The sequence below is a fragment of the Rhamphochromis longiceps genome, linkage group LG1, assembly GCF_057381845.1.
Source record: "Rhamphochromis longiceps isolate RC_006_pf linkage group LG1, R_longiceps_female_GT1.1, whole genome shotgun sequence".
Taxonomy (NCBI): domain Eukaryota; kingdom Metazoa; phylum Chordata; class Actinopteri; order Cichliformes; family Cichlidae; genus Rhamphochromis; species Rhamphochromis longiceps.
This window is the reverse complement of record NC_140557.1, coordinates 10,762,360-10,824,025: the sequence shown is the minus strand read 5'-3', so window position 1 is coordinate 10,824,025 and position 61,666 is coordinate 10,762,360. Positions and strand designations below refer to the sequence as shown.

The window sequence follows — 61,666 nt, the reverse complement described above, 5'->3', positions numbered from 1 at the left end:
TATATATATATATATATATATATATATATATATATATATATATATATACATTGGGTATATATATATATATATATAGTATATACATAAGGATTTATAAGCCTGAATGGATTCACATGAAAATATATACAATTCTTCCATCCATCTGGCTATGAATCACTGTGACTGACTAAATCATGTAGACTCTCCTTACATCACCCCAGGCCTATCACCCAGGTCCTTTTGGTTGATTCTAAATTGTTTGGAGACCTCATGTGACATTCAAATAGTACTCCTTAAGACAAAAAAAGGCGACTATTACCGTATCTGCCAATACATGCTGCCCCCCAAGCTCTATACAGCAATTAAGAGCTAAACAATATTAGAACCTTCTGTTTCACCGTGATTCTCATTAACCTATGTGCTACTGAGCCTGTGAATTATCTTAGTGGCCTGCAAGATAATAGGGTAAGGGTGCGGGATGTCCTCCAGCCATGCTTTTACCTATGAATTGAAACTGGTCAAGCTAAGGAGTTCCTTAAAAGTAAGATATCTTTATGTCTGTTTCCATATCAACTTTTGAACAAGTGGGTGCCAGTCACAGGGTTAATGTATAGACAGAACCAATTATAGCTATGGACTCTATGGCGTTGCAGTCCAAACACACGAGTAAAGGTAAAGGTAACTGTGCCTTATTCATGTCTACAAATAAAAAAAAAAATCAGCCATGTATTTCTGCTAATTATCTTGTGCAGCTGATTGAAAGGGTATGTACTATTCAGCCCAGTTATGTGTGTGACACAATGGCCAAAGAGGGTTTTTTTAAATTTACCTGTATGTACCTCTGTGTACTATGTACTATTATTTATTCAGGTATTTTTAGTGACCTGAAAAAGATTACTGACCTGATACCTCCTGTGCAGACACAATTAGACCAGTATCAGACTTATTAGAGCATCCTTATTCATACATGGTGTATGTTTGGTGGGCAATGAAATACTGAAAATAGTAGTTATGGAAGTGATGGCTTGCTTACTCACTGGAATCTTTCTTAAGCTTTAGCATCACCTTTCCATCAAATTAAATAAGGTTAAATGTAGACCTTGTCATTTGCAGTATGATTGTGCTAGTATTGGAAACAAACCTCTAGAGTACTGTCGTACTGCTGGATGTAATATTATCCTATAAATACTCTGGTTGATTTTACTTAAACCACTCATAATCATCCTGGGCAGTGCTCAGGAAGCCTAGAAAGCGATGCCTGATCCATTCTAAAATAGTATTTAGAAGTATCTTTTTTTCAATGAAACCACAGAGATAGCAGAGGGAAGTGTTCTTTTTAAACTCATCATGTTGAAAAAAAAACCTGGTGTGTATTGCAGATTATCACTGTAATTTACTAACTTTGTATTATAGTTTCAGAGTTTCTTTTAGAGTAACTGATGAACATGAAAATGATACCACCTTAAGGATACTGAACTTTAGTAAGCATTAACTAAAAAACAGAGTTAGTAGCATGAGTACAAAGGCACAGTGAACCAGTATTAGAAGTGCTTATCCAACAGTAAAACTAACTGTGTTCATAATGTCTATGACAAACAGATGAAGTTAGCAATAGCTGAATGCTTAAAAACTAAAACAAAAGGAAATAAAGAAAGAAAAAGCAATGTTAAACTGTATAGAAGAAATTCTTTATTATCATCGTGTTGATACTTCAGAATTCTTCATAGACATTTGTCACTCACGATCAATAGGACATTGGTGTTGTACATAGCATTACTCTAAACGTAGTCCAGTAAAGCCAGGGTGGGTTTTTTTTCACATTCATATGTGACAAAGTAGCCCAAGGTTACATGGAATATAATTTTTTTTCTTAGCTATACATCAAACACTATATTATGACTATGGACAGTTACGTTTAAAATACTTTACATTCACGGTTTGCTATAAACAAGTTGATAAATACAATATTAGCTATAACAAAAGAATATATTCATATATTTCTATATCTTCTTATATATTCCACATATATTTGTTTTTTTCTTTGTGGCTTTATTCCTTTTTCTGTTATGATTCAAGGTTAGACTCCTTCAACTTCATCCCAATAAAAAAAACAAACAAAAAAAAAACAAAAAACAGGAGAAGATAAAAAATATCACTAATACAAATTGTTGGCACTTCTATGATGATGAAAACAGGAACACTACAAGTCGTGTTTCAAATGAAAATATAAGTGTTATAATCAAATAACATAATCATTAATATACAGCACAAGAAAACGAGGCATTTGATTGTTGTATTCTGTGTAATGTGCGCTAACAGCATATAGCATGGTTTGCAACATAATCCCAATACACAACTCACACACACACACCCTCACACACACACACACACACACACACACACACACACACACACACACACACACACACACACACACACACACACACACACACATGCTCTCACTGTCCTTTCTCTCATTGTCTCCTTGAAGGAAAAGCCACAGAGATTCTTTAGAAGCACTAAACAGACAAAAAAATGGAAGATAAAAGTCACACAACACAAATACAAAGCTGTTTGTAACAGTTACGCCATTTGTTTTGGTGAATTTTTTCCCCTGCACCTTAAGTGAGCAGCCAGAGACTAACCAGGTTATAAATTAGCCATTCTTTGAGGCTAAGATTTAATTATAAGTTTTCCTTATGCTTCTGAAAGCGTAAGAGCTGAACGAAGCCTGCCACTGTTCTTTGAAGCTTTGGAGTAATACATGCATTATTCCCTTTACTATAACACAGTGTGACACAAAAGGATTGTTTCTTCTTGGTTTTTCATTTGATAAAGAGCTTGACCTTGATGCACTGTTGACTCCCAGCTCTTTGAAATTTGTGTCAAAGGACTAGGAGATTGCCATCCACAAAGCGGTTGGATTGTAGTGGGTTCCTGAGTCGACACAGTGTATTTTATTTCTTTGTCTGTGAACTGTAAGAAACATAGAGTGTCTTGCTTGATAAGGCACTGACATTGATAAGTCACTGTGCACACAGAATGGTAAGAATAAAGACTTTCTTCCAATAACAACGCAATAATAAAGAATCTTTAAAACAAGTTTCAAAGTTATAACATTTTTAGTCCCCTGTTTAGTAGTATACAGGGAAATGGGATTGCTTCTGTTTTAAGTTTTATACCTTCCAAGAGATAATGAAAAGTGTACAAAATGAAAACTAAGGTGTATAAAAATCATGAGCAAATAACTGTAAATTTTTCCCACAGTGTGATCCTCCCTTGGTAGTGGAAGCTGTAGAATGATTTCCAAATGTTAGCAGGCAGGCTCTTGAATCAAAATGCTTGAAGCCACTGTTGACAACAAAGGCCTTGGGTGGTAAATGCAGAGAGAAGAGGGAGGCTGCTGAGAGAGGTTGGAGCCTACTGTTCTTCTTGTCTGTCTGACCACAGGTGGCACACAGGAACTTCAGACACCAGATGTGAGGATGGATGATAGCATTCTGGGTACTGTATTTGTGATCAGATGGCCAACCAGTGTCTGAGCTGTAACACAATAGATATACTCATCCATACTTCATTGCTTACTCACAAGGGTCTGTTTTATCAACATGCTAAAAGTACCTTATTATATTTTGATATTGTTCTCTGTTCAGTAAAATGACATTACATTACATTTGTAAGTCTACCATACATTTTGTTTGCCTCTCATGCACACTTTGAGACAATAGTCAATAGTCAATAGTTAGTAGACACACCTGTGTTCAAATCCAAATTAATTACAGCCATTTAGCCAGTTCATATTTAAACAAAAAAATGTGAGCCTTACTTTGAACTGCCGGACTTTTCCTTCAGCAACCATGTGATGTTCATGTTCTGGAGTGATGCAGTAAGCTATCCTCTGCAAAACAAGTAATTACGACAAATCAGTTCTAACAGAAGCATGTCCTCTATTAAGTACACACACACAGATAGATAGATAGATAGATAGATAGATAGATAGATAGATAGATAGATAGATAGATAGATAGATAGATAGATAGATAGATAGATAGATAGATAGATTTTTTGAATGAGTTCTTCTAAAGAACATGCAAAATACTTTATCATGAGGAAAAATGAATAGGCATCATAATAGTTTTCAGCACATGCCCTGAGAAACCTGAGAATAATATTTATCACTGAGGATCAATGGGAAATGCCAGAAGGATGAAGGAATTGTTACAATGGAGTGGCGTTAACAATAGTTAACTGCTAAGTGTTCAATATAGGTCTCAAGAGTTTAACAAAAGCAAATTCACACAGCATTAGTGTACACCAATGGAAGTGACTGAATCTAGCTACTCTTATGTAAGATTAATTTTCACTGTGTTTGATGCTCTATTTTATGTGTATTGTATACGTATGAAGAGTGATGCTTTTTTCACCAACTACTTATTTATACTTCTAGTTGCTCTTTGCACTAAAAAAGAAATAATAATTCTGAGCGATGATCCTTCAAATCAAAAACAGGTTAATCTAAGCAAAAAATGATGTTTGCTTTGGGTGCGAGATTGAAGTCCATGGTGAAATATTGGACTAGCAAATGATCAGAAAGAATGTTTTTTTTTCCAGTGACAGATGAGACCCATGAGAAAATATCCATCAAAGAATATAGATAAATTAGATTTTTGTTTTAAAATGTTTCTAACAAAGTGCTTCCTACAGTGAAAACGTCTTTTATATTTGCTTCTTTTCAATGATCAGCCTGCTGAAAACCTTAGTCAATATATATATATGTCTTGATACACACTTAATCATCCAGGTAAGGAAATTCAAGAAAGTTGAACCTGTTTATCTGGAAATTGTGTTTTCAGTGGGAGAGACAAACTGAAGAAGTCACTTGGATGAGTCACGAAATTAATACAGTTACTTTTAAACGTTGTGTGCTGAACATATCCTGATACAAACCTCTCGGAAGGTTCCTGATAGACTGCAGAACTTATACATCGCATAAGAAGGAACCATCAGCATGGAGGACAATGCCACACCCCAGCCGATTTGGTTGGCCCATTCAGGGAAGACGTAGTTATCATAGCTCAGGTCTGATGATGTCAGACTGGCTATTACCACAAACTGTTGAAAATAGAACAGAAAAGAGAAGAAAAAGAGAATAATAGACACAATATAAAGGTAAGATCTATTTGGAGTGATAATGGTCTTAATGTCTGAAATAAAACATGCATAGAATTGTAAAACAGGCAACAAAGGCAAAAAAAAGGAAAAGAATAAAAGGCAGGAATGTAAACAGAAGAGTGAAATAAAAGCTCAGCCAGGTGAATGGGGAGTTGAAGGAGCTTAACATGTAACTGCTGACTAATGTTTTTACACAGGGTTACAGCTTGGCGGGAGAGTGTTTTGGGGAGGATGTGTAAGGTTCTTGTGCAGTTTGCAGTAGGGAGATTGCAAATACAACTAGAACTATTAATTGAGACTAATTAAAACTAACCTGAAACTGAGGAGGTTTTAGATAAGGAAGAATTAAAACGGATATAAAATGCATCTGGTCTTTAATTGCAGGTGTAACCATGAAGATTTTTGGTACATATTGCAGGTTGTTGCTCATTATAGAATTGTGCTCATGTTCATAAAAGCAAAAAGCTATACAAGGGGTCTATGATTTCGTTTGTGTTTTAATAATTTAGGTATGGTAAAATTAAAGGTTTCTAGACAATTTAGAGAACCAGTGAGAAGCATAATTAGATGATCAGAAACTGAGTACTACATTTAAATCACCAATAGGGATGGGAATTGAGAATTGATCTGATCAGTTCTTCAAAATTGTTAAATTGCTTGCCTGTTGATTCCCCTTTTCATTTCCACTTAGCACTTGCACTGCTACAATCAGCTGATTTCATTTCTTGTGGAGTGTAGAGTGTGGATATGACCATTACTTTTAAAAGGACGAGAGCACGATGGTAAAGTGAAAACCAGGACAGAAACAACTGCATTATGTTGTTAACCCTAGCTTTTTGCAACCATCTGCACAGACACTGTGCTAATGCTAAGCTAGCCAAAAACCCAGACTGATGTTAAAGCTGAGTGCTCAAAGCTGGCAGCCCAGCAGCCAGACCCAAAATTTCAAAAGGTAGCAAACAGATGAGCAATCAGGCTGCAGCCTCCACTTATACCTGTCCATGTTTCTAAAGTAGAATCACTGCAGCGATCACTTTAAAGTCTCTTTGTGTCCATCTTTGCTTTGTGTTGTTGGGTTTGTGGTCATATCTCAATACTACGATAAAGATCATATACTGTATGTGTCATTAGGATAGAGATTTGTGTTGGTGTATGGGACTATAGCCCATAGATTTACATTGTTAAATTGTAATTTAAGACAGAGAAATGCAAAAGTAATGTAACAAGTAATATAATGAATTACTTTCTCCTCAAATTAATTATGCAAAATACTCCATTACACATATTACACATATTACACAAATTTGTAATTTGTGTAATAAATAACTTTTTTTGAGTAACAACCCCAATACTGATTACAGTAAAAACAGTAAAGTTCTCCCACATGCACAAACATTTGCCCACACAATAGGCAATTAATTTGCATTAATGGAATGCCTTTGAAATGTTGCCTAGTGATGGTGGTGACACCAACAGAGCCAATAACAACCCAGTGAAAAACAAAAAGAAAATCAGTAAGGAATTAAAGCAATAAGACATTGATAATAGAATTGGAATCACTAACTCCTTATCAATTCTTATCCCTAACAAGCAACACACTTCTATGAAACCACACACCGCAAAATATATGCAGAACATGATTGAAAAATGATATTTATGAAACTAATTTAATCTGTTTAACTGTTTATGCTTCAATAAACTGTTCTCCATCTCTCGTGTACTAATATATGAGAGGAAGGCATGTGATTGATCCTAAATTCTTTCAGCATTCATTGAGACAGTATTTTCCCAAGTCTTGTGAATGAATGAATGCATTCAGATTCTTTAATGAAGTTGGCTGTAAAAAAAACAGCAATGCTTCTAATGGCCACAAGAGTTTGTTGCCTTGTAAGACATTTTTGCCTGTAAATCTAAGTTATAGTCCAGAACAAATTATTACTTCACACAGAGAAACACATGGACACTTAAGTGTATTCACTGACTTAAAAAGTAAACACTGAATTCACTGCCATATCGCTGCCATATTACTTATCTCCTAGCTTACTAACAAATTAAACTTTTTAGTTTTCAGGAAGGATATGTATTCTGTTGGTGTACAAAAGCATGTAACCCGGGGAATTCCCTGTATACGAAAATGTATACATAAACAATGGTAACTTGTTATTATTCATTACAATATGTAATTTTACTAATTTCTGCAAACCACCACGCATATATATTAAAGGAAGCACATGGCTGTCTACACCCACTTTTGCATAACAGTGAATCGAGCAATGCGCTTCCTCTAATGCACGTGGAATAGCGCACTGCTAAATCCACCTGCCAGTGAGGAACTCGCCAGGAGGCACGCTAAGGTTCTTATCCCACCCTCCTTCTGTGCTTATGTGCATATGTGCTCTCTCTGGTGTAGTAAATGTTTTTGTTTTTTTTAAGTTCTCTATTCTTTCTCTGTTTTTTATTATTTCTCATGTTACATCTTGCATGAGCTAACCAGTACTGTATCACTGAGAAGGAAACTTAATGCTGGAATGAAATGGACCTGCTGGATTATCGTAGGGTCTTTACCTAGCAATATAAAGCACCTTGAGGCAGCTATTGTTGTGCTTTGGTGCTATATGGCAGCCTCGCCTCTGTCAGTGCGCCCCAGGGCAGCTGTAGCTACAATGTAGCTTGCCATCACCAGTGTGTGAATGTGTGTGTGAATGGGTGGATGACTGGTTGTGTAAAGCGCTTTGGGGTCCTTAGGGACTAGTAAAAGCGCTATACAAATACAGGCCATCTAAATAAATAAAACTGAATTTAATTAAATTGAATTGAACTGGACCTCAATGCAGCTTTCAAACATTAAGAATGCAAGATATTCAAATAAATTAAATAAATAAATACATAAAGTAAATAATAATTCCAAGAAATCCAGTCACTGATTCTTGAAACATTTTAGTTTTATCTGGCCTTGCTGAGTTTGTGTCTTGGTCTGAGCTCAGATACTATGCCTGTCCCAGAGTATCGGACTACAATCTTTCTTGTTGTTGCCGCTCTCACCAACAGAAAAGCAGGGCTGACATATTTCCAGCACAGCCTCCAGTAGAGTCCTGGCTTGAAGCCCATCATTCGCTCAATATCTTCACTGAAGCGATCCACACCTGGGGCGAGCATAAAAAGTTAAACAGCTATGGTTACTAATCAGTGTAGGCTTCAGCCAGCTCTTTGTGCCAAGCATGTAGTCTCATGTTGCATTTTCTCAAGGAGAAAATGCAACATGGTTTACACCCTCATAGTCCACTATTATTTTTCATGAGTGACCTGAGATAATCTAAACCTGACATAACCCATCAAGCATCTTATTCATATCATTATTTCAAAGAAATGACCATGTTGTTATCAACATTTCTTTCTGCCTCCTAGATATTTTAATCTATCTATATCTATCCAGTTTTGCTTGTCTACAGATGACTTAAAAGATTAGATAGGTGTGATGTGCCAAAAAGTATTCTGTCTTGGACTTGGTTTATTCACTTTTCTCTCTCTCTCTCTCTCTGCCTCTGTACAACTCTCTTAATGACACTTTTAAGTCAAGTATGTTATCTTGTTCATCCCTGTGCTGCAATAGTGCAAAATACAAACAAATGCAAACTGGATATGTGTTCCACTAAGGCAAAACTCATCACTAAACTTAATTTTCTGCTTGTTGGTCTTCCCTTGCTTAACCTATGACAGACTGTCTGCTTTTTTCCACCATTTAAATTTCTGTCTTATCTATCCATTTTCTTCTGCTAATCCAATTCAGGTTCACAGGACAGAGAACAACTAAGTTTTGCACTGATTTGCAGAGATCTTTCCCTCAAAGGAGACAAGTGGACCAATTCCATACCAGTAAAATCCTAACAGGATTTTAATGGGATAAATGTTCATCCTCTCACTTTAATTGGATACCTATCTGTATAATATAGATACATATACAGATATACAGATAAATAACTTAACAGAATATTAAATAATAAAGAACACCATGGGCATACCTACCATAAAACCACGACACTCCAATGGCCTCGATCAACACACCAAAGAGTATTGAAGTCCCTGCTGCATGCCTATCTAACAAGGTCAGGACATACATTCCACCCTACAAAGCAGGAAAGAACCATCATTTAGTGTGTGTGCCATATATAACTGTTTTACTTTGAAGATAATGCAGCTGGTGAAATCAACCAACAAGTCTCTCTCAACGTAAACAAACTAATAGACGTCATATACAAATTTTGTTCTAAAAGATTATTTAAAATTGAGTTTGTGGAGTTGGCATCTCAGGATGATATGCCATGCACATTTGACGTAAGTAAATCTTTGATTTGGTCTGTTTCCTTTCTCAAGGATACGCCAAAAGAAAGGCATCATTCACTTTACTAATAATTTTACTGATCTGATAAAGGGAATAAACCATGTGATTCACTAACACAATTTCATCCTGTCTCCAAAGTTTATATTTCCACAGTCAGCATGAATTTTACCTTGCTGGTGATACCATGTGAATGAAAACTGAATATTGGCTTTAATTAAATTATGATTTGTTATCAGAGCTGGTCTTTTTCTTTGAAAGAGTTTGTTTCGTGATGGCATCAAGTCATGAGACTGAGTCCCTTGCATTTTAAATGTCAGCTGTGTTTTACAAAGCAAAAGTATATTACAAAAGTAAAATATTTAAAACAATATTTACTAATTAGATATTCATGAATAAGTAAATAAGCAGATAAACATCCAGTCATACTGACGTTGGTAACGCAGAGCAGAGCAAACAGGAAGGTTCCAAAAGCTGTAGCGAAGGTGAAAAGCTTTCGGTTTCTTTTGAGAATCTTAAAGTCATCTGACAGGCCTGTGATGACTGCCTCCATGCCACCCATCTGGGAGGGGACACACAAAAAGACACAAGACACTCAGAACTGAATCTGAGCCATAAGTGAACTCCAATGGCAATCATACAACTGCAACTTTGCAATTTCAGTCAATACTGTTATGGCAGTGTTTTAGCTACAAGAGGTGGCTTCAGAGGAGAAAAACCTTAGTGAAATATCTACATATCACACAAAATGGCGATAGATATGGTATATTATAAAATAATTGGAAATCCTCAAATCTGTACAATATTTTATGAAATAATAATAATTGTGAAATAGTTATTACTCTGTCCTAAGATTAGAGTGGGATACAGGGATGCAGATCATCTTTAAATATGTTAATAATATCCAAAATACAAACTTTAGGTATTTGGCATGACTGACAGTCTAGATGACTTATGATATAAGAGCTTTTTCATGCAAAAATTCATTTGGTTATAGTGTAACAATATTTCTATTAATATTTATGTTTGTAGTTGTCAATTATCTGTTTATTTTATTCATTCATTTTATTATTATTATTATATTTCTGTTCTTTTACTGGCATGTTGTTCGCTAATCATTTGATGACACCTGAAGCCACACATACATTATGCTAGTTTCCTTTTGTTTAAATGTACCAACATTTTTCATGTTTTGTGCCAATAAAGAGTCTAATGAAATAAATACCGTTATACTGTTTAATATTTTTATTACACACCCCAATCTGTTCTATGCAATAAGTGATTGGATCGATAAGTTAATTTTTTATCTATCTATCTTATCTATCCTGTTGTTGTAGTTTAACTTGACAATGTTAACTTAACTGTCAAGTCGACAATACTGCCAAGCAACATACGACATGTCACACTGAAAGAGAATTGTGTACACATTAAGGTCAAACCATTGTGGACACTTTTGTGTAGACAGTGCTAAAGGAACTTGGCCATATGTGACCTCTGAGTATGGTGTGAGTAGAGCTCTATTGCTCCTCAATGTCTCTTTTTGCTGCATTTACAACTGTGCTTGGAGGTGTCTACTTTTGTTGCATCATTTGTGAACCACAGTAACACATTTTTCTCGGAGTGCACATTATTATTTACACTTTTTTCTCTCTTAATAAAATTATTTCTTGTTGTGCATACATAATAATGTATTTCAGCTGTAACATTCACCACACAACTGCTGCCTTATTTTTGTCTTTGGGCTTTTATATATTTTTACAACTTAACATATTTATTTTCCACTTGCATAATGTGTGAGCAGTGTTGGGAAGGTTACTTTTAAAATGTATTCCACTACAGATTACAGAATACATGCCCCAAAATGTATTTTGTAACGTATTCCGTTACGTTACTCAATGAGAGTAACGTATTCTGAATACCTTGGATTACTTAACAACTAGATTTTTAAATCTTAATATAAAATGAGTAACAGTAGGGTGGACATTAGGTAAGGCTGCACTTTTTGCAGCGATCTATAGAAAACTATTCCGCACGTATATAAAACAGGTCCGCGGCTCCGAACCGTAATAAAGGGACCTCTGGCTAATACATCGGGTTCGTGTCGGGCTCGTAGCCGAAAACTAGCTTTAGTTTGTTGTCTGGGTCAACTTTGCTAACGAGAGACAGAGAGAAGCGTTGAAAGGCTGCTCCAAAGGAACTTATTGTTTCGGAAGAAAACACGAACACAGTGTACAGTCCAGTCTTAATAGCTTACTTACAACTGGACTACACTGCCCATGAGGCTACATTCTTTAGAGCTATGATTGTAAACACTCTGCCTATTGCCTTCATATTAAATAATTTTTTGAACAATAATTTTTAATAATATTTCTTCACGTCATTATGCGGGCTGCAAGTAGAGGTGACATGGGCCGTGAGATTGAGACACAGGCAATAGAGCCTCTTAATGCGTGTTTTGTCTGGGCGTTGAAACCAAAAATAGAGAGGGCATAGTCTAACATATGAAACAGGAAAAGACCGCCATGTAATCCCTTTATTTCAGCAAAGTAACTATATTATGAATACCACCTTTTTAAATGGTAACTGTAACAGAATACAGTTACTCATATTTTGTATTTTAAATACGTAATGGCGGTACATGTATTCCGTTACTCCCCAACAGTGTGTGTGAGTAATTATATATTTATATATAAAATATAGAGATAATTGGAAAATAACTGTTTATAAATAAGCGGTCCACTTTCAGTTGTAAGGATATGAGTTTAGTTTAAGGAGCTGCTGTAATAGTCTGTAGTACTTACTGCACTGTCAATGCCTAAAGTCAGCAACATGATGAAGAACACAATGGCCCAAAATGTTGAGCCCGGAAGTGTTGAAATTGCTTCAGGGTAGATTATAAACACCAGACCTGCACCTGTATATACAATGAACAATTCAGCGTTCCTGTATGTATCTATGTGTATTCAGTATTAAGTACAGATGATCGAATACTGTATCAATCGTTCCAAAGTTAAAAATCACATATAAAATGCATTACAGCAACATAGGTTAGTGAGTGATGTCAGTCTTACGAATGCTTTTGCTGCTATGTGAAAACTTACCCTCTGTTGCCACATTTTCTACTTTCACCCCATGTTTTTTAGCCATATATCCGAGCACAGAGAAGATGGCAAACCCTGAGAAGAAACTGGTAACGCAGTTCACAGTGCTGGTCAAGAGAGCATCCCTAGATTAAGAAAGCACATGCAAAAATAAAAAGTTAAGAAGGAACAGTTTTCTTTTTTTCGGTATACCTTCTATTTTTAAAAGTGCCAACTATCCGACCTTTTCGATCTTTATAGTACACAATAGTTCCAATGAGCTAGTATCATTCGTTCACATTCTATGGCATCAAACATTGTTAAATCACTGCTAATATAAGTGCTTCTCTTTTATGGTAATCTGCATCACAGTTTGTACTGGGTCAAGAAGGCAAAGCTAAAATGAAGCCGAATGTTACTTGTTATCTTTCAAATGTTTCATGGATTGATTTACATATAATAAATAATGAGAAACTTTTGTCCCTTGCTTCTAGTAGGTGGTTGGAAAGGCGATTATGGTGCTTGGTCACTAACTTGCTGCTGTTAGACCAAAAGAACAAATCCAACTTGACCTTGACATCTTTATTGGTTTAGTGAGTGACTCATCTCAACAACAAAAAAATTTCTACCCCCTAACACCACCCCTTTCGACATTTATTTTTAGTTTATAGGCTGTGAAAAATGTATTTTTATTCAATTATTTGTATTCATTTCACTTCTGTAAATGTATTTAATGTCAGGATCCTGGGTCTCTCGACCCAGCGTTTTGAGTTGTTTGTGTCTTTGTGATTTTGCATTATGATTAATGTTTCAGGTTATTTTTGTTAATCTTAGTTTATTCCATAGTGTCCAGTGTTCTAGTTTAGGTTGCAGGTTTTAGATATCACCCTGGGTGAACATTGGGCGATTGTGGCTCAAGAGTTGGCAGTTCGTCTTGTAGTCGGAAGGTTGCCGGTTCGAGCCCTGGCTCGGACAGTCTCGGTTGTTGTGTCCTTGGGCAAGACACTTCACCCGTTGCCTACTGGTGGTGGTCAGAGGGCCCGGTGGCGCCAGTATTCGGCAGCCTCGCCTCTGTCAGTGCGCCCCAGGGCAGCTGTGGCTACAATGTAGCTTGCCGTCACCAGTGTCTGAATGGGTGGGTGACTGATTGTGTAAAGCGCTTTGGGGTCCTTAGGGACTAGTAAAGCGCTATACATTTACCATACCTGAATCAAATGATTAGTTTATTACCAGGCCTCTGGAGAACTTCAAGACATGTTGAGGAGGTAATTTAGGCATTTAAATCAGCTGTGTTGGATCAAGGACACATCTAAAACTAGCAGGACACCGGCTCTCGAGGCCTGGAGTTCGACACCTGTGCTGTATTCTCTGTTTAGTTCCCTGTGTATTCAGTAGGTTCCCCTCGTGTACTTGCCCTCTGTGTATCTGTGTTTACATTGTGATGTTAGTTCTGGTGCCGTGTTCCCACTCCTTGTGTTCTGTTTCCTTATCCCGTCATGTGCTTCTTCATGTTCTCTTTCTTCCTCCAGGCTGTCTCTGTATGCTTCCTGTTTTAATTTGAAGGTCTGTGTCTCATGTTAGTGTATTCTGCTTTGCTTCTTTGTCTTGTCAGCACTGATTTCTCCAAGCTTTGTTCCCCTCCTGTCCCCCATTGCCTGATATCTCCTGTGACTATGTAAGCCCTGTGTTTTCTCGTGCTTGTTGCTGGTTTGTCTGTGTTGTCTCCCTGAGTCTCCCTGTGTTCCTCTGCATGTCATCCTGTGAGTTTTGGCTTCAGTTTCATTTGTTAGGTTTTTCCAGTTTAGGTTATTTCTTAGTTCCTGTCCTCAACACCTCCACTTTTGTCTGTAGTATCTCTACTTATAAAGAAAAGCTCACTCATCTCATCAAAGTCAGTGCCCGCATTTGGGTCCTCTCTTATCACAATCCCGGGGAAATCATTTACATCTGTCTCGTTAAACAGGTCTCTGTATGTGATCCCCTACAATTTTCATTTAATAAGACGAATTAACATAGTTTATTAATAGTTTAATGATTACACAAACATGATTAGATTTTAACTGGAATCTGGTGTGTTTTGATATTAGACTTCCTGTTATTTTAAGCTGTTTTTCTTTGTCATAATAACTTCCTTTTCCATTTGTTAATTGAAAATTATTAGGCTAAGTTTTAATTAGTAGGACTTTTATTTCATTATTTAATTATCATTATTTTCACTATTTAGCTGGTGTTCTGTCTCTGTTGGTATTCAAACAAAACTCTTTCCAACTTTGCTTGTTCTTCCAGGCTGCTGCCTTTCAAATAGTTCAAATCTGCTCATTTGCCACTAAGGGCATAATGCAAATTCCACCTGCCAGCAGTCCACTCACATTTCTAAATGGGACATGAGAGGAGGAAGTTTGGGGTTTAGCAAACGTGAATAAATGAGAGAGGACAGGACAGCAGGTTCCATAATGCATATATCAGAGTGTAGTTAAGATTTAGCTTGGAGGCCTCTGTTATGACTATTATTTATTATCTACTTATTTGACAATATAAGCAGTTAATAATAATATTCACTTATTTAAGCTATTTTTAAGCAAGCGTTGTCTGCCTGTTGCACAAAGCAGACAACTTTCTCTCTTTCTCACTCTACACACACACACACACACACACACACACACACACACACACACACACACACACACACACACACATTCTCTACCATCCTAGAGGGCGTCTCATATATATATGTACATATATATATATACATATATATATGTATATACATATATATATATATATGTATATACATATATATCTATATGTATATACATATATGTATATATGTATATACATATATATACATATATATACCATAGGTCAAACTCAAAGTGTTTTGCCAACAACATTTCCCTGTAAGAGGACAACTGCAACCTAATTATGTGGAAAAGATTAGTCAAGTCTCCAACCACATTTCCTACGTTTCCTGAGGAAAAGCAGCATTTAAACAGACCGGTGAACATACAGCCTTTGGCTATTATTTGGCAGCTCTTCCTGGCCTGTACTTTATCTGCTCTGCTAACACCTGTTCATTGGGGTAAGTTAGACAGATTAAGATCACCTCTGCAGCATAATCCAATTAAAAGCTGAAAAAACAGGGCAGCTTAAAAGCAGCAGGATAAATTTTGCAGTGGGCTTATTTCAGATTATCACAAATATAATGCAAACTTTTACCTGTAACAGTTGTTGTCAAATTTGTTGTAACTAGAAAATGCAATGAGCACACCAAATCCTGCACCCAGCGAGTAGAATATCTGTGTTGCAGCATCAGTCCACACCTATGCCAAAAGTAACAAGAAAATGTATCAATTCCTAAAGAGAGGGTTCCCACCTAAAATGCCACACAGCCATAGGCTGACGTGAATACACTAACTTTCATTACTTCCCTGAATATCATCTTTGAGAAAACAAATCATTGTCTACCTGCACCTTTTTTTAATCAGCCAGGAACACCAGGCTCTATTTTACAAAACATGTCAGGTATATTATTTATGGATGTTGTGCAAATGTTTTGCAAAACATGAATATCAACCCTTACACACACACATGAGCTCAGACAGTGGAAGACTGTGTCTCAAGATTGTGTGTATAGAGCACATTCATTCATATACTGTACATTCATTCAGTCTGGGAGGCACTAATGAAATTTAGCATTTAACCCTAAGCATGACATACTCCACCCACTACATAACAGTAACTCAGAAAGTGGGCTGTGTAAATCGACTTAGACACTGACATGACTGTTTTTTTGCAGCAGCAGGTTAAGTAATGCACCTGAGGGTTTCATGACCTAACTCCTAACAACAACTCAATAACAACTCAGCATCTGAAAAAAGCACAAAAGTGTAAATCTGCATAGCACTGAAACAGGGAATTTCATAGTCTGTCTCTGACCTCTAAAGTTTTTAGTCGCTTGAAGTCAATAGAGAGGTAAGCTTTGATGCCATCCATAGACCCATCTAAAGTTATGCCTCGGATCAGCAGCACAAAAAGGACCACATAGGGCATTGTAGCTGTAATGTACACCACCTGAGTAGGGAACAAACAGAAAACAAAAAGGAAATCATACTTTCCTTTTTTTTCAGTGAACCGTTTTTTCAGTGAAAACGTGCAATACAATGAACTGTGGATATGAACAATCATCCCACTTGGTATAAAACGATTGAGAAAAAACTAAGAAAACTGTTTGTTGATCCATGGCTGTACCTTGCCGGACGACTTGACACCTTTCCACAGGCTGAAGTACAGGATGAAGACTACCACGACCAGGCACAAAACCAACTGCCAGCGAGGCCAGCCCAGGTCCTCGATACCACTACTTTCATGAAGATTCAACACACCCCGTCTGCAAAAGATGATAAATAGCATTATATCATGACACCAAGAGGGTTTATCTTGCCCTTTTCATGCAGTGTATACTTCCATTCAAACAATTTTTAGTATTTCACAAGCTATTTTTGAAGAATTACACAGCATTGTTGGTAAATAACAAAGCCATAAATCATATATCTATTAAAAATTATACAAAAAACAAGTGCTATATATCAATTTAAACTGTCGTGTAACACTGCTTTTAGCATAGGTTGTCACAGATAAAGCATCTTAAATTCATTTATGTATTTATTTTACACTGAAGCTATATCTTACCAGACATGCTTTTTGATGAATAAGCTCATTCATTTTCTACAACAGTTCGGGTAGTCTTAAAAATAGTAAGTTAACAAGTGTCCTGGGTAAAAACAACTTGTGGGACAAATGTGTCCCAACATTTCCAACTAGTAGCTGATGGTTTCCTTAGTTTGTCACTTAACATTGTTGGCTTGTAAATGTAAGGGGGCTTGATCTGTGTCCCAGCATTTTGAGTTTATTTTGTATTTTTGATTCAGATTCATTTGTGTCAGCTGCGTTTTCCCAGGTGTTTCCACTTCCCTCATTACCCTTCTGTGTATTTAAGTCCTCTGTCTCCCTCTGTTCAGCGTTGTTTCGTCTGTTCGCCTTAGATCATGTCACATCAGGTCCCAGGATTATTTTATGCTTCTGTTCAGTTTAATGTTAATGTTTTCTTGTCATGGTTTTCATTGTTAAACCTAGTTTATCCCAGTTTAGGTTTTAGTTTAATTTTTTCTAAGCTCTCTTTGCCTTGTTTTTTGTTTTGATATCAGCATTAAAAAACAGCTTGCTTTTTGTTATACTTAGTTTTTCTCTCCAGTGTCTGCTTTTGGGTCCACACCTCAAACACTTCGGCCTGCCCGGCTCTGACAGTAAATTTAAGGGATGAAAGTTGTTTGAAATTGGATGAAAACGCATCTAGCTTCCAGGCTTTCGAAGTGAATTAACTGCTTTCCTTTGTCACCCAACTGCACACAAATGCTTTGAAACTGTCAATAAAGACCTATGGCATTGTTCTACTTTTATAAGGCTATTCCTCAAGCAAAATGCTACTGTAAGATTAAAGGTCGTGGTTCAAAGATTCAAGTGCAGTGTTATGACATAATGAAACAAAGACAGACAAATGGTATCTCTTCCTTCCCTATCTACAGTAAATATTGTTTTCATCTGCTAGGCCATTCTTTGAATGTTTGCTCTAGAGTAATGGGAAGGAAGTTCACAGCGTCCAATGCTTAGAAAAACCTGTACACATATTGTATGGTGAAAAGTTCATCTTTCAGGTTACTTAATATGTCATCCTAAAATATTAGTATGTCTTCCAGCACATCAAAAAATCACTTTTCTTTCATAACACATTTAGAAGCAATACAAAATTGGCAAATTTAAGTTATAGAGGAATTAAATGAGATAACAATGTCTTCATGAGTGCATTTTCTTCTGAATCTTTACAGTGACTTTTCTTGATGATCAAATTAATTTTGGGCAAAGATTATAAGACTACACACTGGTCATAGATGGATAAACTCATGAGATCTTTCTTTTATTGTTAACCAAATAGAAATTTTTACTTTTAAAAGTTTCAAAGTGCCACATAATGTTGGATTGATTATGAATGTCTTCTAAGGAGCTTGAAAAGAAAGTGAGTGAATTTTTTTTAAAGATCTTTAGGTAAAGAAGTCCAGTCGCTTTCTTCCAAGCTCCTTAGACTACCATGACCTGAATGAATGAGAACCAACACAGACATAATGAATATCTGTTTTTATACAGTTATTCATTACTATTACTAAGAAATATCTACAGTTTGGCTGAAGAGTATAGAAAATAGTATGATTTTCTCTTTAGATTAAGATAACAGATAAATGAAATGCTGGTTTTGCTGTTTTTAGGTGTGGTTGCAACATCTGGAATTTATTTAAAATAATAGTAATAATAATAATAATAATTATAAAATAATAATAATAAAATGGGCAGCACGGTGGCACGGTGGTTAGCACTGTTGCCGCACAGCAAGAAGGTCCTGAGTTCAATTCCACCATCAGGCCGGGGTCTTTCTGTGTGGAGTTTGCATGTTCTCCCCGTGTTTGCGTGGGTTCTCTCCGGGTACTCCGGCTTCCTCCCACCGTCCAAAGACATGCAACTTGTGGGGATAGGTTAATTGGATAATCCAAATTGCCACTAGGTGTGAATGTGCGAGTGAATGTGAGTGCGAATGGTTGTCTGTCCCTATGTGTTAGCCCTGCGACAGACTGGCGACCTGTCCAGGGTGTACCCTGCCTCTCGCCCTATGACAGCTGGGATAGGCTCCAGCGCCCCCCGCGACCCTGAAAAGGATAAGCGGAAGAGAATGGATGGATGGATGGATAATAATAAAATGTTTAGATCTACTCAAAAGCACTGTGAAAGGAGGCGGTTGTTGGAATGCATGAAAAATGCTTTCCAAAGCATCAATTTAGGATTCTGCATCCATGGACCCCAAGAGATCAGCCTGTCCCAATGAGCGCTTGTGATGGGCAACAACCCAAAAACAAGCCAGGTCATGATATTATAAATTGTTAGATGTTGCTCCAGAGCTGATAAGTACTGGGAGTTGGTTTGATTTTAATTGGATATCATTATCGTGCAGTTAAACATTTAAAAGCACTTTTGTTCCTTTCACATTTGCCCTAAGACTTTCCTCAAGAAAGATAAAATTCAATTGGCATGCAATGTTATGGGCTGATAAGCAGTGGAACTGGATTTGGATCTGATATTCAGGTTGCTTACACAACAGCCCGACACAAGTATCCTCAAGGACATGCAAACTGAAGACTGTTCAGAGACAGACATTTGCTGATCTTTTTCAGATAATGTATTCAAAGCTATATGGTCTTTGGGGAAGAAGATGCTCGTGTGAAGACATCAGTTTATTTGAGGAGAGGAGCTGAGAGTCTCTGCTCTGGCCTGTAGGCCTCGTCTTAGTGTTATGCTGTAATGCCCCAGAGCCTCCTTGCTCATCTGATAGCATTGCTAAAGCACTGCCAGTACATGCGCACTATAACATAAATCCAGGCCCCTTTGGCCGAGTTACTCTAAACACATTTAATCTAATCGTCACTCACTAAGCCAGTTGTTCTGCTATCCCAACACTCACTGTTACCATTACTCATCTCTGTATATTTGAAGCTAGCACACTACTTTACATTCAGCCTGGTTTTCAAGTTGCTTAAAAAATTTGAAAAAGCACATGTAAAACTCAGGACCAAAGTCCTGAGTGTCAAGTTACACCTCTATGTAATTTTAATCTGCTTTATTTAATAAATTACATGTGATTGGAACAATTATTTCAACAAATGTTAAATTCATGTGTGCGGCAGAAGCAAAGGCAGTTTCTTCAAGTGTCTGTGAAATTAGATATTTTAGTTCAAATGAGAGCTATTTATCAAGTCTAGTTATCCTTGACATAACATCAGATGTGATTGCTTTCAGGCTAGATCCGTAGAGAATAGATATTGTGTACGATAATGAAAGGAGTTAGTGTTGCTGACTTAAAAAAATATTAGTTAGTATTATATAGCTAGCAAAAAAGTATAGAATCACATCTAATGTGTCAGATATTTGTTTCAGGAGTTGGTAGAGACCGGAAATTGTTGTTATAAGAGGAATCATACTGTAATATTACTGAAAGCTTAAAAAACCAAATTACAGCACAGACCAGATGGAAAAGAGTTTTATATTTCTTACAAGTTTGTTTTTTGTAAACAAAGCCTAGTCATTATATTATTTTATTAAGAAATTACAGAAATACAATTTAGAATTGTGTAAGGTTTCCCAAAGCAGTTTAGCCATTTCAAAAGTACTTTGAAGCAAACTATTAGACTAAATATTAAGTGAAAGCCGGTGGTTTTTTGACATGTATGGCTTTAAGCAATGAGACAGCAAAGATACTATGTTTTATGGTAATTGAAATGATTCAGTGATCTGGGTATTTAACGTTTGGAAGGTTTCTTTGATCTGATACTGTAAAAGTTATCATATTAATCACAGAGGAATGCCCAGCAAATCTCTTTTCCCCAGGTCAGATTTTTTGGCAGAGATCATGTTTTTGGCTGTCCTTACGTGACTCCTGCAGCTGACGTCTTCCAAGCTAAACCCTTTTACATGATTTAAAATTTACTTTGATATCACCTATATAAGGCCAGGTCAGCCATAGTGTATGTTTGCTGTATATGTAATGTAAAAGCTCTTCCTCTCAACTGACTTGATATAAAAGAAGTGGAAAAAGATTTTTTTTTAAAAAGGACATCATCAGGGACATCATTCAAAATAATACAAATCTATGAGAAAACTGCAATCCATGCAACAGAATTGGTTGTCTCACCTCTATCTATAAAGAGCCAATCAAAAGCCAAAAGAGGAAATTCTTGTTGATCGACTGATGCAATAGAGGTTCACCACATTTTCACTTATGTAGTTACAGAAACCTAGCTCTATTTTTTAACATACTAAGAATGTACGCAAGTATACTTTCTTTTCTCCTTTTTTTGCTTTAGTAACATAACATGAATCACATGGTCTTGGTTCAATGATCTCATAAGCCAGATAGTTTAATTGTGTCCACAATCTGATTTGAGCCATTGGCAAGATAGCTGTCAAATGGAAAGACTTGGTTCTAGAAGAATTCAGTGGAATAAACTTCCATTGAATAAAATTCCATTGAATTTTATTCAAAATTAACAATAGTTAGAAATCATTATTTTATGCTATAATAAAATCCCATCAGATGTTTGCAGGAAAGGTAACAGTGAGGTGAAAAACCTCAAATGAGTTATTATTAAACACTTTTTAGGTCTTTGTCAGATATTTTAGTGTTACTCTGAGGGTACAAAGGCTGTATCAAGTAATTTTGGTTGAAAACAACCAATAAACAAGCTGGTATAGGATCATTAGACCCTACACCAAAGAATAATCAACTGACAGCTACTTCCTAAAATATTTGTCATATCAGTTTAATTGGTTGACAATATGTGTACACGCTTGCTGTCTTCTGCCTATAATGTACTGCACTGAAATGCTGTATTTGGCACTTAGGTTGGTAAACCATGTAAAGTACAACCCGTTTTTTGAAGGCATTATATTTTACAGTTTGTTTTACTGTTGAACTTTGATACACACTAACTTCGTGTTACAAACTAAGCTCAAAAGGTGAAGCAAGAGAACTGTTGACTCAGTTGGCCTTCCTCATGCTGTGCTTTGGCATTGCTCCTGTGTTCAAAGCTAGCTGTAAGCAGGAGGATTTATTGTCCCCTGCAGTGCGAGATCTGTCTTAAAGTACCCCATTGTTGTCTGTGAATGAAGCTCAATAATACATGAGGAATATATATTCTGAGATGTGGTTTTATGGATCCTGTCTATGCTTTAAGTAATATTGCATCACTTCTTTGAGGATCTGACGTAATCCAAAAGGTTAGAGCCTGCATGTGAATACTGACCTCTTTGTGTTAAATAAAAAGTATTTGGTACCTAAAACAAATCAAGTTTAAGGGTTCCTGAAGTTTGAAAGATAACTATATATACTGATTAAATAAACATACATGCTCAGCCGAATGGGAGTGAAAAATCTTGAAAAGCTCATTGGCTGTGGTGCACTGTCAATGTATTCTGTGCGTCATGCTTAGCATGTGTCCCTTGTATTGTCCAAATCATTTCACAGACTTCCTCTGGACTGCACAGTCAGTCTTCACAGAAGCTGGGGAAGAACTGGCTGTCTTTGAAGTATAAACAGATGGAGTGTTTTCATTCACTTCAAAGAGTGCATTTCAACTTTTTATGTTTAAGCCTTTTACAGTGAAAACATTTATAGCTGGACAATTTTGAAGTCTTCTACTTCTGTTTCCATAACTGGTAGTTTCCCTCTAGAAGTATTACTTGGGTTATTTTAGCCAGGTGTATATGTTATTCTAATGTTATTGTGAGAACAACTTCAAAACTAGAATGCTTCACTTCAGTATGTCATAGTTAAAATGTAAATTATTATACTGTATTCAGTTTACTGACTCAGGCTAATTGCATCTAATAAAGCAACAATACAAAAAAAACAAATACTTGAGTTTTGAATGAACAAAACATTTAAACACTGTCTTATGAAGACAGCAAGTTCCTGTTTAAGCAGGTCAAAGCACTGTCATCAATTAAAAAAAAACCCCACTTATATACAATACTGTGATGAAGATCACTACATTTTTTACGTTTACTATTTACTGATTTACTATTTCATTTACACTATATACTCAATATACATTTAGCCTTCAGATTTTCATAAGAGTTTTACTAAAAAACAGATGTAGACATGCTTCTGGTTTTTAATCTAATGATTTTGTCACTCATCAAAAAAGCTAGATGCTAGGATGTTCCTTTGCTTTGAATTTAAAAAATCTGCCAGTTTTCATTTTTGTTAAAATCCAGTACTCTAAATAGTTTATTGTCTGACAAATTAATTTCAGAAATCACTTACTCATAGTATTCTGCTGCCGGTGTATTCTTGTTCTTGGCGTATGATGTGCTATTATCAGGAAGAGATCCATTGAATTCAGTGCAGTTCACACTATTCCAGCTGTTCCCACATTTGAGCCATGGCAGCTCAGTAGTCATGGAGGAGAACAGGTAGTGGAGTGACCAAGCAATGATGACATTGTAGTAGAAGCCAACATACAGGGCTATGAGAATCACAGTGTAGCCCACACCTAAGGAACATTGGGTTATTAATGAGAAAGAAATTACGGCTTATTCTCACAATATGGAATTCATGCAGTTGTCAAGTTCTTTTTAAAAAACACTCCAATGTGGTTTTTTTCAAGATAATTTGTAAAAATAAGTGTATAAAGCTGGAGGTATAATAAATAAACTATGGAAAATTTGGTGGAGTTCACCCATTACTCAAGAGAAAGCGATATAATCAACAAACAATGGGTAACACAGGCAAATAAGCACTAGAGGTTGCAGACATGGGAACAAGTTTTTGTTTTATCGTTTCGCCATTACCATGACCTGCACCTATATTTTTTCATTGGGACTGTAGTAAATGGTAAATACACATATCTGAAAATTTACCAGTATTTTGAAAACAGAAATACTGTCCACACACACACACACACACACACACACACAAATATATCCACTATATTTTCATGGATTCTGGGTGGGTTATTTTGCCTACTCTGGAATGTAATGTCCTTGCATGAAGCAGAGAAGCCCATAAACCCATCACCCACTCATTCTACGCAGGAAAAAAAACAAATCCGCCTTAGCACAAAAGCCAACAAAAGCAGTGACTGGTGCTGTTTTAACAGTGGAGACAGAGGGACTTCTCTGGCGTTTTTTTAAGATACACGTTGTAATACCTCCTTTATTGTTAAACTTTTCAAGTTTTTATACTAACTTTTTTTGTACATTTTGTCAAATGAAGTTTAAACAGTTATTGGTTGCATAAGTCGTGATTAAAAAAAGATTAGGTTTCTTCTCAGTTGATTAGTTTTATTCTCCTACATATTTCATTGTCTAAGTCAGGGGTCCCCAATCTCAGTCCACGAGGGCCGGTGTCCCTGCAGGTTTTAGATCTCACCCTGGGTCAACACACCTGAATCACATGATTAGCTCATTACCAGGCCTCTGGAGAACTTCAAGACATGTTGAGAAGGTAATTTATCCATTTAAATCAGCTGTGATGGATCAAGGACACATCTTTTTTTTTTTTTTTTTTTTTTTTTTTAATAAATAGGACAGGGGGAATGAATGAGAGAAAGAGGGGGAGAGAAAGAAAGAAAACCAAAGGGGAGAAGAGACGGTGAGAAGGGGGGGGAAGAGAGAGAAAAAAAAAAAAGAACTCCTGGGTCACCTGTATGGAGAAAAAAAAAAAAACAAACAAAAAAACAAACAGAGGAGACAGCAAACAACAAAGAGTAACATAATAATAGAGAAAACAAAGCACCATCACAATAAACTAGCTAGTCATAGATATCAATATTTACTAAATAATAAATGATATTGTGCAGCACGCAAGATAGACAGCGCACAGTGTGCTTTGAGGCAGCAGCCAAGAAAGCTTTAGTCCGCGTCTGTGAATACCCATGTGTGCATACCTGTGTGGATCAGCATGCTTGCATTCCAAAGGTTTCTCCATGTAATGATCTGCTAGGGAGTGTGGGGGGGCCACAGCCCCGTCCTCCAGGGTGTGAAGCGGGTATGGAGGAGATCAAAACTCCAGACATCCAGAGGCCCCCAGAACACAAGAGACCATGGAAGACCAACAGAGGGGCAGCCGCGCCACTGTTCCAGTAAGAGCTGAGGAGAGTCCCAGATGAGGGCTCGCCCAGCAGCCGCGGAGCAGAAGTCAGGGGGAGTTGCAGTGACGCGCCCGTGAGCTCCGCCGGCCCCCAGCTGTGCCTGAGTGACCGAGCCCCAGGCCGAGAGGCCGGGGGCACCCCACCTCCAAAGGGGCCCGAGCGAGCCCCAGGCCCCAGGCCCCGACAAGCGGCCGCCAAGGAGTGAGCCGGTGTGTACCCGGACGCCCACCCCGAGACACAAAGAACCACCAACACACCGACACCTGAGGGAGTCCGCCACCGGCAGGGGAAGTGGTGGTGGGTGGAGATAGGCCTCCAAACCTTGGAGGGCCTGAGGTGTCCCCAGAGAGGTGGCGTCTGATACCCAACCTGACATATAGACACAGACATACAGGCACACACAGACACAAACATCCATTCCCACCCTCATGCTCTCATATGCACTCACTCCACACTCAACCAACGTGGAGACAGACATAAAGAGACGCTGTACACACAATCACACTCCCCAAGCGTACTCTACAAACCGGGTCTAGGTACCCTTGCCCCTGGAGGGGGGAATTGCACCCAGACCCAGGACACATCTAAAAGCTGCAGGGACACCGGCCCTTGTGGACTGGGATTGGGGACCCCTGGTCTAAGTCATCAGGTGCACACTAGTCTACTAATATTTAAAGTCTGCCAGGAGCACAAGTGTAAGTCATGTGTATGAGTATTGTAAAACAAAGTTCTAAAGCTTCTGACACTAGAGTTACAACAATATATGAACATGGAGTAGCTTGTATAAACATTATATGAAAGCAACAACCTACCTCACTGAACAGTAAGATACATAATAACATGTGGCAGAGTAGCAACATGTTGCTACCCTGAGTTGTTGCTATGAAGATGCAGAAGATAATTTATTGATGCAGGTAATAGTGATGGACTTAGCCTAACAGTGGTTCTTTCACTGTTAGATTGCAAAAGAGAGCATACAAACTTTAGTACAAGGCCTATAATCTATGAAAATGTGTGGCCAAACAGTGTCCACTAGCTATTCAGACTATAGCATTCTATTGCACGCTGTAGATCTGTTTTGTTTTTAGGTAGTAACTATCCACATGTTTTCTGCACTCCTGCTGATTTTTTTTTAACTGTGTTGTAATACCATTGCAGAATTTTGCTTTGCAAAGACCTGTTGAAATCAGCATCTGAAGATTTTGGCACATATTGGCAGTCAGTTATCCTCATAAAGATAACAGTAGGGAATCAGTGCCAGCGAAAATATGGAGGGCAAGACTTTGGGGAAAAAAATACAAGGAGAGAAAAACAATTCACTCTTATTCTGACAAAATATCTAAATATTCTGAGCGTCTACAGTTGGTTTACATAATATGAAAAGCACTTGTCATTTTGGTGGTAATAAATTAAAGGTTTTAAGCTAGCTGCAAACTCCAGTGAGGTCACTGTCCTTTTCTGTAAATCTAAAATAGACTGGGTTTTATTGGAGTTGTTTCAGTGTTCTTCTGTCGAATATGAGTGATTAAATTGTAATCATCTATTTTCCTTAGCGTACTGTTAACATTGGCCTAGTGTGGTTTTGTTTCACTCGTGGAAAGTTGACATTTTAGATTAGATTAGATTAGATTAGATAGATTTGCAGAAGGCTGCAAGGTTGGAAGTACAATAGGTGAGGGATTAAAGAAAATACAGAGAGATGAAAGAGCCAATGTGACAGACACTAGTTTAAAGTGACACTATGCACCTCTGAGGGCGAAAGGACAAGAACAGATGGACAAAATTAAAGGGCAAGACACTGAACAGAAGCAAAAACAACATGACCAAAGCAGGTACACAGATTAGGAGATCAGTGAAGGGTGAAGTATATAGACATACATGGCTGTGCAGGTAAATGTAGAGTGTCTCTGTGTTTGGGTGTGTCACAGTTCACCTTTAAAGACGGGGCATATTTTCCAAACCGTAGCTGCTCCTTCTCTGTTATATTGGCCTAAGGCAAGCTCCATGTAGAACAATGGCATCCCGGCAATGAACAGGAAAAGAATATAGGGAATCAAAAAGGCACCTGGAAGGAGAGAAATAATATCAATTAAATATTAAAAAAAAAAAACTAACAAGGGTGCCTGATAGTGAAATAAGTGCCAAACAAAACACAATATTCAAAAAGAAAAGGAGAAAGGAAGTGGTAGGGGCCACAAACCATAACATACTTGTAAAAGCAGCACACTATAACATAGAAGTGGGATGGCTCATGGCTATTTTCATGCTGTGCCTCAGTAGCACACCCACCAAAATGGAAACAACCTCTCACAATTGAATTGTTCTTGACATTGTCCATCACAACTGACACATTATTCACAGTAATGAATACATTTTGCTGAGGGCCTATATGATTGACAGGTTGGCGGTAGAGGTGACCACTGTGAACACAGACCACAACATGTTTTTGTGAATGCATATGCAGACAAACATATAGGGCGCACCTTCTAGTGAGCACTCTGTTGTCATTAGTGTTGAAAGTAAAACACCACTTTGTTTTAAATTCCTTTGTTTATTTAACCACACACTGTACTTTTTTTTCTCTCACTGCTGTATAGCATCAATGCAGTGTTTGGTAGTTTTGTAAACAATCCATAGTCCATTAAAGTCCAGTTTACATACATTGGCTAAAGCTATTAAGTACATTTGAAAAAATATATATTTTAAGTTGATTATCTTGTCCCCAGAATTTATGAGGAGCCACAAGCCACTTTAATTTTTCGTCACTTTCCATTATTTATCTGACAGTTTCAAATCATTAATTTCATGTCTTGTCATCAGCTCATTTAGTTAATTAAAGGATATTTACTTTATTTGCTTAGGAAATAAACATAAATTTATTTTTATAAATAATAAAATAAAATAAAATAAAATAAAAACAGATTTACACACACTTTACACACACGTCTCATCATCATCCTCATCCTCATCAATAAAGGAACACCAGTACAGAAGAAAATTTTACTAAGGGCACCTAGGGTGATTTGTAGTTCATTTTCGCTGTCCGCTATCTTTGCCGTTACATTACGACTATTTAGTGACAGAATCAGTCTGGTAATTAAAAAAATAAATAAGCATCTTTATATACACTCGTATTAGAAACAGAGGCCACATACTCACCCCCTCCATTTTTGTAGCACAAGTAAGGAAATCTCCAGACATTAGCCAGGTCCACCGCGAAGCCAATAACCGACAGGAGAAAGTCTATTTTCTTGCCCCAAGTTTCTCGGTTGTCCTCGGAGGAGGATCCGGGTGGACCTACGCGACAACCATTGGTGGGAATGATCGAGGAATTTGTGTACTGGACGCCGTTCTGATCCTTCACTAGAATCAGTTCTACCTCTTTTTTCTCCACATTGCACTGTTTCATTGGGGCAACCGATGAGAGCTTGTGCTCTGGCATAACCTGGATATTCATCTTCTCTGCAGTGAGTACGAAGCACACGCTGGCGCGGCGCTCTCACGGCCCCCTGCGGGTTCTGGTGGAGTTAACGGTCTGGGTCGGTGCGCTTGAATAAGGACCGCTATCCCGCCGGCAAAAAGCGGATACGCAAGTGTTCTCCGCCGACACTACAGGTGATACTCCCGTGTACATGGGCTGAAAAGAAGGGAAAAGAAAAAAAAAAGAGTTTAGAGAGATTTGGTGTTTGTGCGTAAAGTTTCAGTTACGCACAGCGGGAAACTTCTTAGAACTGCGAAGATGGAAAAAGCGACGTTATTCGTTCTGTAGGAAACAGACCTACTGAATCCGAGTTACTATTATTAGTAAACCATTAAGGAAAATGCCTGTGGAATCTGATATAGTGAGGAATACGAGGCGACAAGTGAAGCATACTTCAGAGTAAAATCCTCTCTACGTCACAGCGCGCACTGAGCGCATTGTGCGCTGAACAATCTACTTAACAATTACCTAAAACATTAATCATAAGGATAATTTAAAAAAAGATAAATGGTTGAATGCCATTGTTGCTAACGCAATTTAAAGTCCTGCAAATAAAAGGCTTCCCCCCATACTTGGTAAAGTTAAGGACACGACTCTATGACCCGATACTGTTGTTGTCCAGATGCTTCTGAGGGAAGACTGCCCATTCTGAAGGAACTTTAAGGCTCGCCTTCTCCAGCAGAGACGATATAAAATGCGAGCTTTTAAATCGCTTTCCCCTCTCCCTTCCACGTGATATTTCATAATTGAACGCTTTCTCTCCAGTTTGATGTCGACTTTTTTTTTTTTTTTTGGCTTGTCATAGCTCAAGTTTCCATAAATCTGCACGCCTACATCCGACTGTACAGTCGTGGTAAGATTGTTCCACCTGGAACGAAACTTGTACGAACTTATACGAAGCATTGCTTTTTCTATAAATCAAGTATGTGAGAAAAACAAACACACAAAACGTACACAGCACAAACTTGTTAGAATATGTTGATTTATTTGATGTTTAAGTTTTCCGTGTCAAGAATGGGGTAAAACGATAGCGCATGTAGGCCTATGTGCATTTCTACTTGGTGTTTGGATTTAACGTTGTCCAAGAGACATATGATCGCTTTACCTTCATGTTTTTATAGCACGTAAATTTCACATACACCAAAACTTTTTTTAATGTTTTCATTTGGACTTTATCTGTTTCTTCTCTGCACTAAACAGATTGAATTACAGTTTTCTAAGAAGCCATAAAAGCATTGTGTCCCATGTGTAATTCAATTCTAAAGCAGCTTTTGCCAGGGGCAATGATTTCTATTAGATATGGTTGATCAGTTCATCCCATTAAAGTCAATGAATGTCCTCTTTGCTCTCCAGTGCTTGTTTTAAAAAACCCTAACAGGGCTGGTTGGAGGCGTTTTGTTTGTGAAGATTGAATAACTGCAGTGATGGTAAGACAAAGGACCAGGTAACAAGGTAGGATAATGTGTTATTACTGCCCTTTTCTTCTGAATTACTTCTATTCTTTTGCACTTTATTTTGCAGTGCCAGTTACATTTGAAAATGGCATTTCTAGGTAAGAATAAAATTGACCATAATCAGCTAAATTGCATGTACTGCGTTTTGTTATGATGTACCTTCAACAAGTGTGTTCCTTCAAATTTTCAGTCATCTTAAATATTATACAATAGCACATTTATTTTAAAGGTAATAGTCCTCACAGTTTTTTGCTGTGCAGGTGCATAATGCAGGTCAAATACTGGGAATGGGCAAATCAGTCTATAACCCTAATCATGCTGTATCCATGGAGTTTTTAAGTCCTCTTCTATCCTCCACTTTTTCCTCAGTCTTCTTTTTCTCTTAAGATTTGGATTCTTCCTGATTGACCTTAGGCTTAAACTGTAATAAACGGAGAGGCAATCTCTCAGCTGCCACAGCATGACCCTCTAGAATTAACCTGAACATTTAGTTAGGGGCAAAGCAAAGACTTTTCCCTTCTAATGCCCTTTAAAACCACACAAACATTTCTTTCCATACAATGCCATATGCACCTATTCTACTTAATAGTTTCAGTCTTGGTAATATTATAAATATAATGACAAATATATACCTTTCTGTCTTACCTTATAATTAAGTTCAAAACAGACACATATGACACAGCTTAAATGAGACTTTCAGGCTATTCTGTAAATCCATAGGCCACAATTTTAACGTAAAGGACCTTTGCCCTTACACATAAAAACAAAAATGCAATTCTTACGTGGTCATTCCGCAGACTTAACTTACCAGGTCTTTACTACATGGCAATCAGTTCATGGTATTAGTACTGAGTGGGTTTGTTTTGTTCTGCTGCCCCTTTAAAGCTCTCTGTTTTAAATCTCTCCAGGCCTCACTAAGGGAGGAGTGTCATTAAATTTTCCCCTCTAGGCTTTAGTAGTATCTGCAAAGATTTAACTACTTCAGCAATGTTAAGTCTTTTTCCTTCTTGCTGTATACATTTGGTGAGTGAAACAGCAGTTTGAGTCAGATGTCTGGGGACAGAGAGCCATGTTCCGAGCAGCACACAGCACATCCTTAAAATATGCCTAAGACAATCCAAACTTGCAGACTAGTAAAGAGAGCTTCAGCCAACACGTACACACAAAAGAAAATCTGTAAGAATGCCATTGTCTCTAAAAAAGTCCTCCATCAGTCCTCATCAGTATATCAAAAAGACTTTTATCTTTCAGTTGGTCACATCCTTTCAACCCTTCAGTTGTGGGTAGTAATCATTGGCCTGAAAGGGGAAGCCTAATAGCATGCTGATTGACATGATTATGGTTTGAAAAAAGGCTACAGTTGATCAGGAAGTCTTACATAAAATTTCAAATTATAGATTAGAATCAGACTGCACTAACATCTCCTCTAAGAGACACATTTCAATTTCCATCCTCCAACTTCTACTTTTCTATGATGTAACCATAAATACATATTGTGAAACTGTTGTAAACACTGTAACGCATGATCAAGTTTTGTTGGCAATAGGAATCAAGTAGGAAAAAGAGGAAGAAAATGAGTGTCTAGGCCAGTGGTTCTTAACCTTGTTGGAGGCACCGAACCCCACCAGTTTCATATGCGCATTCACTGAACCCCTCTTTAGTGAAAAATAAAAAAATGATTTTTTTCAAATTCAAGACATAGATATGTTTTTTTATTGGTGCACAAAATGAGCCGTGCATGTCACGGTGGAGGCTCTGCTGAACCCCTGAGACTGACTCACTGAACCCCTAGGGTTCGATCGAACCCGGGTTAAGAACCACTGATCTAGGCATTATTTGGGGTTTGTTTGAAAAATAGAAACACTTTCACACCTTTGTTGGCCAGTCTCACTGGCAAATAAAAGACACATTTCTTTATTTCAACCTCATGCTGACCCATCCTCGACTATTACGCAGGAAAAGTTGTTGCCCTTCATTCACAGAACCATCTGGAAATCAGACAGAGATGTAAAACACCCTAAACACTGAGCAAGAAAACAAACTTTCACTGCAGATACTGGCGCTGGATAACTGATGTTTTATAAGGTTCCCCGAACCTTGCCCTCACCGAGCCCTTCACTGTTTCTATAAACCACTACACAGGAAATGAGGCGCAATCACTTTTCTGAGAGAATAATAGGAGAATGAAAATCAACAAGGTGTCATCTGGTGTGATAAGGAAATGTAACAATGAAATTTGGAGGAACTCCCTGAAGAGCTGTAGGAGAAAGACTGCTAAGCTTAAGCTAGCAAAAGTCAAGGGTGGTCCAACATGTGAGCTGTGAAGGTGTGTACTAATGAGTGCACCGATCGCAGTAAAAATGTATTAAATCAAAATACCAGCGTCTAGAGAGGAAACCATCCAAAAGAATTAAATTAAACATTTACACTGAGCTACAGTTGAACCCAGCACCTGTATCACGTTCAGCCTTTCCAGCTGGCTTTAGTACAGCTGAACTGACAGCAGATTAAACAGTGGGTTCATCTTTACAGAGGGCCATAATGCTGCCAAACATTCATAGACTGTTTTTTTTTTTTTTTGTAAACTATGCAGCACATCTCAAAGTGAAAGCCCATTATGTCATGCCAAATCAGTGGAAAAGATCTCCACTTTACAATTGATACAACCAGGAAGAACAAAGCATTTGTAGTGGACCAGAGATCAAAGCCTTTATCATTTTTCTTACATGTTATCTTTTTAAGGCCTAATTTCAAGCTTGGGTGGGGTAAAAGCGTTAATACCTTTTACGTACTTTCATCCAAACATTTCCAGCATTTCAGCTTGCCAACCTCTTCTTGCCAGAACTTTTGTGCACTCCTCTGACCTGTAAGCTAACGTTAATACTGTGTTTTTGAAACCTTATGTCCATGTTCGTCACTCATAGGAAGGAGGGTCAGACGACTATGTATACACACACCCAGGTATCCTGTTTTTATAATCAGGAAAGTCGATTCTATAGGAACATGAAGTTATTTTGATTTCTTCCTCTTATGTAAGATTCCTAAAACATCCTTGCAATAACAAAGCTGGGGACTTTTCATGTTTGTTTGTTTTTTTTTATTAAGACTTCTTAAAGAAGTCCAGACGCTTTTCTTTGCAAGCTCCTTTGACTACGATGACCTGGATGACTGAGAACCTTCACAGACATATTTTTTTTATTAATATTACATAAAAGCAGATGAATTAGACTATTCTGTTGTTTCTGGAGTTACATGAGCAAAATGTGGATTTGGATATGGTCAGCATTTGTAGATGTTAAAACATGATATTTGGGATTGCTTGGACTAGAGTGTTTGCCTTGTATACTGAAAGTCAAACCTGTCAGCGCAACATAAAAATCATCCTTAAACTTTTTGAAATACACTAAATGGATTTCAGATGGATTTCAGTTTGCAGAGTGGAACTCCGCCAAGACTGATTCCTGGTTCTGATTTTGCCTGAGAAGGCAGCTCGGTTAAATTGAGGCCCAAAGTTGAGTCACATTAATTTAGGAGTGAGGCCTGTCGGGTTTGACCTTTCCTTCCAGCTTGGCACGGTGAGTCCCCAATCCGTATGAGGCCTGTGTCCAGCTCGCATCCACAGAGGCTGATCACTCACTCAGGTCCTGAGGAGACCAAATCAGATTACCAACACATCTCTCCCACAATCTACTGCGACAGGATTGCCCTGCAGGCATGGCTCAAATGGATACAGCAATATACAAGAACCATCCAGAGGAAAGTGTGAGGATGGAGGGAGATGTGGCCAAAGAGAAGAGCAGAAGCTGGGGGTAGGGAGGGAGTCACACTGTTGTAAGCGCGGCGACAATGTGATTTAATTGATTCCATGCCACCTCATCAATTTTGATTAAAATTAAATGAGCGTCTGTATGTTTGAAAAGGTTAAAACAAATTGAAGGTGGAAATCACAGCTGGTAATCACAGTTTGTGTAACAGCGGGCTTTCAATGAAGAGGCCGCTCTCCATCACTCATTTCTGCCTTGTCTGTGCATATAAAGCAAGACTGTGCGTTTTTGTGTTTCTGTAGATGTGAGAACAAAGTAACCAAAATTGTATTAAGACTAAAGTTGCATTTAGTGGTTGTTCTCTGCTGAGATCAGGTGAGGAGGATCACACAGTTGTGCTAAAACGTAAGGTAAACGTAAAAGCAACAGTTTCACCAATCAGTTGACAGATCAATATGTACCAAATGATAAGTGATTATAATCTTTTTTTTTTTAGAAATTGAAAATTCCACAAATTCTTAAATGATAAAAGTGGACACATTCTTTCAAGACATGCAAGGATGTTATTTTATTTGCATAAATATTTCTCTGATTCAAATAATTTTAACATTTAAATCCATAGCAAGTGTAATCAGAAAAAACCCCTGAATCATGCTATAGATATCCATAGCTTAAAAAAATCATCCATGTTGGCCAGTAATGAGGTAAATCTTACAAACATGCACAACAACATTTATCCAATTTTATCAGTACATGCCTGCCTTTAATTCCTCCCCCAGTTTAAACCTCATTGTCTAGCGCCAACATCAAAGTAAGGTACAGTCAAAATAGACACAAGGTATTTTAACTCACATTGGCAAGTGGGTGAAGAAAAAAGGCACACACAACAGAACTGTAATGGGTAACTACTGACACCTTGTGGTGATTTTGGAAAAACAGCAGTTCAGCTGTAGCCTGTTTATTGCACTTATGCCTTAATAGAAACAAAGTCTATGAAAGTCATTACAAGTTTCCTCTGTGATGAATAAAAAAAATGGCAAAGAGGATTGTGTTCTTGTTTTATTTTAAAAATAACATTTTGCAGTGTTAACAAAAAGCAAAACATAATTGCAATACAACCCACTAAATAAATAACAATGCCTCTAGTTAATCGGGTCTGAAAGCATACCCCACTGGAATATGCTGTTGTGTAGAAGCACCGTTGCCTTTTTGCTCACAAATTGCCCTAATTTCAGTGGTTGATTTGCTTTAGTAAACTTAAAGCTGCACAGACGTGGTGCTGTCTCAGCAACAACAATCTTCAGTAGAAATGCAAATAGATACACATGCAAAGCAAACTTCTGGCTAATTATACAGCTGAGTTACAAGTTCTGTGTCCCTGAGCACCGAGGGTGGGAAAAGTGTAATGCACAGCATCTATGCTCACTGTAGACAAAATTTTAAAACAGAACATATCTGGGTTGCTCACAGTACTCTAATTATGCTGTAATAAAGAAGCACAAGGACTCTTTGCTTACATTTAAAATTTGTGTTGATTTGGCAAGATTTCCCACTCTGTTAAAGAAAAATTACAAAGACAAAGGATAAGGTGCACAAGGCTGTGCTCATCTCCGTCAGTAAAAACCCAGCAAAAACCACAGTGATGACTGAAGAATAGGTGTAAACCTTATTTAAAACAATGACCAGTTTTCAGACATATTGTCCTGCTATGACGCACCCCATCTGTGTTTCGTGTCATAGCAAAGCATACACAAAAATACACTGACAGAAAAAATTTGGGGGTAAGTTGCTTTTTATCTATAAGGCACTAAAATCGAAAATCAAAGCTTTCTAAAACTATAAAAATGCAAGCGCTTCACCATATATGACCATTTCTGCTGCAGTGACTTGAATATGCTGACAAGACTGCAACAGCCTTGTATTCATTTCTCTTTTCAGTGAAGTCAAATAAAAGTCACAGTTATGGTCTGTCTTAGTCATCTTTTTTGTCAGATGTGCTCTCCTCTGGTTCTTCCCCTGAACTGGGCTGACCAGCAAGTTCCAGATCACCTGGGTTTGCTTCTTGGATAGCTTGATATCTCTGAAGTTCCAGATAGGTGGTGAAGAGCTTGGCATACTCAGGATGGGTTGCAGCAAATTCTTGAAATTCATCTAAAGAATCAGAACAGAGAAAAACTACAGGGTGCTGTACACACAATAATAATGAACTATTTTTTGAACAATTTAGTCAGTCTGACCCAGGGCAGCTGTGGCTACAACTGTAGCTTGCCTCCACCAGTGTGTGAATGTGAGAGTGAATGAATAGTGGAATTGTAAAGCGCTTTGAGGGTCTCGAAAAGCGCTATATAAATGCAATCCATTATTATTGTTATTATTATTTTATTTATTTAACATTTTCTTGACAAAATATCACCAGGAATCAAATAAGAGGCCACAAGACATAACGGGAGCTTTGCATTAGGCTTTTCTCTTCAATTAGATTCTACTTACTGAAGGTAATGAAACCAGAGCCGTCGGCATCAATCGCTTCAAAAAGTTTGGTCATGTCTACATCTGACACACCCAAAGCAGAGCACAGCAGAGCAGTAAACTCGTCATGGGTGACTTTCTCATCTTCATCTGTGTCAAAAAGCTGCATGAAAGATAATAAAAAGTGAGAAATGAGTAACGACTTTCAAGAAAAAGGTTTCAAAATGATCTTGGACGTTGCACGAAGCAGGAGAAAGTAAGTTTTGATTAGTAAGTTCAAATTGCATCTGACTTTATGGCCAGCAAAATGTTCACAGCAGACACACATTGTTAGCCTGACATTATGCAACCTTCTGTGAATTGTATGCTGCCTTTGTTCTTGCTATACTAAAGCTGCTGCTGTGCACAGACAGTAAGGGCTGGGCTGGTTGATTTTATCTTAACATTGGTCATTTTTTGCATTTAACTTATTCCTTTTGCAAAGTGTATATGCTTTTTATATTTTGGGGTATATATTTCATATATAAACATCATATATATTCATATTCATAACAGTTGCACTGTTTATACTTCTCACAAATTGTCACAGATTACAGTTTAAGCATCTCAGATATATCCTTCATAGCTACTAGTTTATCATGATAGAGTGATAAAACTACTATCAGCAGGAAATGCATGATGCAATAGAAGTAACATATTAGGTGTACAGAAGGGTATTTATACAGAAATGTATAAATACCCTTGAAGGTCATTTGCCTTGCAAAAACCATAGTAGTGCTACCTTGGGCGAGTCAATAAAGGAGCTGTTGTAATTTTTCTTGCTTCACTCCAAGAGATTTGCATAATATTCAGCCCCCAATATGAACACATCAGTATGAGAAATGTATGGTCTCACCTGGAAAGCCATTTTGAGAACATCCTCAGTGTTAGATGGCCTACACAGGATATTCACACCGATAACATATTCTCTGAAGTCTATAGTGCCATCTCCATTCTAGAGAGAGAGGTCAATTAGAACAGATGAGCTGTTAAATGTAAAGATTATTATGATCGACAGCATTTAATCATTTATGGTGCAAGCGCTTGTTGTCTGCTGTTATTCGGTGTCTGGTAATAGTGATAATACTATTTGATTAAGTCTTTACTACTATAGTGATTTGATAACAAGTTTATGAAATGCACATGATACAAGGTAACATTCAGTTTTTAGTAAACACATGCTCTCTGACTCATGTTGAAAGTGATGAACACAGATAAGAGAACAGAAAGTATGAAACTCAGTAGCTTTCCCCCTCCAACTGGTGCAGCACTGTGACACAGAAATGTATTGGACTTTCACTTCATTTCACATACCCTATTAGAGCTTTATAAAAATAAATATAAAAGGTGTTTTATTTTTTAAGGGTTTGCAAGCGAAGTTTTTCTAAAGTGCCTAAACTTACATAAATACTACAGCTATCAGTAAAATGAACTTCACTATTTTACTGATCATTCACATTCAAATGTGTCCATCTAATAAATGTCATTCGCTTGGCCAGGCCAAATACTGGCTGTTTTAAAACCTTGTGAAGTGGTGCCACGCCACGGCGATATTTGAAAAGGGTAATGTTCAGTTGATTTCAACATATAATGTTTAACAAATATTTAACATACAAGTTTCTCACCCTGTCAAACAGTCTAAACAGATCCTCGAGGACTGGGCTGACAGGAAGCTTTAAGAAACTGGCAAATTCCTCAATAGTTATGCGTCCCCCCTTACAGGTGCTGGCCATGGTTGCAAAACCGTCAAGTTCCTTCCTTATATTGTCCCACTTCAGACTAGTTGAGCCAAACATAATGGTGACAGGTTATATCATAATCAACATTAACAACAATAAGAACCCTTTGAAGCTGCATTGGTCAGTACTAACTGCAATTTTTGGTAACGCTCATATTACATGTTCTTACTTGAGTTTGCGACTAATTTTAGTGAACTCAACCAAGCCAGCCTCCATCGGAAGTGTGAGTTCACCAGCTGAGATCATTAAGCGGCAATCTTCATATGTGTGGTCTGTCACAGGAACGCCCAAAGCCCTAAAAATAGAAGGTTTGCAGACATTTAATCAACTCACTATAGTAGTCAAAGGAGGCACACAAAGATTATAGCAAAGCAATAGCCAGATTCACTGTGCATGGATATAGACCTAAAGACAGTAAAAAATGCAAATTTAGTTTGACAAATTGCACTCACTCTCCAATACTGACCACTTGTTTATTTTCTTATCAGCTTAGTAGCCTTGCATGTGCATAACACTATATTTATGACTTATTTAAACATTTATACAGTACTTTTACTTTCTATAGCAAATTGTTCCACTTTGCATTTGAGCAATATGCAGTGCAATGTGGTTTTGCACAGAACCTCTTTACGAAAAGGCAACATAAATTGCTTTACATAATACATTATACGCTTAAGACTAATGAACACTTACTTGGCCATAGTTTCTCGTACTCTGCTGGCAAACAGAGCGGGGCTTTTCTTCTCTTCCTCTGTGGGGATATGAGGTGGGAGGAACTGGGAAGCATGTAAACAGATGAGAAGTGTATGAGAACAGTCAAACAAAAAGTACACTTAAACCAAAAAGGAAAATAAAAACTTCTGCTAGCCTTAGTTTAAAAGAGTCCTTTTGAGTACATCATATATCCAAAACAACTAAAACTCTTTAAACGACTTCATGAGATAATGTTATTATACAAACACTACGAGAAATCAGAAAATCTCTTACCTCAATTTCTACTGTTGTGTAGAGCTGGCACAGTGTCAAAAGCAGAAGTGTTTTCCTGCATAATCAAAAAAACTGTTATACATTCTCATTCATTAGAACTACAGTGTTGTAAAAATAAGGCAGCCATATAATTGTGCAATAATTATGTTTATTTTCTGGGAAAAAGTGACAGTTTACAAATGCATGCAATTTATAAATATGCATATTTAGACATGCATACTTATAGATCGAGTGATGTATACTGGACGAGGCAAAACTCTATAAAGCATACTCACGACTTGAATCCTTGCCATGTCCAAGTCACTGTATCCTACAGAGAAAAAACACAAGTATATTATTCATTCATTCCTGAATCTTTAACATTGGTATAAGACAGTCTGCACATAGGACTGTGTCATATTATATTATCCACTACAACACTGGTATAAATTTTAAAATCATTTACAAATATATAGGAATGTCATGCTTTTAGATTTCCTAGTGAACACAATGATGAGACAAGCCCACAATCCTCACGAAAATCTGGAGGGAATTGAAGCTTTGAACTGCCGAGCCACAACCAAAAAAAGGTAAAAGATTTAGAAAGTAAGTCGTTCTCCAATAAAATGAAACTATCATAAAAAATACGACTGTTCATTTGTTTGTGAGCAAATCTACAAATCCAACAGGGAATCCAATATATACACTATTCCTATAGTTTTGCACTACATCACTGAACAGATATTACTGGCTGTGTATGTATATGTACGAAAAATGAAAATCTATTACTGTCACAACCCTACTTACCAGTTTGTTAGGATACCTCAGAAGCACAGGCTGCACAGGAACACCAGGAATGAAGGCACCTAAAAGTGGCGTGGGGAACAATAGGTATTAAAATTAAAAAAAAAACCACACAGCGTGTAGTTAAACATGAAGTGCATAGCTGTAAAACTATATGATTTTACTCTGACTTCTCCATTCTCTCACCACATACAGAACCACTCTTATAGGCATCAGTTAACCAAAAGTTAAAACACAAACCACATCAAATATTGATTAAATGGAATAACGTACGAAGAAGCACTCTCTGTTATGAAATCGATGTATTAAATGGATTTGATTTATGTTAAGAGAAAATACTAAATGTTCTATAATACAGTAGTAGATCTAAGTTTTGTATAGTAAAATGTTATCTTTTTTATTTGCATTTGACATGCTGATAGAAATTAAACTAATGATTACACTACACAAAATGTACATTTTATATCTTACCTTGTTTGAACGTGATAAGACATGAGCGATTTGTACATGTTCCTTCTGGAAATATAAGAACCTGAAAAAAAAAAGCATCCTTGCTGAATGGTAAAATAATACCCCTCAAAATTGCAAAGATTGCTTTTAAAATAATCTGAGTCAACACTGAATACAGTTTTGCTCCTTTGGAAACAACGAATAAATTCATATAAAAGTCATTTTTATTGAGAATGACTGCAGTGCCAGACCTGTGGCCACTGGCCTCCTGACTTGGCTCTCTTGTTAATCTCGTTGATTGTGTTCTTCCGGGAGTCTGGGTCTGTTCTAGATACCAGCACTGGCTGGAGACTCCGAAGGAACCCTAAAGAGAGAACAAAAGATTAATGGTAATGAACATACAAAAGAATATAGTAATCTTGATCATATTTTCCACTAATCTGGTGCACAGGCTTTAGTTATTTGCATTCGTTTGTAAGCGTTAAATAAGACAGAGTGATATCACTGTTTAACAAATCACATGTGACAGATATGAAATGAGTTATGTGTTGTTATTACTTTTAAAAAGATGGATGAAAAGGCTTATATTAATCAATGTCTTAGCTCGTGTTTACTTCATAGAGTGCATTTGTAAATTTTACTTACTATAACAAGGATTTATGTCAATGACAACTCCAAAGTACTGGACTAATTGATACCCAGTACAGGCAGCAAGTAATGACATTCCATTGTATATATATTACAAGCTCTCCCACGTTTCATAGAGAGTGGGAAACTGTGCATTCAGGTGAAGGCAGATGGAAATGGACTATAACAAACACAGTTTGTCCCTACTTTCCTGTTCGAAACAATCATGCAAAAAGTATCTTACTGCCAAAGATGGGTGTGGCGAGGTTCTCGACACGGGAGACAGTGGAGGGCAGGCCAGCTACAACGCAGACAATCCCATCAAAAAAGGTGGAGTGGGGGGCCACAGCCAGGATGGGTGCGTCATGGCTGCTGGCCTGCTTACCCTTGACCACCACTCGAAAACCCATGCTGAAGAAGTAAGCCCTCCCCAAGGCAGCCATCACTCTTTGACACAAAAATCTGGAGATAAAAAAATATTTTTTTAAATTGCTGAATTTTTGTGAATGAAAAAAAATGTGAATGGGAAGTGACTGTCTATTCTACACAACAGTGCAAGAAGCTTTGCATGAGAAAATCCTAAATTCTTTACATAAAAAGGGCTGGTATAATATTTTTAATGGGTCTATTTAGACCTTCTTTGTTTATCGGTTCAGTATATTGACTGATGTGTTGTGGTAACAGGATGCGTTTCACAATTTCGTGCTTTTCTTTAACCTTAAAGCGCAAAGTATGTTACTGTTGCCAATTGCTTCCTCAAAAACTGTAGAAAGGAAGGAAGGGGTGTTGCTATGGAGTCAGAGATACAAAATGATGAATGACATTATGAACTTAGTTTCACATACTTAATATGAAACAAATTAAAGAGAATACAAACATGAATATTTAAAGATACATTAATCAATCGGCTCTTACAGTAAAACGTTTTAACGTATGCTATCAGTCAAGTTATTATGGTTAAGTTTCACTTCCTTCATTATGCAGTGTGGGCTTATGCCCTGCTTTAAACTATCATGTCACACTTTCTGTGCTTCTGAGAAATTTGTCACAGGCTCCGAAAATAGTATACAGCCTTTAAGCTGAAGGATGGTTCATCATTTTACTAATGCAAACAAACTATCAAGGTTAAAAAAACCTGTGGTTCGACAAAGCAGGGTGGCGATTTTCACTGGTATCTGCAATACAACACAAATTCATTGATATAAAGCTTTGTAGTAACAGCCTAACCTGTCTGTCAAAAAAAGACAAGACACAAGATTACAAGATTTCAATAGTTTAAACTTATGTTTTTTTTTCTGTCAGTCATCTGCAAAATGTATGAAAAATGTTGTAGTCTAAGATCACAAGAACTGTTTACACTGTGAACAAGTGTGAAGAAGCCAACACACACCCAAGTAAAATATAGACTACAAAACTAATTGTCATTTTCAGACTATATGTACAGACATACTGTTTAATAAGTCCAGTGGAATGAGTCCTTTTCATACAAGATATAAACAGATATAGAAAATTATTATAATTATAATGTCTGTTATTACTTTTGGACATCAGAGGTGAACAAAGTGGCTAAAACATCATTTCCAGTTCCCCTTAACCCCCCACCGACTAGTTCCTTTCTGAAGGAAACTGAGGTGAGGTATTGCTTGTGAAGAGGATATGATCTAGAAAAGCATGAGTCGACATGAACACAAGTAGCTGCTAATTCATTATTACAGGAACTATTATTTTTTTGGCATGTTTTGCTTCTGTAAAGCATATGAGCGAAAACTGACTTTTTATCCTTCTTCTCACCTCAGTACAATTCATTACTTTTGCAAAACTTAAAGTTCAATATGTTTATTGTTTGATAGATATGTTCAAAGCGTTTAGTAGTAGTAGTTCAATTCACTTTGACAGATGGTGATAAGATGGCGTGCAAGGTGAATGCAGTTGCTTAGCAAACAAAATGTCTGCAGTAAAAAAGGCAAATGGGTTATTGATGTCCCAGATTAGCCAAACAGTTTTTCTGGGCAACCAAGTTTTGAAAAAATAAATAAGCAAAAGATCATTTGCAAGTAAACAAAACTGATGTCAAGAATAAGCTAAATATATTATTATTGTTTTGCTTTAGGTGTGATAAAGTCGTGGCCAACTCTGAGAAAGACTGGATGTTACTGGTATCCATAGTTACCTTCTCCATCCTGTGCTTGGCTCCACAGCTCCTTTCAGAGGCAGCTTGAAGGTGACAATGACAGACACTGGCCATAACACCATCAGAACCAGGGTTATAAAGATAGCTCGAAGAGGGACCAAGAAAATTCCCAACAAGACACACTGCAGGCAGAGGAGTACATTTATGCATATTAATTACAGGCCCAAACCTCCCTGGTGTTCAAGTCACTTGCTGCCTGGCTGAAAACTGACCTCCCACCTAGCAGAAATATGCACGAGCCTAGAAATCCACATTGCTGGAAAGCTTTCTAGAAAGCTCCCAATGGCTCAGTCTGTTGTGCTGCATAGGAGGCTTTACAAGCTGATTGTCAAAGCCGTGTTGGAGAAGATTACAGGCCCTGGATACAGCAGCCTGAGTGCACTATGTCACACTATGAAACACTGTTACCAAACGAGCATTCTTCAAAATCCTGCCTTTGTGCAATCTCTTAAAAAAGCAGAAGAAGAAGAAAAAGAAAAAGAAGAAGAAATACTCACTTTAATTATAGCAGCGTTGCTTAGTTTGGTGTCTTGGACAAACGGGTTGATGACCGCAGGCAAAAGCAGAGATTGTTGCCTCGGCAAGGCACCTACTCGCTGCGGTGGCATCGTAGTCCAGTGAGCGAAATGACGGCTGAAGTTCTAATTTGTAGCCCCGTGATGTTACCATCTCACTTCCTCAACAGAGAACCTGTTCTCATTTGTTGCTGAGCCAAACGGTATCAAGCGCGAGTAACGACGAGTACAAAACTCAAGCACGCGAGAGCAAAACCGGTAGCTTCAAGCTCCACCTCCGCTGTGCAGTGGGGAATTAAGACTGTTAAGTGAATGTTTGTACACTGTCACTAAATTTTGCAAGGTACTGACTTTAGACAGTACCCTTTCGACAGTATCTAAAATATAGTGGTATCCCATTTAGATGCCTCGAAAAAAATTGGTTCAGATAGGAAAAGATTAAAATTGTCTCGTAGGTTGTGTGCTTTGATAAAATAACACTGGTTAGGACTCCCGGGGGAGTAAATGCTAAAGAAAGTTAGGACGATCGCGGTGTCACGAGCAAATAACTGATTTTATGCAAAGGCTACACATTTATCATAAATGTCCACAAGATGGCACAGTTTCATAACAAATTATAGTCTTTGCAGGGGTTTAGATAAAGTCCGTTTGCTCTATTCAATGAATTTTATATCTGATTATTTTAAAGTTAGCCCGCTTGTTACTTATAGAACCTTAAAATTTAAAGAAGTGCCAGCATTACTATATATCATAAAGATGAACTCTATGACAAAGCAACACTGGTGTAAGTTCATAACACAAGCATTATAGATCTACTTTTACCACTAATGTGTTGCAAGAGTATGTATACAGTGCACTAAGGTATATGATCTCCCACTTTTTTTTTGGTACCTAGCGGATAAGGATCACATATCATGGCTAATCATTCACAATTTTGTAGATTTATTATATTGACCATCTTTATTGATGACAGTGCAAAAAGCATAAACAAACCATCACAAGGAAAAAACATGTAAAAAAAGATAATTAAGCAATACTACTGCGGTACTCTTGTCATGGTTCCATTATGCATGAAACCTATACAGCCTCTAGAGGCAACCTGTGCCATTAATCTTTCTGTACCATTAGTGTAGGGAAATGTAACATGGAGTTGACACGGAAATAATTTGGTCTTCCTATTGTGCCACTCCCTTGTATAGTCCTAAACAAAGTGCTAATCAAATGAAGGATAATGTGTCTGGGAATACTACTTTTATACATCCAGAGGATACTAAGTAGTCCGATCAGACATAGTTATACAGAATATAATGTATATATATGACTATATGCAAAAAGCGATCTCTAAAAGCACCATTTTCGGTCACATTGTGCAAATTCATTCTTTCAAATGTAGCGCACAACAATGAAAAACGTAATTAAACAGATACAATTATTAAACTGCACTTATTACACTGAAATAATTCTAAGCCAACATGATTTCCTCTTATGGTGTTAAAGAAATCAAATTTGTATAAAAAGGCAATATTGACCAGCACAGTATAGCACTGCATTTTAAAGCAGTGTGGACATACCTGATGTCTGACTTGGGAAAAAAAATCTATAAAATAATAAAAGATGGGGTGCATATTGTAATAAATCTGCATAACAGCATAACAAATAAAATGTCAAAGTCACACAGAAATGTAGCAAATATCCAGTTGCATATGTTCAGCCTACGAAGAAGGTTCAGGGGTGGCGTTCTACAAATCTGGAGACCGGTTATACAGGCTGCAGGAAAGCGTGCAGAGTTGCCATGATAGAAAAATTACAACAGTTTTCACTGCAGCGACCTTAAGTTGTGTTCAATACTACAATAATGTCCTCATGAGGCTCAAGAGGTCACCATTACACAAGTTAGTTGTGAGACATTTTGGAAATGTTCAACATCCGAGCCAGTCCTTTGTGATTTCACCCAACTTCACGATCTTCAAGCTGCTGTCTTCTAGTTTGAAATAGTGGTTGCCTTTGAAGAAGTAGCTGTAGTCTGTGAAAGACAAGCAGAATACACATTGTGTTTAAAACATTTACTAAGCTGAGAATTTTCTTTATTAAATTTGCTCGAGTCAAACAAACTACCACGCAATAACAGTGAAATAAACAAGCTTCTGTACAAGCGTACAAGAATTAAAATACCCAATCAGAAGCCAAAGTCAAGCCTCGCGTTCTCTGAATTATGCTAAGGAGGAGGTACACAGAGGCGCCTCTGTAGAGGGTGAAAGACCTTCTTTATATAAATATGTTTGTTTACGGTGTGGGGAAGGGGCTATGTGACACTTACAGCACTGTCTGTATGTTAGGAGAGAAGCAATGAAAAAGTCCCTGGTTGCTTGCCATAGGCAAAAATTTGCTAACCACCTCTGACCTCAAGTATACATGGCTGACAGTGAGAATCTCAAAAGATATTTACTGGTGGTCTCACATTAAAAATTCACCATTTACTTCTTACAGTGGCTGCAATGCACTTTGCACCAGCAGTAAAAGTAAGTGTCAACTAACCTGTGATATTCACTCACAAAAAATGCAACAATTCTGTCATTATAAAACCACTGATCACTCCCTGACTTCAGAAATACTCCTTATGGTCTATTTGCCTTCCTGACATTCTTTGTGTAGCCAACTCCTCTAAACACTTTTTTTTTTTTTTTTGCCTAGAAGGCGTCACTGTTTGCTCAATTCTGGTATATGAGGAGTTTTACTGACAAAGGCAGAGTGCCAGACTCACTGATAGAGCTGACTGGATTTTCCTGCAATTTTACCAGAAGGAATGCTGCTGTGCAGACAGTAATCACACACACATAAAAACACTAGTGTCGTTATCAGAGCATAGCAACAGTTGTGTGGCATATTCTTGGCATATTGGAGCCATGGCTCTAGAAGCGGTAGAGTCAGGAAGTTCCCCATTTGCTCAGGACTCCAATATTTCAACAGCTTTCTATATTATCTGGTACAAACATTCACAATTCCCAGAAAATAAGACCTTTTGGGGAACCTGTGACTTTTCCTACCATAGTGAGGTTGATTCATATTTTCCAGTCAAATGTCTTGACATTCCTTTGGCATGGGCTGCCATGAAATGTGGCGGAATCAAACTTCTCCTGCTTAGTTTGAGCTGTTCTTTTTGTTTAGTACTAATTAAAATATGACAGTGTTCTAAAATGATATACCTATGAAACCTTATACTCATATATTGTTTTCAGTGGAAAGAACTACACTGCTCTGTAACTAACAAAGTTGCAGGTGTAGCTTTTTATCCTTTTCCCTAAATACTGCCATATCTTGAAAGCTTGAAATCAGTTTTGCTTGGAAAATAGAGTACAGCAATGGCACAATGGTATGAATCGTGCAACAAATTCATTCACATACTAATAACTGTTCCTGCCATATTTTGGTCAAATTTACTTGTTAAAAGTATTATTTTACCAATGCCATTAAGACTGAAGGCAGAGTCAATGCCATCTGGGATGCCATTCCAGGAATCCGCAATAAGTTTTGGGGAGCCAGAGTCCATTGTCTTGCTGGTCTCATCATATCTGTAAACACACAACAATGAAATCACATCTGAGGTTTTACATATGACATGTATTACATTAATAGCATTAATTTAGCACCGAACAACTCTATGCTGTGCCAAAAATATGTAGTGTATTGACATTTTTGTCAGAGGATGCCTTCAGAGCTTTAGTAGCTAATCTGACCATCAGTTTCATAAACTGTTGTTCCTTTCTTGCATCATTTAGAGAAGAGAATAAAAGTAAAAGAAGTAGAGTAACAATCCAGACTGTTAACTAGGTCGCTCCCATACCCAAAGAATTTAAAAAATGTTTTTTTATAATGCACAGTCCTTTTATCAAAGTACAGTTGCTGCTTTGCTTTGCTCTCTGTTTTAGCCTGTTAAAAATTGGGTGTGTGCACATCAGCCAGATAATGACTAATATCATTGCTATTTAATAACATAGGACGTTAGTTAGGGCAAACTGTTCTGGCTGCATTGTTATTACGATTTACTCTCAGTTACTCAAGGTTTGTGGCTGTAAATGCACCAAAAAGTCGATTTACAATTGGACAGGGACTGTGGACATGGCCAGCATGCTGTACCTGTTTGTTTAGGCCAAAGAGCCTGCAGACCAGTGCAATATGCACAATAGAAGTGAGATAGCCATGATTTCACTTTTTTTTTTTAAAGACCCTCTGTTGTTGAATGACATTCATTGGTTTGCATCTGATAAAGTGCATCAGAAACACATATGATGGCACTTTCCCAGATAAAATAAACACTACGGCTTCATGTGTGCAAAAACTACAAGCTGTTGAGTTACTGTACCGTTTAGGTCACACCAAACACTAACTCAGTTCAGATATAGCACACAACTGCAACAGTTTATGACCTGAATTGCAAGAGCTAGGTCGAGTCACACAGGGCTTTTAATTACATTAAATGCAAATCTTTGCACAAAGTTTAACTCTCCTTACCTCCAGAATTTGTCTCCAGCAAAGAAGTAAGTCTTCCTGTTCTTCCTAAAGTTGAAGGCAGCATCGATTTGCTGCAGGTCAGTGGGGAGGCCAAGGCTGGACAACCTTTTCGGGTAGCCTGTCTCCAACTGATCAGCTCTATAAATCCAAATTTCATTGCCTGGGAGAGAAGAGTAAGATAAAAAGAGAACTCACCTTTAGGATACATAATGTTATTCTAATGAAAATCACTAAACTTTTAAATCAACATTTAATCATTTATTCTTGTGTTGTCCTCGGGATTCCCATATACTTGTTTGCCATTCACCTAGGGGTCAATTTTGACCCAAGGACAACACAAGGGTTAACTCTATGAACCAATTTTGCAGTGAGATAATAAGTCGAACATTTACCAAACCATCTTAATGTCTTTAGAGTTGATGGATATATCATGTAAGTCTCATCAGTATTCAGGAAAGTTGTCATATTTGTAAAATGCTGTGAATATTTCATAAACCACTAATAAGTATGCTGGAAGAGTCCACACTGCACTTAAGAATGTTTGGCCTACATTCTGGTGCCTCCTAAAGTTTCAGGTAATAGAAATGGCTGACCATTAGGGGAAATGCATCCAAGTGGTAAAATGGGGAAGACACATCTTCATTACTCATTAAAAGTAATGCATCTGTTTCCTTCATCACCTTATAAGTGCGGGGTTATGTCAATATTAAAACAGATCTAAATGTGCATTTTTCAAAGTCTCTTGCTTTCCTCAGAATACCTGCAAAGAAGACTGTTTTTTCCTCTGGATTTTCATAGGCAGCATCTATCTTGGCGGGCAGGTCAGGCCAGTAGGTGGCCACTAGCATTGGCCCATTGGGTTTGCTTCTAAAGTTGACTGACCTGAACAGGAACCTGCAGAGAGAGTGGGTGGATGAGCAATCATGAGTTAGACAGGCTAGGGAAGAAATAAGAGTGAAGAAGTAAGAGTGAAAGGACCAGAGGGGGCTGATGAGGAGGTGGGGAGAGAAAGAGAGAGAAAAAGCATGTGTGTCTGTGTGTATAAGAGATCGGGGTTTTAGTGCAAGTGCTTCGCTGGCCGAGCCAGCCACAATGGTCTGATTCATGAGCATCTGGTTCTCGTTAGGACTAAGGCTGCAGACGCCAGCGGAACAAGACCCATCTTGCCCGGATTTCCAATACACAGCTGCGCAACAATAGCAGCTTACCATACTCTTTTCCACTGACCTATTTTTTAGACAGACAAAGATTTGCCAAAAACAAAGATCAGTTGTCATAATGATAAAGTGAAGATGAGAATAAAACTTTACAAACAAGCATAAATAGAAGTGTGCATACATAACACTTGCCCAAAGTTACATTTGTCAGGATGAAAGATGAGACATATTCCAGTCTGAACCAACCATCTACGAATGTCATTATTTTATTTGTGTTCTTGCAGATCAGTTTGCTGTTCGTGCACTAACAATATCCAGAGGGTTTTCAGTCTGTAGCAGAGCTTTAATTTTATCCTTTCCTCCCTCTCTTTTCTTCCAGTATGCACTCAATAAAAGGAAAAACAAGATCTGCCTAGGGGTGGTAAGGGGAATACGTGTACAGAAAATATTCAAGGGATTTTTCTAAAGCACTCCTGTTGTTTTAGATCTCTGAGTCTGTTTTATTCTTTTTTTATTTACCTGTATTTTCATACAGGTAATTACTAATAACCCGAACATCTGAAGTAGATAATCCATTGATCTTGGATTTGTTCTTAACAAAGTCCTGTTTGAACTGTGTAAAAATACAGGTTGATGATTATGACAATGCAACTGAGCTTTGTGAGAAATATAAGTTTTTAACACATTGATTTAAATGGCTCAATGTACTGACCCACATTATAAGTTTGCCTAAAATGCATTGTGGAAAAGGCACTAAAATTGTATAACAGAGCAAAAACAAAAAAGAAGATAGAAAGAATTTCACAACTGAAGAAAGAGTAACAATAGTATCTGTCAGGGAAGCTGGAAAAGGTACACCAAAGTATTTCTTTGAGAGTTATGATGGTAAAACAAAAAGTTTGGTTTGTGGGGTTTAACGCTACATCCTCTCAGACATGGATTGTGGTGTACATAAAAAAGGAAAACATTCGACATTCACAAACCAGAAGAAAAAGAATAAAGTAGATGGAGAACAGATCTTTATCATTTTTGAGTCTAAATATGTTTAAAGTGCACCAAAAAAGTCAGAAAATAATGAAACATTCAAAAGCAAAGTTCAGTCACAGGTATTTGGCAGTGTTTGTGAGGCCTATTGTATTTTTATACTGTCATTATCTTTAACTACTACCATTCAACAAAAGTGCTTCTATAAAACAGCAGTCTTTCTTAACAGTTTTTCACCAGCCTCTGCACAACAGTCACAACAATCTCTACTGGTTTTACGCTTCAGAACAGACCTAACCAGCAGGTTGGCCAAACATTTTCTATAAGTCAGACTTTCTAAGTACCTTCTCCTTAAGCCTTGAGACAGACAGACCCACTTATATGCTGAGCTCAGGGAGTGCTGCAAGTATTACTCATTGCATCATGTTAAGATTTGTCTCACAACATAAATATGCTGAGCTAACAGAATGAGAGATTCCACTTTTACAGTGGGAGAGTCAAGTGAGCTTAGCCCCAGAGCCCAGAGGGTACAGCTCTTTCTGTAAAGCTATAAAACTTAGCATGTACCAGAACTCTGCAGCATACAACTCTGACATGCCCTTCAGGCAACTTATGAAGTTGGACCAACAGGCCTGTACTAAAACTTTACCGATCCCAGATTTCAGTGAGATATACTGTTTGTTCACTACAGTAACTTCATAATACTATGTCCTCATTTTCCCACCCAGATCTTCAGAATAACTTTTAAACTTTGCTTGATTAAATTTTCACATAGCAACCTAAAATTCACGTCATATTGAATTAAATGTGTTTGAAAACATCACACAACAGCTTAGATTAGTGCACAATGGTGCTAAAAAATCTGGCAAACAGGAAAATGTCTAAATATGTTACAGCTCAGCTAAATTTCAGTGTAACATATGTATATGGAACTTTTAGCCACCTTAAACTGAACCAGTTTGCTCTAAATACCATCTCTCTGCAAAATGACAGTTTAATCATCTGTTACATTCCACCCAGGTAGGTGATGCTTAGCACTGCTGTCATCCTATCATTTAGACACAATGTCATTTCTTTTTTAAGATATTATTTTTCCATGGCTTCATTTAAACAACGGTGACCTGAGAGCCGAGGTATGTCGGAAACTTGTTCTTGCCCTTACATTAATGTGACTGTGTGCATTTTCAGACTTCAACAATGCTTAAAGTGAAAATAAAATTTTCACTTTAAAAAAAAATTGTCCCAACAGTTAAATAAGATATATAATGTTTCAGATGGAAGAAAAAGATCATTTCAGCTGACTTGATGACCAACAACTGATCCAAAGTTTCATGGTTCGCTGCACACTCTCTGCTAGAGCCACAGCAAGGTGAAAAATATTGTAACTCAGTGAAAAAAGCCAAGCTAACTGACTCTTGAGCATTTTGCTGATGCATCTACTCTTAGCTGATTTCCAAATGATTGTGACAGGATATGCAGCTCTTAACGTTGAAATTATAGTGTTTGTGTCAACAATGTCAACAGCTAACCCATCATTTGTTTGTCCTAACAGTTCCTTTTTGTAACATGCCACTGGGGTAAGCTCTTTGTAACAAACTTCAGCTGTTGCAATGAAACTGTTCATCTTTCTACGGGAAGTACCCTGACTCACGAAGATTGTTGACCGAACCACAGGACTTTATGCAACTTCTTTTCTACAGAGTCAGCCAGCAGACACATAGTAAAGCTACATGACTTTGGATTCACTGGCGCCGGTGGAGAAGAGGAGTGTAGACTGTTTATGAATGATGACTACTTTGGTTGTCACTGCGTGAGTAGAGGGATAGCTTGTTTTCAACTCTTACTAATTGTCATATCACAAAACAACAATATGCTCACAATCTTCAAGTGGCACAAGACTGTAAAAAGAGAAACCATAATTAACAAGAAACCTCATGTTAAACTGCTCATTGTTTGCAGTGATGTGATTGTGAAATCCAGTTGGTGCAGGCTGCTGTGTTTCAGTCACGCGATACAGCCTGAAGCAGGCAATTTCGTTTTCTTTATCGCTCTTCGCACAGATCACAGACAGGAAATTTAACAGGACTTTGGCAGTGCTTTCAGTGTTCACAAACTCAGCCTTTACATCACATTTAAGACTCAAAAGAGCAACTGGGAACATTACAGCTTGCATATCTAGAACACTTTGCCTGGGCTTCAGACTTTTCTTACATTGAAGTCTTTTTTTTTTTTAAAGATACATCAAGTTGCTAACTGAGATGATTACCTGTCTTTGAAGAAGAATGTTTCTCCTCTGATCTGTGCTACAGCATCAAAGATCACTGGCTCATTACAGATATCCATTGGAGTGACAGGACCCTGGGTTGGAGGCAAAGGCTTGTCTGTTGGCACACCTGTTGTCAGATTTACCACAGTATTTATTATTTAAAGGGGTCTGCAAATTATCCACTGACAACACAATCATTTTCCCAGGCACTTATTGGTATTAGACTCTATGTGGCATTTTCTCTCACCATACAACTCCTGGATGCCTTTGATGTCATCATTGGAGAGCCTGAAGTCTTTAGTAAAAGTGTAAACAGGGGCCATCAGTGCACCGGGGTCCTGAGAGTGCTCCAAACCAAGAGCATGACCAAATTCATGGGCTGCTACCAGGAAAAGGCTGTAGCCTAGAAACAAGTTAGTTTAAACAAATATCTATTATCTTTCCACAGTAAAAAAAAGAAAAAAAAGAAAAAGATAGATTCAGTGTCTTCCAATCCACTGGCTCTTGGGAAAAATATCCCCAAATACCACTGGCAAATTCTTTTACCTTGATCAGGACAGAAACCCCATTTGCGGTCATCATCGTAACTCTTGGTGGTAGCGCACCACATTTTGCCATCGCTGCGTCCAGAGGTGGTGCAAGATTCATAAGTGTCTCCCAGGAAGGTGAAAGGGAAGGCACAGGGGCTTCCATCTGCATTGCCTCCCACTGTTGACATTGCTGGTAACAGCAACAAAATGCAAAACAGTAAATGCAAAATAAGCACTGAATTCAGTTGCTTAATTATCTTATAAATTCACTATGCAAAGTGATTTTTTTTTCTTTCTGGAAAAGTTTGGGTTATTATGAAATGAGTGCAGATGATGTTCAGAAATAGCACGATGAAAGCAGCTGGCACAACACACACGACATCAATAACTAATCCATTAGGCACACAACCAAAATGCACCCATCCAAATTGATTTTCTTTCAAAGAGAGATCATTTTCAGTCTGGCAAGAGTGGTTTTGTGTTAAAAGAAAGAAAGAAAGAAAGAAAGAAAGAAAGAAAGAAAGAAAGAAAGAAAGAAAGAAAGAAAGAAAGAAAGAAAGAAAGAAAGAAAGAAAGAAAGAAAGAAAGAAAGAAAGAAAGAAAGAAAGAAAGAAAGAAAGAAAGAAAGAGTAAAACAAAAAAACAGTATAATTTCTTATTCGGTACAAGTTCTCACACAGGACTCTACAGCAAAGCTTCATCCCTAATCAAATAAAATCAGATGAAAGCACCAACGGTAGTACCTCTCCCTGTATGCCTTTCTCCCTACCCCAGTACCTCAACCCTAAAACAAGCCCCACTGACAGAATGGAAAATAGGCCCTGCTACTGCACATTAAAATACTTTTATAGCTATTCAGCCCACCACGAGCATAACCAAAAACCGCAGCTGCAGAATTCCTGTAGCCCAACATATGGCAAGGCACTATGCACTGCTCATCAAAAAAAGCACCGCTAGTGAAATATTTATTTATTTAAGTGTTATTGCATAATGAAGGCCGTGACCACTATGCACACCTAAGTGGACATCAACTTGATGTGATTATCTTTCATTTTACTATATGTTATGTGAATAAGAGACAACACATGACACACCACTTACCAGTTTCAGGACAAAAGCCATACGTTTTGTCGCGGTCATAATCCTCAGTAGTGGCACACCAGCGGTAACCATCATCTCTGCCCTGAGTGGTGCATCCATCATACTTTTCCCCCTGAAAGTTGAAGGGGAATTTACATGGAGCCCCTTCTGCATTTCCACCCAGGGTGAAAAGTACTGCAAATCACAAACCAAATGAAGTTACAGATGGCCTAATAAATTTAAAAACAGTATTTGTTTTTACATTCTTCTAACTAAAATAAGAAATTCAATTGTAATACAAAACCCTTGATCACTAAGTAGTGATATAACACAAGGGAACACAATAAACTTGAATTAACAAAATAGGTACATTGGAACTGTTTGGTGTTTTTTTACTTCAAAACTAAAGTTTAACAAAATAGAAAACTCCAGTGCAAACAGGCCTTACTCATGTTTTTATCACATAAAATGACTTTGAACATGTGTATTTTGGCAGTTAGTTGTAATAGCATCTGATCATGTTAGTACCATGGACAGCAACATAACAGAGATAAACAAAATGTTTGACAAAGCCTCATGTTGTAAAGTGGGGCAGTAACTTGGAGAAGAAATGTTCCATAATTCACTCCAAATAAAACAAATTTAAAGAAAAAAAAAAGCATTTTCCTGGCCAACCTACTTTCTTCATGTTCAAAAACAACAGAACAGCTTTGAGTATAGCTATGATGTGATATTAAGTATTGCTTTACCAGTACTGAAAGACTAATTAAATGTTTTGTCTGGTTCAATAAGATCCAAGTAGGGCACATCACGCCTAAGGTCATGTGGGGCCACAAAAATCACAAGTTTCAAAAGCAAAATGTCCAAACAGACATCACAGCTGCATGTCAAACATATAGTATATGCTTTAACAAAAAAGGGACCCACTGGGTAAGCTTACATTCATGAGGGCAGAAGCCATATTTGCCATCTTCATCAAAGTTGTAAGTGGTGGAACACCATAGGAAACCGTCATCACGACCCTGAGCTGTGCAGCTGTTGTACTCAGTGCCCATGAACAGGAAAGGGAATTTACAAAACTCGCCATCAGCATTGCCAAATTTCACCTTCACCACTGTAAAACAAAGAATGCATACATAGAAAGGAGTGAAGATATATGAATATTTGCTCTATGGTGTTTGATTTCATATGATGGTTTCTCAATTCACTATAAAACTTTGTAGCATTAGTTTCACACATGTTTAGAAGGTAACTTTTGTTACAATAATAGCAAGCAAGCTAACATAACATAGCAAGCTTCAACTTCCTGGAAGTTAAAGCAAATATTGTTGTCTAGAATTTGGAAAGCAGTTTCAAAGTAGGCTTTGAAAAATGTCCAACCAAACTGTATAATGCAGGGTACAAATGATTTGTATGTAACAGTATGAACAACAAACACATATTGAGAAAATAAAAATTCATCCAAGAGATCCTCATCTGTTCATCTGTTTAAGACTAGCACCAAGAGAAATGGAAAATAGGTTTATAGATTATTTCCACACAAATTAAATATCCAGACATAAGGATGTTAAAAAGGGGAAGTACTTGGGAGTAAAACTATCTGGGTCAATGGATGCGAATACAAATGTGTGCAATAGAGATTTTTTTTTTTAAATTTAGCTTCCAGATGGCTGTAGTTTGATATGATGTCAGGTGCCAGAAAAAGATGCTTGGAAAATAGCATCTGAAAGTTATATTAGTTTCTACAATTTCAAATTCTCACCTGACAAAGTTTTAAATTAACTTTACATAACAGTCTAAGCAAAAAAATGAAGAACTAAATAAATTTAAGAAATCATCACTGGTGGTTTTGCTGCATGCACTTTTTGTAACTAGCATTCTTGCATTACCTTGCCCCTCTCCAAGTGTCCACTGCTCATCATCATCAAAGTGAGAGTCTCCACCAATTCCTGGGCCTGGAGCAAAGGCATGAGCCAGGAGGCCATCCTTGCCATCAAAGGGGTAACCATCTCCATGCTCTATTGATGACATCATTAACCAATCAAAACATGTATACTGACTGCTTAAGACATGATGTGACATTTGTCCATGTATTCAAAGATTTCTGTTTCTGAAACAACAATTCCATGTCTTCTTCAGCGGCCGATTTTCAGTTGCGTTTCCCTATAATTACTAGATTCTTTCTGAATATAGTCAGCTGTGACCAGACAGAATGCGGGTAAATATCAAGTGGTTATTTTAGCTGGAATGTTTGGAATGAACTGGGTTAATACCATAATCCCCACTGTCTTTAAAGAATTCCTAAAATACAGGATGGCGGGATGTAGAGTCACTTTGAAAAGAATGTTACTTTAAAAAGATGTATGTTTTTGCTCCTTCAGCATTAGTCTAGAACTCGGTGAGCTTCTGTTTAAATATTGACTTGTGCTAATTATTATAGGAACATTCTTAGAATTTTATCCTGTGGTACAATCTCTTTATTCTATTACAAAGATGTGGCAGATCCAATAAAAGGAGGATTTTGAGGGCTTACAATTGTATTATTATAAAACAAACTGATACATTTCTTTATTAATTGTGATTCTCGTAAACCCACCTGAGTACAGATGTACAATAGTTTTCAAATAACAAATGGAATATCTATATAGTGTGATGTTTATACACATAGTATACCATTGCGGCCAAAATTAACCATGATGTCAGCTTCTCCATCCATGATGCGAGTAAAAGTGAGTGGCGTGACATCACTCCATACTTTGAAGGCCCTGAAGAAAGCATCATTTATGACTTCTTCATCCAGATCGGGAGTGTAACCCAGGATTCTACAAATTGAGTAGAACAAAAAAAACAAGCATGACTTGAATTGTCCAATCAATTCAATTCTCCTTTCATTACTAAAGATCATGGAAAATAAAAAGGCCAATATGAGTAATCTGTAAAAGCACCTCCTGAAACAATGTTCAGCCGCAAACCCATTTGTATGCCTGTCTACACAGTCCTTTTCCTGAAAACAGTCTAAGATCTCATAGTTGTTATTGTCTTTGGCTTCCAGTCTTTCTTATAAACACACAGACAGAGAGGCTGGAATGATCAGAACATGCAAAACCGCTGATATAAATAAACTACATCCACATCATAGTAAACCTCAAACAGAATGAAAACAAAGGACCTGACACATACTGTGTAGGAATGCTGGTGTTAGCGAGACATAAAGATGCAAGCACTTCAAGACTGTGTGGATGGGGGTAGTGTGGAATGGAGGCTGTGGAGAGGGTGGGGTCGGTTTTAGAGGGTTAGACAGGGGCAAATATGTCTCAGTACAACAACTTTGATTTATGGGCAATTGTTAAAGCAACAGATTTTTAAAATAGTGCTGTGCAGTAAACGGTTTCCTAAAGTGCAGCATGCCAAGTAACTCAAAAACTATTAGATCACACCCAGTGGTAATGCCATAACCATTTTGCAGGCAAAGCTGATTAAAACCTCCGCAATTGTTTGAGAACTAATTTGGAGTCACAGTGGATTGGCACTCACTCCCATTATAGCATAATCCATAGCCTCTCTAATCATGTGTGTTATTGTTAATTCTCTGACCTGTAGGTGACGTCCTTGTTCTGCCATTTGGGTTTTCTGTGGAAGAAGTTATAATTGGCCACATCTGGGACACCGCAGCGGGGTTTTTTCATGATCTCTACAGTTTTGGCATCAATCTCTCCAGTTTCTTGCAGAGAAAAAAACTTTTGCATTTTCTTCAGGGTATCCTTGAGCACCATAAGATTACATCTGTCTTGTGGGCATCCATAAAACTTGTTTAGATAATGCTAAAGTTTGGATAAAAACATAAAATAATAGGTTAGCGTTCTTATGGTATCTTTATATAAAATTAGAGCAATAAGAAATAAATAATGTGAAAACTACTCCTGTTCATTTCTGGTACTCCAGGGGTAAAAACAGTTCATTGCTGCCTGACCTACTTAGACATATCCTGAGGAAGGAAGAAAAAAAAAAGACAGAAACTTACCAAAGCAACTTCTTTGTCTGTTCTGGGGGTATCGTCTCCAGGAAACCTGATAATAGGAGAAGGACGAGCATTTACTGTTTGGAACACGATGAACTGAAGCAAAAACAATTTGAGAAGACTCCGACGACAACTGAATATCGTCGGAAAGCCCATTTTCTCTGGTTAACAGTATATCTTGTGCGGTAAGTGCCGTTCGCAGTCCTTGCAGCCCGTCAGCTTGTGTTGCTTCTGCTCCTCAGCAGGATTTTTTTTTCTCCTTAACGGGACATCCTGCACCTCGGGTCTGCGAACTTTCTTAGTTCTGCTTGCACATGCACTTTCCCCCCGACGCCTTCTGCGCAGTCTCCAGGTTGGGAAAGAAATGGGGACGAACCAGCAAATCAAATGCTGAATGATTCACCGACTACAGTTCTTAGTCACTCGCTTTTACCAGAAAACGTCTACAAACAAATAAAAATGTTCTTTTTTAAAATTGTTTCTTTTATCTTTTTTTTTTTAAAGAGTAGGATAATCATCTAGAGGCGAAATTAACCAATTTTGGGCCAAGCTGACCAATTAAACCAATGAAGACCTGCTTTTTAAGTGTGCATTTCTTAAATTAATATGTGCAGATTCCAAGATAAACTATAACCTGCATGCCAAGAGGTTTCAGCATGTTGTTTGACTTTTTTGTTTGTTTGGGAATGATCTTCATGATTTTTCTTTCCAGACTTAAAATCACCTATTTGTTTACTAAAGTAAGTTCTGCCAACCAATTCAGCCAATAACCTTATAACTGGTAGAAGTGGGCGACTTTTTTGGTACTTTTTTTGCACTGTTCACTGCTGTCTGAGAGCATCACCACACCTCCCTTCTAACTTTCTGACTTCCAGCGACCGATTTTCTATCCCTATTCATGAATTTCTAAATAATCATTCGCGATGCGGTGGGTAGGGGGAGAGGGAGGAAATCATTATACTGGATTAATTTGGAATTCATTGACGCAAAGCTGCTGAGCGTCACCACACAATATATTACCTTGCCAGGAGAGAAAAACAGCGACACCCAGTTGCAGAAAGGCCAGAAGTTATTCAAAGTGGTAGATTGACATCTACTGGTAGGATGCGAAACTGGTCTCAATATTTGGAAGCTAGAAAGAGCCAAGTGAACCATATGTATTGTACCCATGAAAACTAATAAGGGTGAGAGTGTGTGTGTGTGCCGGGGGGAGATTTGCTAATGCTGACTTATCCCAGTATACATGTTATAGAAAATAAATACACGGTAAAAAAAAAAACAAAAAAAAAACAAAAACAAAACAATAAATAAATACACTGCTGCTTACCATGAGTGGACTTCAAACCTCATGAGACATTTTACTTAACGACAGCAATCTGCAGATAAAACATGTATATAATACCAGGCCTTGTATATATATATACATCAGTGTAACTTTGTGCTGAAATAAATCTGGGTAAATTCCCAGATGATTAAACATTATACTGTTTTGCTGGTAATACCTGAAATTTTATTGGGAGGATTATATTGGTTGGGTCTAATTATTGGGGGGGTCATAACCTCCCTAAACCCCCTGGAAATCACGCGCCTGGATAAATAAAGGTTTACAAAATATTTCTTGTGCAGTGGAAAATGTATCCTTTACAATGTTTCTTATGTAGTTTGGTGTATAACACTTTGCTTCCCAAAGCCAACAGTTATAGACTATAATGTACACTAAGTGAACTAACCTACTTTAACTATTGAATAGTAACAGTGGTGATTGGTGCCCTCTAGTGGTTCACATATAACAAGTACCTGGTCTGTTTTGTGGCCCTTGGAGCCAGTGTTCTTTCCTGATTTGTAATCTACAGCACAGATTTAGGATTTACTCTAACTCTCTTTGACATCTCTTTGTTTCCGCTCTCATACTGGATTACTCTGAACAGCATATGAGAGCAGACTCTTTAATAGAGAGAGCTGAAGGACTTTTTTTGCAAAGAGATCTGACAGATCACAAACAGGATTTTGTGGTATATCTAGCAAAGCAATTTCCCTTCCCTTTAGCCAGAGTACAGTTAATTTTTCATAGCCAGGGCTGCTGTTGGTGGTTGCAGAGTGAATTTAACATCCATTTGCCAACAATATCCAGGACCTGTCACTTTGGAGCATGAGCTTTATTTCATGCACTGATACATGCTGCCATCTCCTCTAACTGACAGACTGGCAGTGATCTCTCGCAGAGCCGGGGAACAGAATGGCTACCTATTAAATGTACATGGGCCTGCCTCTCCAAATAGAAAATGCTGGTATGTGAAAAGTTGAGCCACAGCTACAGTAATTGAATGCCTTTGTGCATATGAATGCAATTTTGTCGGCAAAAGTGGCATAAAGAGATGGAGATGATAAGGTTTGATTTGCATGTAAATTGTTTTTCTCTCTCCCTCATTCTCTGCTGGATGCTTAAGCCTTTTCTAGATTTAAGCACCGCATATGTGTGTTTTGATGAAATGGAGTTGTTTTTATTTAAAGTGGGTATCTTGTTGCAGTTGATTGCAAGTGCATCTGTCCCATTTGTATTTGTTTGTGGCTGAGACAACTGATTTAACCATAATCACATTGGTAGGGCTTGCTTTACACTAACACAGATGATTTGTACTTCATTGTTTATATATATGCATGTGTTTTCTGTCTTTCTAGCAATCTAATGCAAAACCGCAATATGCTTGTGCTGGTCCTACACCATACAAACTCATGCAATTAATTATGAGTATGAGCAGCCTTCTCCAACGTGCCAGTGAGGCCTCCTCTTGCTTCTGGGAATGGGACACTCTGGACATGAAGGCCAGTCAAATCATGGCTCTCCAGCTGGCTTTGGATCTTCAGCCCCACTGATTGACCCCCGTCCAGCTGAACAGACCGCAGACCTGGATGTCACCCTGGTCCTCTGGCTCTTGCAAGGACCCAGACAGATTCTCTGATGGGTCATCAAACCAAACTGCCTGTATGGCTGGCTAGCACCAAGGTCATGAATGACAAATATCACAGTCCCACTGCTCTCCTCTCACTCTAACTCAGAGCCACTCAAAGTGTTTGAGCGAGTTGTAATGTTTGGTACTTTTTGGTCCGGACTCGAATGCACGGTGTGTAGTTAATAATGACACTGAGTGGTTTAGAATCAGTCCATTGGCATTGTTTGTTTTATGTGTTTTGCAGGGGTAATTAAGAAATGGTTGCTGAGTAAATGAAAACAGCAGTAGCCCTGTCAATAAATCTGTTTCAAGATAACTTAATTTGGCTAAGCGCTGTGTTACAGAATACTGCGACA

At 37.7% G+C, this 61,666-nt stretch overlaps 3 protein-coding genes across 4 annotated transcripts; all 3 read right to left on the bottom strand.

The window, feature by feature from the left end:
• Positions 1-1,697: 1,697 nt before the first annotated feature.
• slc6a2 (solute carrier family 6 member 2) lies at positions 1,698-29,468 on the bottom strand. Of its 2 annotated transcripts, XM_085428606.1 has the most exons (15): positions 29,370-29,468; positions 28,476-28,953; positions 27,250-27,381; positions 23,489-23,717; positions 16,816-16,954; positions 16,504-16,638; positions 15,784-15,887; positions 12,589-12,713; positions 12,289-12,401; positions 9,921-10,049; positions 9,175-9,274; positions 8,194-8,294; positions 4,927-5,091; positions 3,806-3,877; positions 1,698-3,522 (listed from the first exon to the last, which is right to left on the bottom strand). In XM_085428606.1, the coding sequence occupies exons 2-15, from the start codon at positions 28,771-28,773 to the stop codon at positions 3,499-3,501; spliced, it is 1,866 nt and encodes a 621-aa protein (XP_085284732.1). In that variant the 5' UTR covers positions 28,774-28,953; positions 29,370-29,468; the 3' UTR covers positions 1,698-3,498. The 2 variants fall into 2 exon arrangements, with proteins under 2 accessions (XP_085284732.1, XP_085284811.1); XM_085428685.1 differs by lacking the exon at positions 29,370-29,468 and having other exon boundaries at positions 28,476-29,336.
• A 5,138-nt stretch (positions 29,469-34,606) lies between these two features.
• Positions 34,607-44,104, bottom strand: lpcat2 (lysophosphatidylcholine acyltransferase 2). Its single transcript, XM_085428488.1, has 14 exons — positions 43,798-44,104; positions 43,280-43,422; positions 41,354-41,571; positions 40,734-40,846; positions 40,504-40,564; positions 40,036-40,094; positions 39,525-39,559; positions 39,250-39,304; positions 38,956-39,038; positions 38,432-38,557; positions 38,149-38,302; positions 37,380-37,478; positions 36,506-36,647; positions 34,607-36,166 (listed from the first exon to the last, which is right to left on the bottom strand). Exons 1-14 carry the CDS (start codon positions 43,906-43,908, stop codon positions 35,988-35,990), a joined length of 1,578 nt encoding a protein of 525 aa, XP_085284614.1. The 5' UTR covers positions 43,909-44,104; the 3' UTR covers positions 34,607-35,987.
• Positions 44,105-44,761: 657 nt separating this feature from the next.
• Positions 44,762-58,687, bottom strand: mmp2 (matrix metallopeptidase 2). The gene is made up of 13 exons (XM_085428371.1): positions 58,363-58,687; positions 57,936-58,162; positions 57,015-57,163; positions 56,231-56,359; positions 55,282-55,455; positions 54,363-54,536; positions 53,278-53,451; positions 52,979-53,134; positions 52,732-52,858; positions 49,085-49,218; positions 48,325-48,484; positions 47,275-47,384; positions 44,762-45,838 (listed from the first exon to the last, which is right to left on the bottom strand). The coding sequence occupies exons 1-13, from the start codon at positions 58,513-58,515 to the stop codon at positions 45,735-45,737; spliced, it is 1,971 nt and encodes a 656-aa protein (XP_085284497.1). The 5' UTR covers positions 58,516-58,687; the 3' UTR covers positions 44,762-45,734.
• Positions 58,688-61,666: the final 2,979 nt, after the last annotated feature.

Excerpts from the sequence above, each read along its gene's own strand:
- slc6a2 (XM_085428606.1), bottom strand. The coding sequence starts at position 28,773 with ATGAATATCCAGGTTATGCCAGAGCACAAGCTCTCATCGGTTGCCCCA. Across the intron at positions 3,878-4,926 it reads TATCAGGAACCTTCCGAGAG|AGGATAGCTTACTGCATCAC; the intron begins GTTTGTATCAGG and ends CTTGTTTTGCAG. Across the intron at positions 3,523-3,805 it reads GAAAAGTCCGGCAGTTCAAA|CTCAGACACTGGTTGGCCAT; the intron begins GTAAGGCTCACA and ends ATTGTGTTACAG.
- lpcat2 (XM_085428488.1), bottom strand. The coding sequence starts at position 43,908 with ATGCCACCGCAGCGAGTAGGTGCCTTGCCGAGGCAACAATCTCTGCTT. Across the intron at positions 39,305-39,524 it reads ACATGGCAAGGATTCAAGTC|GAAAACACTTCTGCTTTTGA; the intron begins GTGAGTATGCTT and ends TTGATTATGCAG. Across the intron at positions 36,648-37,379 it reads TTCTCAAAATGGCTTTCCAG|CTTTTTGACACAGATGAAGA; the intron begins GTGAGACCATAC and ends TCTTTCATGCAG.
- mmp2 (XM_085428371.1), bottom strand. The coding sequence starts at position 58,515 with ATGGGCTTTCCGACGATATTCAGTTGTCGTCGGAGTCTTCTCAAATTG. Across the intron at positions 53,452-54,362 it reads TGGCTTTTGTCCTGAAACTG|CAATGTCAACAGTGGGAGGC; the intron begins GTAAGTGGTGTG and ends TGCTGTTACCAG. Across the intron at positions 53,135-53,277 it reads GGGTTTCTGTCCTGATCAAG|GCTACAGCCTTTTCCTGGTA; the intron begins GTAAAAGAATTT and ends ACTTGTTTCTAG.